Source organism: Diadema antillarum, unplaced genomic scaffold, assembly GCF_040938485.1.
Source record: "Diadema antillarum isolate AM-2024a unplaced genomic scaffold, OU_Dant_1.0 scf00000066, whole genome shotgun sequence".
Classification (NCBI taxonomy): Eukaryota; Metazoa; Echinodermata; class Echinoidea; order Diadematoida; family Diadematidae; genus Diadema; species Diadema antillarum.
Window position 1 is genome coordinate 2,218,077 of NW_027270955.1, and position 72,089 is coordinate 2,290,165.

Below are 72,089 nucleotides of genomic sequence, written 5' to 3' on the forward strand. Positions count from 1 at the left end.
AAAAAAATCAGCTTGTTACCAAAAATTTCCAGGTTAAATCTAATGCTCTTGGACTAATAGCTATACAGACAGCTTATATTTTGCGCACAGACATGCATACAGACGCGTCGCACATTTTCACAAAGTCATTGCACATGTGACTGCCAATTGAAACAAAATTTAATGACTGTCAAATCCCAGCTACAGAAAATTCTAAAAGCAATCATCCAGATTCCACATCAAATTTTCATCTAAAACGTATGATACATGAAATTTATGTCAATTACGCACATTTACTGTGGCAGACGGAATGATGAATAAAACTCTGGTTTACAAAGTCCGTCCTAATGGGAAAAACATCCCAGCAATGCAATAGACTATGCTAAATGTATCATTCAACAACAGGATAGTGTTGTACCGCAACATTGGTTGTATAATTTCTTCATGAATAATCCTCCATATACAATATATTACACCGTTGTATTATCATTGTCATACCAATCAAACAAAAACATCTACCATGAACAGACTATATCCTTGTAACATATTGCCGAAAAGTGTATATTGTGTACAGAAATAATGCATATATATAAAGACCATGCACATACATGCACGTACTGTGTGTGTACATGTTATATTCATCTCATCCTAACCTAACGTTTCACAAAATTTTTAAGCATGTGATTATAAAACATATCATGTACTGGATGTGGCAGATCTTGTTTAATTCTGTGAATATTTATCAAAATTTGTTTTTCATACAGGCCGGTAAATGTGAGTATTTCTGATTGAATAATTCGTTGCGCACCTTTCCTTACTCGATCAATCTTCTGATGTTCATTTGTTAAACTAATGATTTCTCCCCAAACAAAGCAAATTGAAGGAGATTTATAGCACTGTATCCAACTTTGGAAGAACAGCACAAGAATAGGCAGTGTTGTCTGCTCGAAATTCCCTGAGTTTACTCGAGAAGTATATCTGTGAATTGCCACTGTTTGTGAATTGTGATTCCAGTTTAATTTGTTACCAATCATTGTTCCTTAAAATTCGTAATCAGACACTTTTTCTATGGATTAAACATGAGTTTGATATTAAAGGCTCATGTGTGCAATTTGAAGAAGAACGACGGAAATCAAAGATTATTTTTTTTTTGTTTTTTTTTTTTGGCATTCAGGATCAAACTGACTTGATCACTCCGGTCATAAAACCTCTGAACTTCCTGAAAATACTCCCCCAGATTCTCAATTCAGAAATCCACTGATTAGTGTACAATGTGTAACACAACATTCGGAGAAATATGATATACGTGTACTGTCAGTGGCTTATAGATGGAACAGAGAAGAGAGCACACAACCCTGTGGCACACTATGGTAATCTTTCCCACATCAGAGAATATTTCATTACACTAAACCACAGTGGTATGTTGACAAGAAAAATCAAATGTTATTCTATAACCAATGGGAGCGACATCAAAATGAGACGAAAACTATTGACTATAATTTGTGTGCAGTACTATGGTGTTGAAATCACTTGAGAAATCAATAAACACTGACCTTACAAAAGCCTTGCGGGTTCTAGATGCTTGTACACACGACGTGAGAAGGAAAACACAGCATCTTTAACACCCTTACTTGTTTGAAAGGCAAACTGAGTTGGATCGAACGACCAGTCTGGTCTGTCTGGTCTTTAAGAAGTTTGATAAGAATTCTCTCCAAACTTTTCATTACCCGCCGATTATGATTCAACCTTATGGATATATGGTTACCTTTTGGGATTGGAATTTGTATTGATGATTCCCATATTTTGGTGGAATATCGCCAGGGTTTACATGATTGGAAAATGTACGTTGAAAAGACGCCTGAAAGTTGTTGGCTGCAAACTTTGATAATCGTGTTTGTAATCTCATTCGGACCAGTTGCTTTATTCACCTTGACTATTGCAAACAAAATTCGAACATCATGAACATGAACTTTCAATTCATAGTTATAGATTCCATGATGTTGGTATCCAACTTTCCCAAAACACCGGCATTTCAACAAAAAATAATTGGTATCGAGTCTATTATAAAATTCACAGAGCTCATTGAATATGAAGTAGATATGTGACCCTGCACCTCAAAACAAACAAAAAGTCGCCAGACATGAATTTTTAGTTAAGACCATATTCTGAAAGAGCAGACTTTAAGCTTTAAAATGATGTATAACTCAAATCAAATGGACTCTCCTAACCTATCTAAATATTGGAAAGAAGGCACAAACTCAGGAAAAGTGTGAACTGAGAAAAGAGGCTCTGAAGTACAGTGTCTATTCAAGCGCTTAATCTTTACCACACCGTGCTGGCTGTGCGATGAATGGGACAAAAAACAGGAAGTAAACCACCAGAGTAACAACAATGAAGAGATTATCAGATTAAAGTGAAATTAAGCATGCCTCATTAACACACTCTGTCCATAATTAATGCCAACTTTCAAGGCAGTAGCATAATCCTTTCAAAAGTTATTAGAGTTGAAAGTGAAGAATGTGGACAAGGTTTTTCAGAAATGAAAAAGGGATTCTAAAGACACACCTAATCACACTATTCTACCAAAAATGTTCGAGATAAACTGCTAAAAAAACACACTTTCCTGCCCGTCTTATGATACCAAATTTTAGCATAATGTAAAAGAAGACCCGCTCTTTCAGAAAATATGAAAAAGTCAACTCCGGCTAGGTTGACCTATTTCACTTATTTTCAGTCCTCACGCAAAATAAGTGTGTGCGACTTTATGTTCGTTTTGAGGTGCACCGTCACATATGATAGAGATTTCCTAATTTCATAGATAGATATCCTTTCATGTATACATACACATGATATATTGATGTTGTTGGTCACCATAAGACTTGAAAGCATCACACACGAAGATGATTGAGTGAACACGTACGTATATTGTATCTTCGGTATATTCTTAACAATTGCCACCACGAGGAGCACTTTATAATTGAAAAAAAAAATACATTCATTAAATAATGATACACTGCTGAAAATACTTCACAATTAAAAGAATATTTGATCTACTGAAACACTATAACAGTGCAGAATATCAAATTTTATTACAGGAAGAGTTTGAAAGCAAAAACCGATAAATACGATACATAATGTACAGAATTGAATAGTGACAACTGAATTGCAACGAGGACGAAGTTGTGTTGCAAACCACTTTATTTGAGCTTTCGGGCTTCGCCTTAGTCAGATGAACGTTAACAATATACAACGACAGTGATGATAAATATATATCTTATATTATCATCAACCATGGTTGATCTGATGAAGGGCGAAAGCCCGAAAGCTCAAAGGGGTTTGCAACACATGATAATGGTCTTCGGTGTAATTCTCTTGTCACTACATAAAGTCACCTTACATCACACCGCCATCAGGCCCGTAACTAGGATTTTTATGGGGGGGGGGGGTTCAAAATTAGAAATAGTGGACCTTTCTGAGGGAGTTAAAGGCAGCCGATCGCCATCCCTAATGGTACGTAAACTCCGAACGACCGAAGTTTGTGTAATGCTACCACTGAGACAAGTTTTAGTGTATGTGTGTGCGTGTGTGTGTACGCATCATACACAAACATTGTCACCGCGAGCTGCGGTGATTGGAGGAGAGAGGCCAGAAGACGCTGCGGCGTGTGTATGTGTGTGTGTGCGTGTGTGTGTACGCATCATACACAAATATTGGCACCGCGAGCTGCGGTGATTGGAGGAGAGAGGCCAGAAGACGTGTGCCTCTTTTGGCCTCTCTTCATGCGCATGCGCACTGAGAGTGTGCGTCCATTCGGAAGCTCTCGGGACAGCCATTTTGGGTTAGGAGATAAGCACAGGGAGCTCTCTTGTAGCCTACCGTATTTTCGCTGACCCATTGAGCCAGCGCTATTCTCATTCGGGGGTCACTACATTTGATACAGAATGGGGGAGGCAGCGTGTTGCGTTCGTCTCCGTGCCGCACAAACCACTCGCCACGACCGAGTGTCTTTAAGCAACCAAGCGGGATAGGGTCTCACTCTGGGAGGGGTATATTTTCAAACGTAAAAACAATCCATTCTTCACCTTTAATAGTTTGACACATGAATCAGTGATCATCTTCGTGCCTATATACTGAATTGTTCTTGTACAAGCGCGCCGGAACACTTTTTTTTTTTTTTTGGGGGGGGGGGGGGGCAAAATGTCGACGGGGGCACATTATGTGACAGTGTGAAATCCTCGGCGAGGGAGCGAAGTGACCGAGCGGGGGTACAACGGGAGGGACTTTTTGTAAAAACAGAGTACAAAGTCGCAGCTCATTTAAAAGTAAATTTCTAGGAAATTACGCATAATGGAAAAATTTAGTGCGAAGGACTATGATTATAAAATACGGGGTACATTTATGTGACGGTGTAAGATCCTCGGCGAGGGAGCGAAGCGACCGAGCAGGGGGAGGGTGTGAGGTGGGGATACCCCCCTCCCACGATAGGGACTTTTTGTTAAAACAGAGTACAAAAGTCGTGTTTATAGATCATTTAAAAGTAAATTTCTAGGAAATTAAACTTAGGTTTAAAAAAAATTGCATTTTCGGATATGAAATTGACACCTTTTTAAGACAAGAAAAGTGCCTTTATTGTTCATATTGGTCTTCCAATAATTGATTGATAATTTGTTACAGAGGAGCAGGGGGGGGGGGCAGAAACTCGTTTTGCCCCCAAAAAATTTTATTGGGGGGCACCCCTGCCCACCCCCCCCCCCCCCCCCCCCATGAATATGGAGAAGCACAAGAGACGTTAGTCGAGTTTGGGTCATGCTGGCTTTTGGCTTTTGTTTTTGTTTTATTTTGGTTGTTGTTCTGGTTTTATCTTTAGAAATCATTCTTCTGTCGTATTTGGAGCTTTGGGAAGAAGTTTTCACTTTTTTGTTTTTGTTTTTTGTTCAAGTGGACCCTGCTCGCTAGCGGGGGGGGGGGGGGGGGTTCGTTCGAGACCCCTCAACCCCCCCTAGTTACGGGCCTGGCCATGATTATGGGTTTAAGCCCCTTGCTGCCGCTATATTCATATTTTTGTGCTTATTGCCAGTACTAGCATACCGCTGATACCACTGTGAAAATTCATAAGCACTTTTATCCCTGACGAAGGGTGAGCCCCCCCCCAAAAAAAAAAAAAATTTTTTTTTTATACAATACCAAAGCATTTTTCATTTAATGCATTCCTCTATCGTGATATTGCTATATACATGTATAATATATACTTTATAAAGCTATTTCTAGTCATAAGAGGAAATGCGGAATAAATAATAGTTTGGGGATTTTTGATAAAAGGCATGCAAATATTCAGAAAAAATGCAAATATCACCCTTTTTGAAAAATTATGCATTGATATGGGCTCAATTCAGCATTGAACTGACAAGAGCACAAATACATCTTATTCCACTAAATTCTATATCTTGATAATAAAAAAAGTAAAAAAAAAAAAAAAGCAGATATACAGTACTCTCCGCATAATCGGGTAGGCTCGGGCAGAGCGTTTCTTACCCGATTAAGCGGAGTACCCGATTAACAGAAGAACCCGGCTCATTCACAATGGACACACACAATGTGTATGTACATGACTGTACATGCATTGTACACTGCACTAAACACCTGTCTGTCTATGCAATTGTGAGTGTCAGCTACATGTGTAATGTTCGTTTACGTGTGACAAGTTGGTACGTGTACATGTGCTTTCATGTTTAATCACTCCCTAAATGATCGGTCTGCTTTGCAAAATTAAGCAGAGAATGCGATTAGCCGTGGAAAATTTGACATTCGTGATTTCTTTAAGTGTTATATAGGCGATGAAATGTGGGCAGAAATGAGATAAGAATAAAATTATTTACCCATTTATGCGGAGAGGCAACCCGATTATCAGGTAATTTTAATGTGCATTGGAACTGATTCTGACATTACTACCCAATTAAACGGAGTACCCGTTTAAGCGATACCCGATTACGCGGAGAGTACTGTACCTGAATTCCCTCAATGACCCGTTTTCTGTGCACATCCGATGTATAAACCCTATTTTTTTTTTTTTTTGGCATGGCTGCCAATCACCCATAAAATTGTATTGATGGTACAGTCTTCAATCTACACATATACTACGTCATCGGTGCCCTACTGGGGAGTATTCCTGAGGCCCCAGATCAATGATAAGGCGTTGAAAAACATTGCAAAACCCTTAAAGGGAATCAAAAATTTCCCCTTTGAAACGAATTCCCCTTAAGATATCTCGTTTTCATACGTAGTGTATTCCCCCTTTGGACGCTTCATATAAGTGATTATAACATTCAACTGTAACATAATAAATAGTTTAAGTAATCCGATCATAAGTGGTAAGGACATGATTTGCAGCTGAAATATTGCTGTTAATAAACCACCTGAATATTGATTCATTGTTTTTGTGCGATCATTGTCACTGTGATTTTGGTCGCAACAAACTTCTTTGTAAAAAGTTGACATTGTTCTGTACCATGTTAAACGATCGAATGTTCCGTTACGTCGCAATGTTTCGAAATAGATATACATATAGTCAAGATACACACGATGCATGTCGTACTGATATCAGAATGACCGCTGACGAGTTTAAGGACAGGTATTTGGTGCAAAAAACAGAACCAAATTGAAGTGTGCTTTCTCTTAATGCGCTATTGCAAATAGTCAAGCCGTAGTAGTTGGTTGAGAGAAAGATACCGACTTTCAGCATATCCTGTATAATGCACTTTTCACAGTAAGTGAGAGTGTGTTTTGAAGTTCTCACTACGTTCATCCCATTAAAAATTCTTAAACACCTTGACTGTCACATTATACTTAGGACTAAGCTTGCTTTTTTGTTCATGATTTCTTTTAGTCATAAGGCTATTCTCCACTTATCCCATCGTGTCGTTAAATCAAATGGCTGTCTGCACGAAACTTGGCGATATCGTTATTTTCGCAATAATGATCACCAACAACTTCTATCCACTATCTCGTCCTTCAATCAATACTATTTCTTGGTTAAACTATAATACTACTGCATAGTAGACATTCATCGCTTCTTGATTCATGCACCTGTTTCTGTAAAAAAAGTCACAAAAATAGTTTAGACGTGTTTTCTTGCTTTGCTCTCATCATCACCGCCGACTGTCAACTTGAATAAAAACAGTGACAAATTTTAAAGCTACATACGCAAAAGAATGATAGTCACTTTCTTATATCAAGGAAAATGCATCTGCGGTTGTAGCGTACATTACACTGGGAAATCATCACCCAATCAATTCATGTACGAAATACACGTACTTACGAGAAAGCAAATATTTAGCAGATTAATCCTGATTTATAGTCTAATTTTCAAAAATGTTCATACCTTGTTTCAGAGTAACCACGGAGTTAACGTACACGACAAGAATGTCTCACCATTCAGGACGGTTACATGCGTGTCCATAAGTGTCCACTTCAGTAATTACCAATTGTGTACTTGCACGCTCGAGACCTTGGCTTTACAGCAGCTGACAGGTGGATAAATTACCCCAGCGACTCGTCGCTATCGTCCCCGGCATTTCCCCGTGTGTAGTCGTAAGAGTCCCAGCTCGTGGTACTGCACGAGGTTGGAGAATTCGGTGCTCATTCCGTGTTTCTTATTCAGCAGTATGTCGTCGAAATAATGGTAAGGTACCCGCTCGAACCCCGTGTCCAGCCGCAGAGGGAAGGGCCAGAAACCGTAGACGTGAGTTTCTTCGCACAACTGCAGGGCTACGTGGACTATGTAGAACCCTGTCAGAAAGAATAGTTCGTAATATACTTTTGGCAGGGGAAGATACCTCTAATTAACCAATCTCTATTGAATGTTGTCCTGATCTTTTATGAAAAGCAAAGGTAATTGTAATTTGTTTTAAAAATAGAAGAAGAAATGATCTTACCAGAAGTAACCAAAACTCATCGTTCTCTTATTCTTTTACCATGCATATCAAAATAATCGAAAGAAAAATTGCACAACAGATTGGATTATTTTTCGGATTAAATATTTGCCAAAGTTCAATGTGGCTGAAGTAAAAAAAAAAAATCTCTACAGATTTTTTTTTTTTAATAACTTAACTACTAGAGAAGATCACAAATTTATTTTCCTTTCACAGAAAAGTCTTCGATTATTGATAGTAGTATAAAAAAATCGTTTGATGTCGTTGGTAACAGAACTTTACTCCACAAATTATATGTCAAAATTGTGGAATACGGGGCATCCTTAGGTCATTAATTAAAAGTTACCTCTCAAGTAGGCAGCATTATGTTTCTATTAATGATTAAAAAAAATCCAACATCCTATATTGATTGCGGAGATCCAGAAAGGTTTCCTGCTAGGTCCACAGTTATTTTTTGATGAACACTATAATAATACTAAAAACTCTCCTCTCATTTTCGCTCATCTTATTCACCATGTTTTCGTTGTTGTTTTAAAGAACGAAAGAAGAGAGAGAGAAAAAAAAATGGGGCCCTATACAAATAATTTGCCCAATCTTTTTACTTTCCCCTAGCATGCCTACGAACGCCAAAGAATACTGATCAATGTAATGAATTCATTAGGATTCAAATATGTATTGCAATGTAAGTGAAATCTTTAAACACGAGTCAAATTTAAGTTCTGTATTTTCAAATCACTCAGAGAAGCGTAAATGTACCACAAAATATCATCATAAAAAATCTGATCTTTTATAGTGATATGTCAAATTTCTCGTTATTGTCACACACAGGCATCATGGTACCAGCATGTAAACAACGCCTCTCCTTACATATCGAAAGGAACTGGAATATTGTACAAATTTATCTCCACACCTCTGTCATTTACAGGGCCTAAACTCTATAATTAATTAGGGTAGAATTAATATCTCCTTGGATTTATTTCAAGGGACAATTTATAAATGAATTATTACAAAGGTTGAAATTATCCATCCTTCTGCTCGATATCATCTCCTCTGCATGTCCACCTCTTCTTTCTCCTCTCATCTCAGTTTATTAAATCTATTCCTTCTGTTTCGTATCTTCTCATCCCATCTTTCTGTCATCATGTAGAGTTTCAGTTTCAGTTCTTTGTTGAAATTTTCTTTATACCATTCTGGTATATACTTTGTTGTTGTTATGTGTTTAAGTGACGGGTTTGTTATGTTATTCAGTTTTCGGTAGTCTAAGTAATAAAGGCCTTCCTTTTGACTTAGGCTCCCCCACTTTGGTTTATATGGCTACCATATATTTATCATTTGTTGCAAATGTGATATTATGTTATCGGAGTATGCGTTTAGATTATTTGTAACAAAATTCAATTTTATAATAATTGTAACTCAATGACTTTTTGGTTCAGGTGAAGACAAAGTGGAAATAAATTCAGATTAAATCAAAACAAGTCAAATCCAATCGAACATAAGAAAACATTAGAAAATACAAGAACGCTTGATTTTGATCAGACTGTGTTATGTTATATCATGATGCCAAATTGTAACTACACTTAGTTTCATCATGATGATAATGAATATGTATTTCCTTTAAGGAATTTTGTCATAAAGAATTTGCAGAAACCAAAAAAGTACTGAAATGGAATTTCAAACAAAATGAATTTAAGGACAATCACAAAAATGGAAATGGTACCGGTTGACGGCAGATTCGTAAAGTTTCTCCGCTTCCAGAAATCCCAGAAATTGACGAACTCTTTGGGGTTCCCTACTACGAGGTGGGGATCGTCCTCGTGGTTGTTCGCCTCGTCCTGCACCGTGGACAAACAAACGTTGTGGAGCGCAGCGGCCCCGATGCAAGGCATCCAGATGTAGCCGTGGTACTGCGAGATGTTCTTTCGAAATGCAAGGTAGTCTTCTTGTCTGGCAAGGGCATTGAATCTTTTTGGGGAAAAGAAATATAAACAAAACAAAATAAAACAAAACAGATTGATTGATTGATTGATTTTATTTTCCGTATAAAAACAACAACGGCTGGATGGCCCATATTCAGCGATGCCAACATGGCATCGCTGGTCTTCCATGGGGTCCAGAACATGGAAGTTATACAAATACAATGTGACATTGTGAAATACATAACTCTTGTAAAAATGTACATATTTGAAATACAGTATACATAGGTTGAGAGAAAGAAAACAACAACAACAACAACATCGAATGGCGAATAGCAAAAGAGAAGGATACAAATGAAAGGGAGTGGAAAAATGATAAATCATAACTTTCAATAATCTGTACTAATTCAAATAATTCTGTAATAACTCTTTTTCATCAGCAAAAAGAAAAAAAAATTAAATCAACGGGGCAGTGACCTTAAACATACTTATTCTAGATTTAAATATATGAACACTGGGGGAAATTTTGATATCCATGGGAAGGTCATTATATTCCTTAGCATATTTATACTTAAATGATTTCTTCAAATATTCAGTTCTAGGTTTGGGAAGTCTTAATTTTTGCCCAAAACGGGAGGGGTAGGAATGAATTACAATTTCAAATTCATCTTTTAAATAAGAAGGAGTTAAATTGTTCATTATCTTATACATAAGAGTAAGGGAGTGATGATGCCTTCTTTGGTCAAGGAGTTGCCAATTCAAAGCGTTATGCATTTCAAGAACAGAAACATGAGAATCAGGTTGTAATCTTAATATAATTCGGCCGGCCCTATTCTGTAATTTTTGTAGCTTATCTAGGTGTTTCTTAAACGATGACCCATATATAATGTCTCCATAATCAAAGTGAGGAAGAATCAATGACTTATAAATTAATTTCAGAATCGATTCACTTACAGAGTGTCTTAGTCTACCGAGAAAACCTACCATCTTTCCAATACTCATCAACATCTTTTCAATATGATATTTCCAATTTAAATTTTCATCACACCACAGACCTAAGTATTTAAAAACACGTACTTGATTCAGAGGAGTGTTGTGTAGCGAGACTCGTAAAACATTTTGTTTGGACATCATGTGGTTGCTTCCAAATAACATGCATACAGTTTTCTGACAATTTACACTTAACTTATTTTGACACATCCAGTTATACACATTTTCTAAATCCAGATTAAGAGCAAGTTCAATGTTGTATACTGAAGAATGAGAAAAATATAAAACGGTGTCATCGGCATATAATTGCACTTTACATACTTTAATATATTGTACCAAATCATTGATATAGATTATAAAAATCAGTGGTCCTAAAAGGGACCCTTGAGGGACCCCGCACGTTATATTAGATTCGGAGGAAAGTTTGGAGTTGACCAATGTTTGGCAGACTCTGTCCGTCATATAACTTCTCAGCCAAGCTCCGGGGGTACCATCAATGCCTATTTCCTTAAGCTTCTTCATTAGTATATCACAGTTCACTGTGTCGAAAGCTTTTCTGAGGTCGACAAAAACAGCTCCTGTATATTCATTTCTATCAATTGCATGAAGCCAGTCATCCGTGACTTTCATAAGGGTAGTAATAGTGGAGTGTTGTGGTCTAAAACCAGATTGCGCAGACGTCAGAATATTGTTTTTGTGTAGGTAAGCTAGTATCTGTCTTTGAACAACTCGTTCGAGAATTTTTGAAACACATGACAATATTGAAATAGGTCGATAATTTGAGGGATAATCTTTATGCCCGTTTTTATGAATTGGAATGATTTTTGCCCTTTTCCATGGCTTGGGAAACTTACCACTTAACAGAGATAGATTAATCAAATCAGCAATGCTATGTGATATATCAAAAGCGCATAATTTCAGCATATAAACAGATATCTTAACAAAACCAATGGATTTAACCTCTTTCAAACTACGAATGATTTTACAAACTTCACTTTCCGTCACCAAAGTAAATTCAAATATATCATTAACAGAGTTAGCTTTACTGTGAATAAAAGGTGCATCAGGAATTTGCTCTGCTAAAGTACTTCCCACTGTGGCGAAAAATTCATTAAAATGATCAGCAGTTTCAATAAAATTATCAGAATTCACATGGACTGAGCTATCACATTTCTTATTTGGTATGATAGATTTCAACAAACTCCAAGTAGATCTGGAATTTTTACTATTTTGGGAGAATTTATCAACATAATATTTTTTCTTTACTTTCCGAACTTCCGCTGTAACTTTATTTCGTAACTTTCGATACTCATTCATCATATTTTCATCTTTACATTTATATACTTTCTTTTTAGCTTTATCTCGTTTCTTCATAAGTCTATAGATATCAGAAGTCATCCAAGGTGAAAAATTATCTTTTACTCTTTTACACCGTTCAGGCATATGTTTTTCAATAACATTTAGAAACAAATTCTGCCATAATTCAACAGCTTCGTCGATAGACTCAGATTCTCTAATCTTTTCCCACGGTTGATTGTGAATATCAATTCTGAAGTCATCAATATTTAAATTTTTCCGACTTCTGAAATTTATAATTCTTGAAGAAAATGAAATATCAGACTTCCAAGTCATAATACTAATCGAATGATCACTCATTCCATTGTGAATTACAACAAAACTCTTCACTTTAAAGGGATTGTTAGTTACAATGTGATCAACCAAAGTAGCAGAAAGATTAGTTATCCGGGTCGGTTCAGTGCAATTTATCTGTGTCAACGCGTACGTAGTATTAAGATCAATATACCTTTTGGTGACACCAGATAAAGGCTGGGACAGTAAATCACAGTTTATATCTCCTACCAGGACTGTATCACAACCTAAACTGTCTACATAACCAAGGAAATTTTCATATAAATCAAAGACACCGATATTACAAGAGGGGGGTCGGTACCAAGTAGTGAACACCATTGCCTTTGAACGCTTCAAATAAACCTTTACTGCAAGCACTTCTAACTCATTCAAACTTTCATGTATGAGGTTCTCAAAATGAATCGACTTATGAACATATATCGCTACTCCTCCACCTTGACGAGTTCTATCTTTTCGCACCAGTGAGTAATTTTCTATATTGAGTTCATGATCGAAAATAGATAAATCAATTTTAGTTTCATTTAGAGCGAGTAAATGTATGTCGTTTGACGTCACAAACGCTCTAACTTCATCTATATGTCTCAAGAGACTATTGACATTTAAATGTGCAATCCTTAGACCGTTACCTCGTACATCTTGATGCAGTTCCCCTGAAGTAGGCAAATTTCTTTGTGTCATATTGACCTCATGTAAATCAACATCTGCAGCAGTTTCACAATCAATATAAAAAGGCATCTGCTTAAATAAACAAATATTACACTGCCAGTCGTTAAAAGTTTCTGTCAAATCATCATAAACTCCTTCAGAAATACCAGAACAAGCAATATGAAGCCACTGCTGGCAGTTAGTACATCTCAATCCTTTTTGATTTTTTTTCACAGGTTTCTTACAACAAACACATGGAAATGTATAAATACTAGACTTCATTTAGCAGGGAAAAAGAAACAAAAATGAAACATTGACTGTGCAGAACACAAAAGCATGAGAAAAAAAAAGTACACAAACAAGTATAATCGCATGTATATCGCGAGTATAGGAACACAATCTTCCGCAGACAGAATATAAAAGTATTCAGAGTATTCAAAGACTCCTCAAAATAACCATGTCATATTCCAACTGGATGTCAATGTATAGACTTCAATATGCATGAGTGTTCTAAAATTATGGATTTAAAACACAAATCATTCAAAATCTTACATAAATTTTAAAAACACGTGTACTAAGCATGCTAAGTGATCTCTGGTGATCACTTTGCATTCATCAGATACGTTGTACGATCTCACAAAAATAGTTTAATTTTTAAATTGTTTAAACTTTAAATATGATTGAAATGGTTACCAACAGTAACCAGCCGACCGCATAATGGAGAACAAAAATCTGATCTGTAAAACAACTGTTCAGTTAGTAGGAAAATACGCGTCCGGGGAAGGGTGAGGTAAAGCAGCAACTGCTGCTATACATCGACGAGTGATGGCGCTCTTCATCTATGAAATTCGTGAGGGTAGGGGTGTGGGGGCGGAAATGCAGTGGAAACCCTTGGCCAGAACATAAAGTGCTACAGTCAAGGGTTAATCCTAGAACAGATAATGCGATGGCTGAAATCACACAATATTTGAGTTATCATAAGCGGAGACATAGCGGCCGAAAATCAGAGGGCAAGCCAAAAGAGCACGATTCGGAGCAGGGTGGGGTAATGTGTCTACAGGTGATGGCGCTATTCTTCGATTACACTCATACATATGGGGACAATACACTACTCGGCGTCTGGCAATCATGAATACCGTGGCCTACGGCGTAATGTGCTGTAATCAGGGTGTATCCTATTCAGATATTGCGAGAGGGTGTCAGCTGGAACCATTTGCACCGCAACCAGTAGAGCAAGGCTAGCACACACAATTAGAACACAATTAAAAGCAGAGCGAAAGGGGAGTGGGGTATTGTTGCCGACAGGTGATAGCGCTATTTTTCGGTGGAATTTGTGAAAGGGGTGGGGCGACGTTGCAGTGAACAGCTTCCGGTAGTCATGGTAACCACGAGCTAGAACGTGGGGGTCCTGCAGGCAGGGGTGTTTCCAATTCAGACGATATGAGTGCTTCACACAACTGTATAGAGTTAAACACAAAAGACTTTACCGAAAGAAGATTCCCTCAAGTTGGCTCAATTGACAGCAGAATACCAGGCGATTTATCTTGAAGTGAAAGAGGCGCGTATAGACATGGTTCAACAAAAGGCAAGCCACGGCTATCGAACTTGTCCATAGAAGATGTAATTATTCAGTGGAAGTTAGTTGACTCCATCCTTTGTGCCGGAGGGATTATGCGGAGGCAGTTTGTGCAGATCTCTTTCTTTCGTGAACGCAATTCGTTTCTTTGTGTCTTTCAAAATGGCGAGAATTCGGCCATCTTGGGTCCACAGGGCTTCGATATGATTGCTGTACTTGGTTTTGATTTTCCAAAAGAGTTCTGTCCTAGTCTTTGTGAGACTTTCGTGAACGTAGATACCTCCCCCTTGAAGATTTCGCAGCTTTTTGCGATTTCTGTAGATTTCGTTTCGGATACGGTAGTTTGTGAATTTTGCAATCACTCCTCTGGTTTTGTTTTCCTTACTTGGCCCCAATCTGTGACTCCTGTCAATGTCTGTTGAATCGACGACAATATCGAGCTTGTCAGCACACAACTTTATCACAGTTTCGTCTGTGTTTTCATTCACATTCTCCTTAATCCCGTGAAATATTAGGCAGTTTCTTCGAGAATACTGGTCCGACTCGTCCTGCTGGTCGAGTAGAGACTCAATGTGTTTCTCGAGAGAAGCTATACGAGTATCTCTCGTCTGCATCTCAAAATCAATATATACAGAAACAACGGACGACTAAAATTTGTGCTTATTAGGTACAGGGAACCGGGTTCGATTCCCGAGTCTTACTGAGCAATGTTGCGTGTAATCATACTGTCCCCTCTGGTATTATGATAGAGGCAAAACACTCTGTCCCTTTCATAGGCCATAAAATGGAGGTCCCGTGTGTGCGAGAGTTACATCTCATTGACGTAAAAGATCGCGCTTCATTCATTGATGGTAAACATGGTAAAGAGCAAGGTGCATCACCCGGTGGAGTGGGCTTGCCTCAGAATTGCCTTGATAATTTTGGGTTGTTTCTGTTAAAGTAATCTCTCTCTCTTTATCGAACAAACATTCCATCGCTGTTTACCAAATCACAAACGGGCGTAAAACACATTATAGATGCGGAGAGAAACGTGATCACCAACCATCACCTTGTGCTCCGCAATCACTTTTTTTTTTAAATATTACGAGAGCAATAGCAGTGTGTATTAAGTTAATACGTAAAACAATGCTAGAGTTGAACAGATTTACGATGGTATACTTCTTATATAGGCTCTGTCAGTCTTATACACACACACACACACACACACACACACACACACACACAAAGAAGACAAGTGGGCGGTATTAAAGAGCATAATACAAATCAAATCGATAGAATGAGTCTATGCGACATTCAGAAAGATGGTTTTTCCTCTCTTTATCTTCGATTTGGCGTTTCCACCTTTCCATTATTTGCACTTGATTAGTTTTTGGTTTTCATGCCAGCATCATTTTCAAAGCAGTGCTTACTTTCTGAAAAGTATACTTGGGTTGAAAGTAGTCAAATTGCTCTTCTCTCCCGCGTCGTCTGTGAATTTCTTTATGGGCGCAGCGTTACATCTAGTAAAGATAGATGGGAAAGGTAAGAAATGATCGCTGTTGTCATAGCAAAAAATTCAGAAGTTCCTTTCCAAAAGGTGCTAACTCCACTTTTAATAATAAGGAAAACCTGGATTTTTATTTCATAATGCCTGTATATGTTTTCGTGCAATGACTTTATGTTCTGAACGCGGGGTGATGTGGAGCTCTACACTGATTTAAGTATTGAATTTCATACTGTGGGGAGTTTTATGGATTTAGCATGGTATGTTTTGTAACAAAACTTCAGCAAAGTGATGTACAACAAGCATACAAGCAAAGCTTGTAATAGGTGACTAGATTCTGTGACCTTGTGTAGTTTGTGTGGGATGACTTATTACCACACATTCTCTTCCTGTTTCCTGATTTGGTTTCCGATTGGATCCAACAAGATTTAGACTCTTTTGGAAAAAAAAAATAGAAATGGATTTAGCATATTTTAGAACATAACCGATATTTCCTTGCCTGATTTCTCTCTTGTATTTTCAGTATCAGGTCTTACGAGAGCTTCAATACTTTGAGAATTTAATGTGTGGAACAGCTTAGGTGAATGGAACTACTTAGATGAATACATTTTAGCAAAATAAGTCAAATTTGACGAAAAAATGGATTTAGTACCTTTTCAAAAAGGAAGTATAAGATTATGTACACATGTATATATACATCAGATATACTTATTTCAAAAGATATGATCGCAGAATGGCATAGAAGGCAAAAAATCAACACATGTGACAAGAGCGAAGCACGGATGAGCAAAATTCGATTCACTTTAAAAAAGGTCTTGGTTGATGACGTTTGAAACCGATGTTATAAGTCCTGCTGTATGGGCATTTTAGGTTGACCTTACTTGAGTCCTTTTGGAACAAAGCACGACACATGAAGTGCGATTTCATATAATTCTTTTTGAATCCGAAAGTTAGAGCTGCATAAAAAATAATCACAACAAATAACATGATTTTGATCGAGCTCATCATTTTCACATAATTTCTATGAAAGAAGAGATAATTTGGTCCAACTCGCAAATTGATGTGATTGGATGTGATTTGTTCCTCCTATTATCAGACAATATTGTCGGCCATTGCTTAATTCTCATCCATAAGCCTCAGAGCTTTCACGTTCTCTGAGATAGCAATTTTGTTCCCAAACAGAAGAGCAATATATGGGATGATAAAGTTTGACACGTTTTCAGGAAACGATGCTATTTTGGTGTCTGATGTCTAGAGGAAAAGAGGCGAATTAGAGTATCAAAGCTCATTTGTTTGTTTGTTTGATTTTGCTAAAGAAAAAGATTTAAACCGATTCTTCATATCATTGATAGTCACCTGTAAAATTATAACAGTCACAATAGCTATAGATTCGTATGATTTATTCACTAGTAAAATCACCTCTGACGTATTGTTATGAGGATGCACTTGAAGTAATTGAACACTACTATGAATCTGTATGACTATTTGACTGGTTGACATCTTGTCTTTTCTATGCACAAAAAGGTTAAATACAAAGGGAGAGTTGCTCTACCTAATGAAAAAACGAAATTGAGTAATTGGAAAATTAAAAGATCTTAATGTGCATCGGTACCGGAAAACCATATCGCTGGAATCGATTTCGCTTCCACATCCGCTGTTTAGAAGGCTTCCGCTGTTCCCCACCACTGCGCACTTCTTGTAGTGTTTCTCTTGGAACGGACTCACCTGTAATCGAGACAAAAAAATTCAAAGTGCGACAGACAAAAGTTGATTATGATTCCTTTCAATCGACGTTTGAAAAGCGTTTTGTCCTGTTACATTATCATTTCATTTTCTGTTTGTTTGTGTATAGACGAGGTTCATGACGCGTTGCCTGAGGGCAAAAAACAAACCTCATCTAGCCCATACCAGCCTGTTTTTCATTTGACGTGCTCATGGGAAGTATTGTTTATTTTCATGTAACAAAAGAGTGAGGCAAAATATAAAGCATGCATTACACAAATTATTCTAATTCTTCTATCAATTTGTAAAAGATACATTATGCACTGAGGATCACTAGTTATGTAATAAAATTTATGAGCAATTAGGTAGATCAACCAAGAACAGCAATCCATATTCTGCAATGTTGAAAAAAAGAAAAGAACGTATAATGGTGTAAAAAAGTGATCGATTGAAAAGAAGGGCTTGTAAAACATGGATCACTCAAAACACAATAATATTATGTTATCAAATATCATCCAACATCTATCCAAGAACAGCTAAAGAATATGGTGAACCCCCCCCCCCCCCCACAATAATGAAATCATACATTCACGCAGAAGTACACAAGCACTTAAAACGCGTGCATTTTATACAAAAGACGCGACAATGTACATGAAAGAGAGCACGATGATATTACAAAACAGAAAGTTTTATGAAAAAAATTATGAACCGGCAGACTGCAGCGCAGTGGGAATCAGACTTATTTTAATACCTCGATGGTTACAGCGTTTATCTTTCACTCGTTTCCTCTGTATATTCCTCATGTTTATGCATTTTTTCCAGTTTGCCTATGCATTATTACAAACTCCTTGTGTATCAATTTAAACATTGAGCAGATGATGATGAAAATGCCGATATTACACTAGTAATTACAATAAGATTTGGATGTTCTGAGGACATAAATTTTTACAGTTTATAAATAAGTTTAACGAAGCATTGTGATAAAAATACATTGAGTTGTTGCGTTTTTCTTCTATAACATGTCCCATGTTGCGGAGATGTTTGCTGAGAGATACAGCCCTTCCTCGTGACAAAACGACTTGGAAACTATTCTCAAAGATTAGGTGTAAGTGCATGAGGGGCTGGGGAGGAGGACCGAATCATCAATGGCCTTGTGTTATTTTGTTTTAAAAATGAATGTACTGAAAGCGAACATAAATTGAACAATTTTTACGTTTCTCTTGTATTTGCCAATGCTTTTACTTCAAAAATATCATTAACTTTAATTTTACAAGGATATTATACGAACGGAAAAGGATGTGATTGATGCACATATGAAAATTGTGTTTATTCTGAAGAAAATGTATGACTATTTTAAAGACGAAACAATATCTATCATAATTAACATCAATTTACAATTAAAAAGGATTTGAAAAGGGATGTCATTCCTACAGTTATTATAATTTTTTTCAGAGGAATATGAATAATTATCATAATAATTATTATAATTAATTATTATTATAATAATCTCAAGAAAACACAATATTTATCATCATTAAAACTATAATTTCCTTTGGAAGGATTTGACTAAGGATGTCATCGCATCGGATGATTATGGATAGCATTCCATACATCAAATTTATATAGTTTGACGGATTTGTGAACCATGAGGATTCTCTCTTTCTAAAGAAAATGCTATTGAAGATATGAGTTTGATATGAGTTTGATATGTTTTTGTTGCAGTAAAAAATGTTAGGTGCTTGCGGTAACCATTTTTTTTTTTTGTATCCTCAAACTTTTAGAATTGTACGCATAACAATTAAAAGAAAAAGAAAAATTACGTCAGTGGACCTGACGTATTCTATTTAATGTCATTACCGGTAAGTAAAATTTGAATTACATTGGATTGAATGGATATACATTCCAATTTTAACGGCGTCACCAGAGTGAAGGGGATAAACTTATCAAATAAGACGATTTGATTGTGGGCATGACTTGAAATGAATGGAATCCATACATTGCTCTCAAATTCATACACCACATTTCGGTAATTAGTTTGCTTCTATTACGTTTCTTCAGTCGGTCTGTAATGATTGACTCGTTTTCAATCCTTGTGTGTGCGAGTGCCTGTCCGTTTTGTGTGTGTGTGTGTGTGTGTGTGTGTGTGCTGCTTTTGTGTTCGTATTAGATTTATCGTCAACATGTACCTGATATTGAATGAAACTCAAATAAAGAATATCATGAAACACACACAAATGTGTGTGTGTGTGTGTGTGTGTGTATCTGTCTGACGGAGTGCTTGCATGTGTGCGACTGAATGACTTCTTTATGCATCGATCAATATTTTTGTCTCGCCAAGCAAACCCAAGTCAGACGTTAAACAAATTAACTTTCGAGATTGTAATGGGTATTAAACCAATGTCCTTTATAGCAGGAAGTACAAAACGCATGATATTTGAGTACACCACTCAAACTGTTTCATCAACGTGCTCAATACGAAACGCTAAAAAACTCCCCAAACACCAAGCCATATGGTCTGTATGCAACGAGGATGAGGCTAATATTGGCATGCGTCTTGACTCAATCAAGAAGCGTAAATGGGAGTACTGTTTTATTTTGCTTTGACTACTTAAACTGCACTGGTCTATAGACGCAGCAGACTGTTCCAGCGGGTTAATTTTCATATTTCACTTTACATACAGAGCGGTGAGTTAATGATCGTTATCAGCATTACGAATATGGAGAGGAAGTTTATTCCAGAGAGACGGGAAATAACAGAAAAAGCCCTATCACCATAGCTGGTGCAGGTGCGGGGACCATGTGATAGTTGGAGAGTGGAGGAAGTGGAGGAAGTGGAGGAAGTTAGCTTAGTCGGTAGCGCTTCTGCCTCTCGATCCAAAAGATCCGGGTTCGATTCTCGAGTTCTACTGAGCAATGTTGTCTGTAATCACACTGTCCCCTCTAGTAGAGGTAAAACATTCTGTCCCTCGGATAGGAAATAAATAATGAGATCCCATGTCTGCATGTGTGAGAGAGTCAAAACTCATGCACGTTAAAGATCCCGCTTAATTTATTCATCTCATAGAGTAGGGTGTTTGACCCGTTGAAGTGGTCCCGCCTAACATCCAACTGGACCCCATGGAAGACCAGCTATTGCAGCTGAACATGGGCTATCCAACCACTTTCTTAGATGGAAACGAAACAAAACAAAACAAAACTTCGAGGTAATGAATATACATCTCTAACTATATACAGAAGGCAAAAAAAGAGAGAAGAAGTACAGTGGATTATAAGTATTGAATGTATCTGCATATGCACACGCCTTGCACTAAAGACTAATTCTAACAACATGCAAAATATGAAGGAACCCTTATGGCAGAGTTTGTGATTGTGGGTTCCATTGACAAATACCAACGTGATATATATGAATATGTGAAAATATGTGAATAATTGAGAGGAGACACACCCTGAGTACCTATAGAATCCAAAATAGCAGGGTACAAAGGGCAAAAGAAGTAAAGAAAAAGAGAGAGGCAGATGTGGGTGAAGAAGAAAAGCTAGTACAAGTATACAGGCATATCTACCGCCATGTTCGTAAAAACTTGAAGTCAGAGAATTGACGTTGAGACAATGGAAGCAAATCGCTGAGACCAGAGGCAAACCAAGCGTGCACTAGAAGTAAATATGTCATGCATTATGAAAAAGGACAATAACTAACAGAACAATGCACATTAGTCAGGGAATTTACAATCATTAGTATCATTGAAGAGAGTTTTTGTTGAAAAAATAACAAGAGAAGAATATTTACTAGCTATTATCTTAGGACAGACCGAACCAAAATTAATGACAATGTTAGCAATATTATTTTCTAGGCTAAGAAATGTGCGAGTATGTGGAAGTTGAAATGCAACATTTCGTCTCGCAGGGTAAAAATGGTTTGCATATCATGTGTGTTTTTCTTAGAAAATATGGGTAAATCACTGGCCGATAGTTGATTAAAACAATAATGTGAATAACTTAATAATCATAATATACTCATATAATCAATAATCATAATAACTATAATCATATGGTATTCATTATAAAAGAAAAGTATAATTAGAGTTAGAATAAAAGCCAAAGGAGTTGATCCGGTTCTTCGCATCTTTTAGTTTTTCGATTTCTGATTTTGTTGTCTTAATGCGCTTGGTAACATCATACAGAGATTTATGAAATATTGCTTCGATGCATCGATAATATCAAGGTGAAAGTGATTTTTGAAATGCTTGTTCGTCTTCGCTTGATATCCCTTCTCTCCTTGATACTGCAATGTTTATTTTGTGTTGTAATTAAATAAACCCCAAGTCTTTCCTCCTAGCAATGATACGACTTCTGTTGTTCTGTCCCTGCTCTTTTAATGTCTTAAATGTTGTAGTATATGATTCAAAACATGCATAATCAGATAGAAGATTCACAAGTATCCTACTGTCGACACTTACTAAACTTTTATTTTCTTTCATTTATTGAATACCCCAAACAAAGGAAACCAATCGCAAATGAATATTTGATTCCATATAAGTAGGCCCTACATAAACTCAATACCGATATCAAACTCATCAATGTAAAATTGCTGTCAAGGAAATTTCTAGGAATTGAAATGTAATAAATCTACTGTCTTTGGTGACATATACATATTTGTTTGGAGGCAGCTACACCATAATAGCCAGCACTTTGTGTATACATATATATATATATATTTGTGTGTGTGTGTGTGTGTGTGTGTGTGTGTGTGTGTGTTTGATCCTCTTGACTCATTTGAGCTATAGAAGCCAATGTCGATCCCTGATTAACCTGTCTTTGCATTGTGTTATGCCAAACTTCCTGCGTACTGATTTAACCATTGGGCAGATAATCATCACAAACAAGAGCAAAAACAGTATAATAACAAGAATAGTGGATACTGATCATGACAATGAAAATAATGCTGATGTAACACTTATTATTTTGAACAGATACTATCAAAGCAATCTATAATGTTAAAAATGATAATGACATTGTCAGGTGAGGAAATGATTTTGTATGTACTTGATAACCCAGCGATCAGCAGCAAGCAAAACAAAGTGAGCTGAAGAAATATCTGATCTGCTAGTCACTAAGGAATCTCTTTCTTTCGTGCATCACGTTTGCCATAACACCTTTTCACCTCGGAGTAATGAACTTCACCAACGAAGAACTTGTCCTATTGCAGAGAAAATGAATGTCACCAGAGTAAAAAGGGGAAGGAGAATAAACAGGAATGTCATCTTCACGGTTCGCATCATTCGTACACCATTCTTCTCCTTCTTAGATGAATACTCCGCCTTTGTCCTTGAGTTTGTTGATTTTTCTCACAACCTAGAAGCTAGAAGAAGAGTAGATAGAGCTAGAAGATCTGGGAAATATACCGCAATATTTTGCAGTTAGAGAAAGGTTTGCAGAAAAATTGTGAGCGGCTGAGAAAATAAACTTAAAGGCTTGATGAAGCGACGAAAAAAAGAATGAAACTAGAAATGCCGCTAAGGCGACTGGTATGCCTCCGCCATAATGCATGATTCTCCTAATAGGTCTATAGTACATGTGGACAATGTGTGATTACATTTTCACAAAATTGGCAAAATATTAAAATTACACAAATGTGATGAATGTTCTCCTTCCTTGACTTAGGTTTAATTGGACGAATAGGAGAGCATGTATTTAGGGATTTAAGGACTTTAACGTGACTTTGACCCATTCATAAGTTTATGTATTGAGTAATTTTCAAGGCATGGAGAAAAAGTGCAATTTCTGTATTGAAAAGTACATTGTTACCATTTTCATCTGGCCTTTGACCCTAAAATTCATAGGATAATCACTGTCAGGCAGAACATGCATAGATATGTAGTAAGTTTCAAGATAACTTGAGCCACTTCCGAGATATGGAGGGAAAAGTTAGTTCAGCACTTTACCTTGATCTTTGACCTTTTGACCTTTGAGGCAAAAGAAAAAGAAAAAGAAAGTTTCTAGAGAATCTCTATTAGGTTATACATGCATACACCAAGTGAAAAAAAAAAATAATCCTGCTGGCATTGCATAAATATGAGGGAAATAGTAAAATTTTGAAGTGTTGCCCTTGATCTTTGACCCCTGACCTTTGACCCTGAACCCTAAATTCTCTAGATAATCACTGCCAGTCAGCACACGTATATATACTACGTTCCATGAAGATACCTTGAACAATTCCAAGGTACGGAGAAAAAAACACGAAGTTTTAATATCTTTACTTGACCTTTTGACCTTTGACCTTTGACCTCATGACCCCAAACTTTCACCAGAGAATCTTAATTGGGTAATTCATGTATACACTAAGTTTCAAGAAAATATCTTTAGGCATTGCATAGATATGGTGGAAATAGTGAAATGTATGTATTTGACCTTGACCTTTTGACCTTTGACCTTGAGCATGTGCACCAAAAGTTGATAGGCACAACTTCACCCCCTATTAAATACACATACATGCCAAGCTTCATTAGGATAACTCAAAAGGTCTTTCAGTTACGCTGTCCACAAAATTCCTTACGGATGGACGGACGGACCGACAACCCGAAAACATAATGCCTCCGGCACCATGCATTCGTGGCGGAGGCATAAAAATGAACGTGGCTACCTAAATACGTGTTGAAGGAAAACTCTTTTTGACTTTCATAGACTACTAAAATCAAAGAAACAACAATGGAAGTTTGGTTTCTAGAAAAAAATAAGTACGTTTATGCTTAATACTTTGCAGCAAAGCAACAACAAAATAATGTATGGAAATTCATCAAACGCGCTATGCTCCTGTCACTTCGAGGCTTTTTCCCTGTCTTGTACTTGTAAATAGTAAACTTATAACGTATATTTTTTTTTTGTCACTTTACATTGTCATTGATGGATGTTGTAAACACAACCCTTTATGATTTGTGTGGAAACCTAATAAATGATATGAAAGAAATGAATAACAACATTGTATAATCTCTCAATTCGTCACTTACTTTGAGCTTTTTAAAGTTCCCCTTTGGTTCAATAGCTATGGCTGTATACAGAATAGTTGATGGGAAGGATGCAAGTTCTTCTTTTTGATTTTACAAAGTGAAGTTAATGAAGATCCACGTGGTGTAGACATTGAGACCGTTGACTCCGGGTAAAGATATGACTCAAGTTCCACATCTTTTATATGTTTATATCATCTCATTTACTTAAACATTCTGTGTGTTTCATTGCACTACCCCCTTTTTTTTATACAGACAACGTTATCGAAAGTGGATTTATTTTTAAGATTTCCTTTTAACAAAAACAAATGAGATACAAGATAAAAAACAACAACCTCAAATAGCTTGAGAAAAAAAAACACCAAAGCGTAACCAACGATCACTCTGTGTAGTGACATGATTCTTGATTGACTAAAGCGCTGTGGGAAATAAACAGCTTACAAAAACGTTATCTCTTGTACAAGAAACCCACAAGGGTTACAGAGTGAATAAAAGTGTACGTTTTCGTGTCTTCGTCTATTCTACGTCGCAACAAAGCTTACACAAATGTCACAATAGTGAGCATGCTGTATTGTGATTTAATCTAGAGACAACGAGGATAATGTGCCTTCCCTATCCTAGAGGGCAGAGGTGGTAAGATCCCATAGGGAAGGGGGGGGGGGAGGAGGAAAGTCCCCCTTTCCCTCGATTTCGAGGGGGTCCCTCTAAATTTTCAAAGCTTAATATTGTTACTTACTATATTTTGTTGTCTTTCTGAAAGATTTTTTTGTTTATAGGAACCAGTTCAAAGTGTGACTGTTGTTCGCTTTGTTTGTTTGTTTCTTCTTTGAGCGGGAATGTTTTCCCTATATTTCGCAAAAAATATGCACCAGATTGCTTAATTCTGGTTCCAAAAATTCAAGAGCTCTTTCGGGTGAGAGGGGAAGGGGGATACCCCCCCCCCCTTTCACAACCTTCCCCATTCAGTACATTTCCATGGGATTGGTAGGCCAAAGGCAGTGAAGTCGCACACCACGATTTAGCCACTTACATTACCCCGAATGTTCATATTTCTTTCTATTTTTCATTAATTGTGGTTCAAATATTCCACCAAAAGTGTGCATAAGATCGCTTAATTTCAATTCTAAATGTGCAAAAGCTCCCACACCCGGTTCCCCTTTCGGTCTACCTCATTAATAGACTTATCTAGCACATAATGAAAAGGCGCACGTGCGGATCAAGAGTTGATATGAGGTACCGCGATTTAGACATTCACCTTCGCCCAGTAACATGAATTGTATTACTTTTTGATTTATTGCACCAGATTGTCGGATTTTACTCCTAAAAGGTCTTAAGTTCGATGTTGTAAGAGGAGTATTAGTCCATGGGCCAGGCCAGATATTGGTACCATCTGAGGTGGCAATACCTTTTTGGTGTCATTTTGTTTGTCGGGCATAGATATGCTTATCAAGCTATGATAGCATTTCCAAATGAGTAGCTTAGTCATAGTAAATGAATTTTAAACCAATTCGGTTTCGTTGTTATATCCCTGTACTTCTGAATCGAGACCAACCGCTATACAAAGAAGAGCACTGTCTTCTGTATGTTCACAGGTGTTCTGTTGTAAACGCTGTGCGCTTAGTCTTTATTCAAGGCAGCGAAGGGAATATCCAAGGGTTATGATGTCCACAGCTCTTAGTCTAATATTCAAGACGGCGAAGGGAATATCCAAAGCTTATGATACAGTGTATATCCCTTTATCTAAAAACAACAACAACAACAAAGCAATTTCTCGTGAATTTTAACGTATTTTTCAATTATTTATCATTTTCCGGTGAAAACGCTACGTTGAAAACGCTAATACCAAGCCAATGTCGCTTTATTTCCATCCAACAATGAAAGACTATGCAAAAACAATGTACCGGTACACTACAATACATTATAATTTATAATGTTGTAAATGAACAGAGTGATATTTGTTTCATTTAAAACTGATGTATTTGTTGAGAGGGTGGTATAAAAACAGTATAGATAATCCCTTTTATTAGGAACTTTAGATATGATAACGGTACATTGTTCTAGATAAAGACTAAGCGCACCGCATGACAGCTGTGGACATCATAACCCTTGGATATTCCCTTTGCTGCCTTGAATAAAGACTAAGCGCACCACGTTTACAACAGAACACCTGTGGACATACAGAAGGTAGTGCTCGTATTTGTATAGCGGTTAGTTTCGATTCAGAAGTATAGGGATATAAAAACGAAACCAAATTGGTTAAAAATTCATTATTATGACTAAGCTACTCATTTGGAAATGCTATCATAGCTTGATAAGCGCATCTATGTCCGACAAACAAAATGACACCAAAAAGGTTTTGCCACCTCGGGTGGTACCAACAACCCATTTTTCGGCTCTTGGCCCATGGACTATATACCCCGTGTCACCATCTCCCCGGAATATCAATTACTATTAGCCCGGAGGGGTCGGGTGGTATTTACACTAGGAAAGCGGAAACATTCCATGAAAATTGTTTGTCGTTTGTCACAACATTAGAGACTCTACATCCCATCATACAAGTGTCATGTGCTTTTCCTGTGAGCTAAGAAGGTATGCCTATAATCATCCCAATAGAAACATACTCGTGGACCGTTCTTACCTCTGGAATGTATCTGCGTAGCTCTTTGGTTACGTTGTAGTAGTACAGCCGCCGATTGTCTTTGCCAACGCCCACCCTGGTGCTAGCGTAGAACGGGTACTGAGAACCGAGGGGCGAGTTTTCGCGGGTCAGTATCAAGGTGTTTCTGGAGTCCAAGCCGTCTTCTGCCAACTCTCTCCTATCAGGTGATCGATATACAATGATACACAGAGAGCAAAGGCATACATTGATTTGAACGGATCTGCACTCGCAGTGTCATGACTGAATTGCCGTGGCATACATAAACTTTAGAAATACAAGTCCTTTAACGTCCAAAAAATCATGAAAAATATTCAGTTCCTTATCATATTTAGGTACAGCAAGACAATGAGAGTTACATATAATATCACAAATGTGGTGATATCATGATACATTGGAAAATGGAAAAAAAAAAAGTATTTCAGAACTCAGTATGTAAGATACTTGCGAGTATAAAGGGGCAAACTTTATCAATATTGATTGTGAGTGATTGTAGCGGCACGAAAGTACATTCACCAACACTGTGTCTCCCAACAGGATAGATACAGCACCACCTCACAAAGTTTATTAAAATCCATAAAACTCCAAACAATACCTATTTTACCTAATTTACTTTAAATATGAAACACCCTCACCCCCACACTAGAGCACATTCTTACAAACAGGAGAATACAAATAAACAGAGTCATAAATCAATAAATAGAAGAAAATTACTGGTTCTATTAATTGACAACATACACTGCAGTTGCTTAATCGAATTCATTATCAAAATACATGTTATTTTTCTTCGTATATATAAATTCAATATTGATAACATAACAATGATTAAGGAAAAACATTGTCCTAAAAAATCACCTTTCATCATGTGGACTTTGCGTCCAACACATCGAAAGGGTGTATACCAAGAACCTTGTCTGGCTGACGGCTCAGAAGAGTAACAATTTTAATCGCATGTACACAACTTGACATGTATTCCTGAAGAGTCCTCCTAGTGGGCAAATTGGTAGAACGATGTGTTAAAGTCGATAGCACCCAAGCAATCGTATTTCCTACAAGCTACATACGATTCACTCTCGCTTTAGTCCACCCCAACTGACATTCTTATAAAAATGTTTAAGCCACATCCGTTTTTGTGGTTAAATGCCTATCCCACAAAAGACTGCATCATGGGCGGATAGCCCTCAAGTAGCTTTCACAACACGTGGGACAATGAGAGGGTTGTTGGTTACGCGTAATTTCACAAACTGTTCTATACTGAGGTAACTCAGCATGCCAGTGCAGGCATTGTGAAATCTGGCACAGATGGGATGGGGCTTCATTGTCATCTGCTTCCAGTGCCCCAACATGGAAAGTTAAAATAATCATCTACGATCATGTGGACATTGGAAATGGATGATTCCTTGATCATGGAGACATCGGAAGAGTTCCAGGCTGATCTCGTCAGCAACATCCGGTCTGGAAACGGAACAAACCTAAAGATATCTTTTTTCCTGCAACTTGAGACAACGGAAGTCAACTCGCAGTCCTCTTGAAGTACAAATTGTACACCAACTTCAGAGCAGTCAACTGATGGTCGCAGAGCAACGCGTGGACTCCTCCGCTAAGATGGGTCCGGTCTTCGGGAAAGACCGTGTATGAGTTAGGGAACATCTTGATGTCCTGAATCGAATTACCGAGCCAGGTTTCTGTTGCAACAGCATCTGTTTTTTTTTTAAAGTATCTCTGCTCTTTTCCCAAGAGATGACTTGACATCGATATTGAGGAAGTGCATGGGGCGTTTCGTATTGACTGGCACTTGTTGGTGTTAACCTAGGGGTATGTCTTTCCATTAAAACCTCGATAGTTGGCGTTGTGCACAGGGACCATCTGACGTACTGTGGTGAAAGTGTATTTAGTTCCACTCTACACCACTGTTTGATTATTGAGATTCCTTACTCCCTTATGAACACACACTACACCCTGCAAGTTCTGGTGAGAATCCTATCATCCGTTCTTGGGTTACTGGGAGATTAGGATTATTCTATGTCTTTTATGACCCTATCACCTTTGACCTTTGACTTCATGATCGTCAAGCTATTATTTATTCAAATTCTTACTTCATTATGAAAATCCTTTTCAAATTGTGTGAAAATCCGATCACCCGTCCCTATAAGTTATTGGGAGATTATTAAAGCTTATTTCATGTCTTTTATGTCCCTGTCATGACCAATGATCTTCGACCTCATGACCTCACTATTTGATTGTTTCTTTCTTACCTCACAAACACACCCTTCAACTTTGGTGAAATTCGTTTATCCGTTATCAATTTGTTTGTGGAAAACAAACAGACAGAAAGACAGACAGACAAACAGACAGACAAAAAAAAAAACAACATACGGAACCGAAACCATAACCACCTCCGGCGTATAGGTTTCAAAACGAGACGCAGCTTTCGCGATGAGTCGTGTGTGCGGCCGCGTTTCTTGTCCTTTGGAAGAAAGACCGGCGATGTGGAACAGAGATCTTGTTGAATGGTGTCTTAAAACTTGGTATCAATATATCTGGCAGAGTGCCATGATTATGAATGAACATGAATCAGAATAAAGCAGGTGCGCAATGTATAGGCCGACAAACATGTACCCCAGTCACCATTCCCAATTGAATTTGAATTGAACATAACGGCACTATAATATGTAGGCCTACTGTATCATTTCGGCCTGAAATAAGCTTATTCTTTCACATGATACGCAAAATGTTAATGAGGTTCAGGTTTATTCCCAGCAAATATGAATATTATATGTTTGTATAAGTAACATGCGGTCAATTTGAAATGCTAGGGCACATCTCTAGAAGTACAAAAACTTGTGTGCCTTTACTATAAATTAATATTACATTCAGTAATATGTAGTAAAAGATCCCGCTTCATTCATTCATCGCAAAGAACAGGGTGTCTCACCCGGTGAAGTGGTCCCACCCCACAACCAACTGGACCCCATGGAAGACCAGCTTAGTAGCTGAATATGGGCTAGCCAGCCATCTTCACAGATGGAAAATGAACAACAACCACAACAACAACAACAACAAGTATCATAGTAAATAGAAATAAAAAACCGAGGTAAGGACAAAGACAGAAACAGACGCATATAGACAATAACAGAAACAAAGACAAGGAAATACGGACACTGACATTGACAGGGACATCAAGTTCGACTTATTATATAGCAACAATCACAGGGACATGGGACCCAACAAATCTGTAAGACAGAGGGATTGTCGAGGGTATATAAAGAATGGAAATAAAAGGAAATGTGCCATTTCACGGAAATCAGAATAGTGTCAGCATATAAATACAATATAGGTGATTATGTGAAAAAGGATTTCACATCACGTTAACAAAGGCAAAAACAAAAACTGATAAAAAGAATCCACTGAGAATCATTCATGATTGATTCCACATTTTTTGTTCTTGTTTGCAAAAGGGAAGGTAAAATATCAGCATGTTACCTTAATCATCTCAACTGAAAAGAATAAAAGATATAAACACATATAAAAAGGAACAAAACAAATAAAACTACTTGAGAATATCCATGTTTTCGGAATATTATGGTTCATTATGTTACATAATAAATCACGAGGCCTATGTTACATATATACTATATTTGTATCATATGACAAAAAAAAAAGCCAACAAAAAGTCGCACCCCTTGATTTTACATGAGGACTAAAAAAAGGTGACACGGGTCAACCAAGTCAAATGTCTGAAAGAGCTATTCTTCTTCAACATGAGATTGTACATAATGTCGCTCTGAAAACGAGTGAAAATGCCCCTAATCGACTGAGGAAAAAAAGAAAGGTCATTTGTACTAATGTGCCCGTAATCTACCTTCGAACTGGCTTATTATGCCAACTCTGGCAAAGTTGGTTACTGTATGCACATACCTTTTATACGTGCACGAAGAAAAAATGTGTTGAGTTGAACGAAAGAAAGCAAAGAAACATAAAAACACACACAAGCGAACAAAAACATGTATGTAGACTCTTCTGTGGGTGTTTTCTAGTTTGGCAGTTTGCAACAAAGGTGACACTGTGCGTGCGGTACGCACACGTCACCACGTCTAACCAAGGAGGTTTTCGAGATGGACTTCTCACTGGCTGTAATTACTCAAACAGTCTTCAGTTTTCTATCGATGTAAAAAAGAATTCCACATGTGCGTTTGTACCTTTGATGATCGACGTTCGATGCCACCGTATTGCTGAACAGTCTAAAAATTAATCATGTTCATTTTGAACTTTAACATAATTATTGTTGGTGATATTTTGCTTGTTTATCTATTAAAAGAAATGAAATCTCAGTTGATAAAGCATATAAAACAAATTTCAGTCCGGTCTAGAAATATGTGCAAAAGTGTAAATCAGAGATGTATTATGTGAATATGTTTAAAACTGTACCCTCATGGAATGCCGGTCTTAATAGATAGGTTTCAATACCATACTGGAAAGAACACACTGTCCCACCGATGAAGTTTGAGAAATGGAGTTCCAACAGGCTCTAAACATTCAAACTGCTGTCAGTTTTCTTTTGACGTACAAAAGAATTCCACAGGTGCATTTGTGACTTTGATGATCGGGGTTCGATGCCGCCGTCTTTCCGAGGACAGAGATGATTCATTTGGAACGCTAACATAATGTAGACTATATACATATTTTTTTTTTTTTGTATCAAAGGAAATTAAATTTCAGCTCATGATAAGGCATATGAAAAACGTGTCCAGGATTCTGTCAAAAAGTGTAAATCTGAGCCGTACGTTGTGAAAATTTGTGAACTGTACCCTTACTGGAAAGTCAATTTTATCATCTTTCCGATCACTTCCGACAAGTGAAACTGATATGGTATAATCTTCAAGGGTAGTTCTTTATTTATTTATATGTAAGATTAGTGTAAAAATATGTAAAGTCGGGTAATTTTGATTCTTATTTCATCATTTTTTGCGGAATTTTTATTTGCGCATCTTGTCACCTGCCTGTGTCTATATACCTTTATGTACCGCTCATGTTTCATAAAAAGGGACAGCAAAAAGTAATTACGATCATAAAGACATAATCTTCCACTTGAGAGTGACGAGTCATGATGCAATACCACATGAATCAATTGTCTTCCTATCTGTGAGGTAGCTTCAGTTTAGCACATACTTCAAATATTTCTTAGTGGCGGCATCAAACATGGTATCAAAGGGAATAAATGTTGCTACTCCATCTCTTGAACCTCCTTGGTCCCACAGAGTGCTCACAGTGTGATCACATAGTCGACTGAGTGAAAGCGCTCGAATTTAACAGTGTGAAGATGATGTCACACTGTGGTGCGGTTTTCACAGTGTTCACATAGTAATGCTTGGTGTCACATAGTGAATTGATGACTCAGATTGTGTTCACACTGTTAAAATGCTCGAATTTAACAGTGTGAAGGGATTTCACACTGTGTTCACACTGTGTTTCTCACACTGTGGGACACTGTGTTCTTTCCAGTAGGTAGATAAGAAAAAAAAGGAAATAAAACATAAACTCTCAAATTAGAAAGTGGCTGGTAATTATGCAATGAGACACGAGTCAATGCGCGACAGACCCAGAGACTCCAACCCAAAACACCTTCTGATCTGGAGATTCTCCCGCCTGAAACCCCTAGCGAACGGGAGACCCCAACTTGATGTGTGCGAAGCGCGAAGTTCCTATAGGTTCTAGATGCTCTCTTGTGCTATCTAAGGCTTATTTTTTCAACATACGATAGAAATAAGTAAGAAATCCCTTCCAACGGGAGATAAAGAGCCAGGGGGGGGGGGGGGAGAGAAATTAAATCTCAAACGGGAGAACGGGAGATTTTGCAAAAATGGGTTTTCGGCGGGAGATCTCCCGTCGAAAATGGGAGAGTTGGAGTCTCTGCAGACCTAGTTTGGAACATACGACTGACGGCATCGAACATGGATTCAAAGGAAATAGGACAGCCGTGACTCCATTCTCTTGAACCTCCTTGGTTTACGAAAGACTAACATAGCCGGTAGGGCACTTTGAAAGTTCCGTTGTTACCAGTTTTATGTATATACTTTCTGCAAAAAAAAAAAAAAAAGAAAGAAGAAGAAGAAGAAGAAGACGAAAGTAAACATTTATTCCAGTTCATTTTTTAAAATAGAAATGTTTGATAAAAATCATTGTGTCATACACAATACTAAATGCCGTGTCACACCATTCCGGGCAAGCTACGCGGACTTGTGGCGAGGAGGTAGTTTCCAGCACGTAGAAGAACAAGAATGTTTGCAATTTTCATTCATGCCTTGTCATACCGTACGGGGGAACTTCTGCGGCTTGATTAGAGGGGAAACAAATTTACTCCCCGGAGCTCTCCGCAGTTGGTCCGCACCTGACATTATCTAGCGCGTAGTTGCCCGGAGTTGCTCACGCAAGTCCGATTTAACCGCAGCCAAGTTTTGAGCATGACCAAAACTTTTTCCGGGTGAGTCGCGGGAATGCCCGTAGAGGTCCACGCAGAACGCCAGTAGGAGACCCTTAGCGGCAGTACTTCCCAGGCAATTCCCACGCAGGTACTTCGCAGTCCCGTATGCAGCCAAGATAATGAAATTCTGTGAGATTTCAGCCATTCCATTAGAGGAATTCCTTCACTGAGTTGTCAGCCCCCACGCGACTGGTACAAAGGTCACACAGTATACTCGCAAGTATAACGCGTCCAGCAAGTAAGACACATGCGCTGACTCGCACAAATCCTTTTCCGCCCTCAGGAATGTCCGGTATGCTAGAAAATCTCTACACGTAACAAGCCCGAGTAGCTTGCCCGGAAAGGTGTGACAGGGCTTAAACACGGTTGCGGGTAAAAAAAAAAAAATATATATATATGCGTGCGCACCTCCGGGCGACTACTTTTGAGATACATGCTAGGTACTGTCATGTGCGGATCATCTACGGGGATCTCCGGGTAGTCAAAATTGTTCTAAACAAGTCGCACGCAAGGCTGGTGTGACACGGCCTTAAAGGTTATTTGATTAGGTATCAGTCTGGAAGGTTATACAAAAGGAATCTTTGCGCATAAGTGAACACGTTTGTTTCTGTCCTCAGACCTCCAAGGCAGAAAATCAAAAAGTTAACAAATTGACATACTGAAATGATTACAAAAGACCAATTTAACGCATTGACAGACATGAGTGAAATAGCAGAAATAAGTTTCCGTTTCCTTATTTCTCTTTATATTCTCAAACAAAAACAAAGTGTGGGAAACTAAAGGGGAACAAATGATTTTTTTTTGTCAACTCAAACTCTAAATGGAATAGGGAGTAATTAGCTGCAAGTGTGATAAAATGCAAAGAATTTTTTCACTTCCTTTTTAATTAAGGAAGTTAAGAATGCATGAGACAAAGTCAGGAAGCAAATATTATTTCAAATTTTCTTAATTTGGAAAAATATTTAATCTTTGTTACCATTGCGTCTTATGTCTTTTGGCTATGGAATCGACAGAAGATTTATCATTTTCCTCCATTATAGACCAGGAGCTGGCTGCTGGTCAATTTACCCCATCAAGCCCAAAAGGTTTGACCCCTCAAAGTTACTGGGGCCACCCCCCTCATTACAAAACTGGGCGTCAGCCTGATACCTGAGGGCGGGGTCGTCCCCCAGGGACCCCCCAAAATGGCCCCCGGCGGGTGTAATTTACCCCATGGAGCCCATGGACCAAACCTGGTCTAAAAGAATGGCCTAGGGGTGTACATAATAAAAATATAAAAACTGACAAAATATCTGGTCGGGAAAGGGGTTGCCAGACCGTCCCCCCCTGGGCCCCCCCCTGGCGGGTGTAATTTACCCCACGCAGCCCATGCACCAAACTTGGTCCAATGAAAGTACTATGGGTGTACATAATGAAAATATAAAAACTGACACGATATCTGGTTGGGAAAGGGGTTGCCAGATCCCCTCACCCCCCCCCCCCCCCCACCGCCCATTACGCCCCTTCGTGGGTTTAATTTAGCCAACAGCACCCATGGATCAAATTTGGCTGGGGGAAAGTAGGCCCCACTATGGGTGTGCAAAAAATAAAGATAAAAGCTGACAAAATATCTCACTTACAAAGAGTAATCAAACATATCCCCTACCTTTGCTACCCCCCCCCCATTTTTTAGTGTGAAGGGCCTATACGGTTTGGAGAGGTATGAATGAGCGTGTTATAAAAAGTAATAAATGGAACTTCTTGAATTAAGATGAAGTTATGACAACAGAAGCATTATGTGTGTACATATATCCACATGCCCCATCCCACTCCCTCCCCCAAAAGAAAGGAGTTATCAATATCTACACTAGAAACATACTCAGACAGTGCAGACCTTTGCCAAGCAGCTCATTTCCACCCATCCACACATGCTAAAAAACTGCCAAATTTCCCATATAAAAGCCTTTTGCTTTTAAATGCCATCAACTTCCAGCTGTGTGGTAGTGCATTATACCTTGAGCACATGCCTTTACCTTTAGTGCGCATGTATGCAAACCTCAAATTCATGCAGCTTGAACTCCCAATTCCATTGATCTCATCTGCCATAAGATAAAAATCATCAAAATTTCATAAAGATTCCCGGATCACTACCAAAATTTATATTTATCATCTGTTTTTAAAATGTAATTGTGTTATTATCATCTTTTCATACAAGTTTCATCCAAATGTGTTCTCAACCTTTCAAGTTGTTTTGCATACAAACAATAATGCAGACAATACTATATATAAGTAACATAAAACCTCAAGTGGCAGAAATAATTACAACTGTATCCAACATCCTACAGTTCAACTGTGTTACCATGCATGTGGAGCAAGCTCATGTACAACAGTACAAGAAACTGTATACCTGTGATACAAAGTTGTACATGCAGTGGGTGCATAGGCCATAGTGTGGTTAATTGCATGCAAATATTTGTATGTTGTATACATTTTACTTGTTGCATGCAATTATACATTTCGAAGATCGGCAACACGTGTATCATCAGTCTGCAAACAATAAAAAGGCGGTGTTTTCCTGACCTTGGTAAGTGAACTGGGCTTTCCTATTGTAGGTACTATACTGGTAGGCCCCTATGACAGTAGTACATGTATTTCATCACTGGATGACAATTGGTGTCAGTAACAGAGCAAACAAAGAAAGGTCAAGAGTCTAGATCTTCTATTGGACTAGATCTAAGTCTCAAATATGCTATGATATGGCTAGATATCTAACGTTAGACCTATATTTCCTATACATGCTATAGCTTGTAGAGTACCTAGTACTATTTGGCGAAACCAAATGAACTGGAACAGGGGATGGATTATCAGTGAGATGTAGTGTATCATGAGTCATAACTGAGAAACCAATAAATAGAACATCAATGTTCTCAGCCTATATAGGTTTAAGTGTCAAAGGTGTGCATTGCTTTAAATTTGCATAGAACACTTAAACCCTGAATTTGTTCAAGTCACTGCACTTCCTATCATTCATAGCTAGAGTCAAAAAGACAGAATTATACTACATTTCAATTTCTCTATCTAATAGACAACTTTGACTTTAGGATTAGAAATAGCCCTATTAATTGCTATATTGAAGATGCAGATGTTCCAGTGAATGAATTCTTGCATTCCCTGTGTTGTAGCCTCTCCCAGGAGAGGCTGCAGTGCCAGTGTGGTGCATGTAGTAGTCTTTGTGCAGACTCATTGACAACCAACAAAGGTTTGTACCTGTAAACTATGAGAGCTGCACAAGGTATAGAAAACAAACAACTGAAGTGAAAACAAGCTTATGTGTACTTTTGCCTCATACATCAGTGTAAACAAACTCAGAGTTGAGCATAAATACCGTAGCAATGCACAATTATAGCTTTGGCTCTAACAGAGGTGTAAGTGAATGACCTTTGGTACAGATTCCTATATTTTTGCAGGTATTTAAAATATTATCTTACTACCAATGGTTTTTGATTTGCAATTTAAGCAATTTGAGGCTTCATTTGGGCACAGCTCTTCAATCTTAAGGCTCTCTGTCCATGTTTCTGGCATGGTAGACATGCTGCATGTACTGTAGCTTGTTAAGACATTGGTATCACAATATTTGCAACTTTAATCAGGCTGTTTGTTATTTCTTTTGCTATATTTAAAGAGAGTTTCAGATTATTGGCCTAATCTTCATACCCAATTCTGCAAGTATTCATTCACTGGAACATCTGCATCTTCAACACTTATGATACATATAGCTATTAATAAGGCTATTTCTAATCCTAAAGTCAAAGTTGTCTATTAGATAGAGAAATTGAAATGTAGTATAATTCTGCCTTTTTGACTCTAGCTGTGAATGATAGGAAGTGCAGTGACTTGAACAAATTCAGGGTTTAAGTGTTCTATGCAAATTTAAAGCAATGCACACCTTTGACACTTTGACACTATTTATTGGTTTCTCAGTTATGACTCATGATACACTACATCTCACTGATAATCCATCCCCTGTTCCAGTTCATTTGGTTTCGCCAAATAGTACTAGGTACTCTACAAGCTATAGCATGTATAGGAAATGTAGGTCTAACGTTAGATATCTAGCCATATCATAGCATATTTGAGACTTAGATCTAGTCCAAGATCTAGACTCTTGACCTTTCTTTGTTTGCACTGTTACTGACACCAATTGTCATCCAGTGATGAAATACATGTACTACTGTCATAGGGGCCTACCAGTATAGTACCATGGAGCTACAAAATTGTTTGTAGCTCCATGATAGTACCTACAATAGGAAAGCCCCAGTTCACTTACCAAGGTCAGGAAAACACCGCCTTTTTATTGTTTGCAGACTGATGATACACGTGTTGCCGATCTTCGAAATGTATAATTGCATGCAACAAGTAAAATGTATACAACATACAAATATATGCATGCAATTAACCACACTATGGCCTATGCACCCACTGCATGTACAATTTTGTATCACAGGTATACAGTTCTTGTACTGTTGTACATCTGAGCTTGCTCCACATGCATGGTAACACAGTTGAACTGTAGGATGTTGGATACAGTTGTAATTATTTCTGCCACTTGAGGTTTTATGTTACTTATATATAGTATTGTCTGCATTATTGTTTGTATGCAAAACAACTTGAAAGGTTGAGAACACATTTGGATGAAACTTGTATGAAAAGATGATAATAACACAATTACATTTTAAAAACAGATGATAAATATAAATTTTGGTAGTGATCCGGGAATCTTTATGAAATTTTGATGATTTTTATCTTATGGCAGATGAGATCAATGGAATTGGGAGTTCAAGCTGCATGAATTTGAGGTTTGCATACATGCGCACTAAAGGTAAAGGCATGTGCTCAAGGTATAATGCACTACCACACAGCTGGAAGTTGATGGCATTTAAAAGCAAAAGGCTTTTATATGGGAAATTTGGCAGTTTTTAGCATGTGTGGATGGGTGGAAATGAGCTGCTTGGCAAAGGTCTGCACTGTCTGAGTATGTTTCTAGTGTAGATATTGATCCATTTATTACTTTTTATGACACGCTCATTCATACCTCTCCAAACCGTATAGGCCCTTCACACTAAAAAATGGGGGGGGGGGGGTAGCAAAGGTAGGGGATATGTTTGATTACTCTTTGTAAGTGAGATATTTTGTCAGCTTTTATCTTTATTTTTTGCACACCCATAGTGGGGCCTACTTTCCCCCAGCCAAATTTGATCCATGGGTGCTGTTGGCTAAATTAAACCCACGAAGGGGCGTAATGGGCGGTGGGGGGGGGGGGGATCTGGCAACCCCTTTCCCAACCAGATATCGTGTCAGTTTTTATATTTTCATTATGTACACCCATAGTACTTTCATTAGACCAAGTTTGGTGCATGGGCTGCGTGGGGTAAATTACACCCGCCAGGGGGGGCCCAGGGGGGGACGGTCTGGCAACCCCTTTCCCGACCAGATATTTTGTCAGTTTTTATATTTTTATTATGTACACCCCTAGGCCATTCTTTTAGACCAGGTTTGGTCCATGGGCTCCATGGGGTAAATTACACCCGCCGGGGGCCATTTTGGGGGGGTCCCTGGGGGACGACCCCGCCCTCAGGTATCAGGCTGACGCCCAGTTTTGTAATGAGGGGGGTGGCCCCAGTAACTTTGAGGGGTCAAACCTTTTGGGCTTGATGGGGTAAATTGACCAGCAGCCAGCTCCTGGTCTATTACCTTTTTCCCCCCTTTTTTTTTTTGTCTTTGGAGGGTTACAGAGACAGTGTTGAGTTCATAGGTTGATTTGCAAGTTGATTTGCATTTCTCGTTGTTTTGAATTTGTCTTTTGTTCTCATTGTTACAATGGAAGAGCACATATACGCTTGAATAACAACTTGTTCATTTTTGCAATTTTTACTTTTGTGCCTTGGAAAAGAAAAACGAAAGTGTTCACTCATCCGTAAAGCTTCCCATTTTATAGACCTACTAGGTTGATAGCCAATTAGATTACCTTTAACATGGTACATAAAACATTACTATCAACCAAACAATCTATGAGAAAGATGAAATTGAAAGTGTTCACTTTTTTCTTTTTCTTTTTTTTTGCTGAGTGTAGATTGCAATCAACCAACCTGATGAGTCTAGACTTTCCTGTTGACGCGCCAGTCATGCTGCTAGCAGTTTGCTGTACAGAAAGAGCCTCTCCGAGTCCGGGTCATCGAACTTCCAAAGCTCCTCCGTCAAGTACGTTCTGTATCATAACATGTGGGATTATATGGACACACACAGAGTCATGGACATACATACATACACACACACACACAAATAAATAGAAAAAAATGCTATCACCTTTTTACGTCTCTTTTCCATATCTATAGTCTGACTCTAACTTTAAAATAGAGTGACATTACGCGACATCAATAATCTTATTCTAATATTTGACCTTCATTTATCATGATACGTATCGTTATGACTTGTAGAATCAAATCCGATATAAGGACGTTCATTCAAACATGGCAAAAAGAGGTAGATTTCAGGTAACGATATCACAGCATAATGGAGATTTTCGTAGAGTATCTTGTGTAACGCAAACAAGCGCCATAAATAAGCCTTGCCATCGAAGAGGTTTTCCTCAGCAAAGAATTTGGAAGCAGTGCGTTTTGGTAGCAAAGAGGAATTGTCGAAGCTACGGCGGATTTATAAGCACTGGCATTGACACGAATGATCCATCACCTGAAGTTACAAAATGGCATATTCTTTACACCCTGTTGATGTAGAACGCGTTCCTGATCAAGGTGCCCATGCAAGCAGGACTACCCTCAGACGTGTTGTATGTTATAAAATATATGAGGCTCGACAAAACTCGCTATTGCATTCCGGAACTTTGAAATTTGTTTCTCTAAAAGTTTCATCCACACTGTGAATCAAACCGGCAAAATGGCATTCACCACACAATCCACCATACTGTGTTAGTCACCATAAAGTCATCGGGTGTATCAATATATATATATATATATATATATACCGTATAGGTCATTTATTTGTATTGTATGAAGGCACGGCTACCGAATAGATAAAACTGTTATTAAGATATGAAATTACCTTGTCATAACAAAATTCATGACATTGGGTATAACATAACATTTTTAGACAGTAGTTCAAAGAAATCCCATCATAAAAACTTCGAATCTGTACTCCAGGAATACCACAGGAATGCCACAGAAATTCTACATGAAGTATCACATGCTGTACACCAAGGCATAGGACAGTTTAAGTACTGCTTAAATCAATTGTCATAATTTACTGCATAACTCACCTATTAATCAGATTCTGGAATATGCGTTTTGTTGTTGTTGTTTTTTAATTCCAGTTGGTACTCTTGTGTGGTATTGCTGTGTGGTATTGTCCTGTGATAGTCACGTGGCATAGCATGTCAAAAAAAAAACCAAACAAACAAACACACACACAAGAATATCCTGTGGTATTTTTCTGTAGTGGTCCCTACTTTTCATTGTATTTTGTGGGGTTTTGCCTGGTGGTATCGCTATGTGGTACTGCTGGGCGATATACTGGTTTTGATGTAAAAATACGGTACTCCTGTGTGGTATTGTCTCTGTGATATATGTCCCAAAATACCACATGAGTATCCTGTGTCCCATGTAAATTGTAAATGAATGTTTTTCCCCAGCCATACAATTATCATAATTATTTCTTCTTTTTTATGACGTACAGGCCCTCCCCATTCACTTTTGGGTCGGTCTACCGTGACAAATCAGCAACACTATACATTTCAACATGCTGCAACATGTGAAAAGTTCTGGGTTATTTTGTGGTAAGCTGTGGTGACGAGTCACTGTATGACTTTTTTGGTGAGAAACCACGTGATCTAGAATTTTACACTATTACAATTCGGCGGACACAATATTCCTACATACTGCAATATGTGACACAAATGTGTGTGTGTTTTTTTTTTTGTGTGGCAAGCTGTGGTAGCAGTGAAAACTATGCAACTTTCGATGAGGAACAACATAGACTAGAATTCCACACTGTGGCAACTCTGTGGAAACAGAAATTTCACACATTAAAGTTTGTGACATACTGTGATCATTATGGTAAGCTGTGGTAACTGTAATTTCTATGAGATTAGCATGTGGTGAACGTGCACTTTACGTGAACGCAATCTTCCCCACAGACTGAAATGTGTAGCACACTGTGACTATCATGTGGTAGCTGTGATATCTGTATACTACTATGTGAAAAGTAGGAGATGAACCACTCATGACGACTCTATGAACACACCATGCCCACATACTACAGCATGGGACACACTGTGACCATTTTGTGGCAACCTGTGGTAACTGTGTATGACTATGTGAGTTGTATGTGGTGAACCACATAGTTTGTAATTTGACATTGTGGAAAACACTGTGAACATAGTATTTTCACACATTTTACACATAGTTAACTATGTGAACACAGTGTGGTAAAACTGTGTTTGTTCCATAAGGGGGGTTCACATTTTGAAAATGCAAGTTAAAATTTTCTACTGTATAAACTTGTCAGGATGAAGCTGACACCATGACACCCACACTCCAACATTGCTACAAGTTCGCTATGTTTTTATGGTAATAGTTTGCAAGAATGCGTAGAAGGTAAACGTGTGATACTCATGTGAGCACTAGACCCAGGGTCTCTGATAATAAATATAGGTGCAGTGAAGTGCGAATGTGATCTCCCCATTTTCTCCGTTTGCTAAACAAAGTTTCAGGCACACTTGCACTTAAAATGCATTACCTTCACTTGTTAAATCCTAATATCCAGATATTTCTGTATGGCAACAAATAAAACCAGTTCAAATACGAACTTTTTTTTCACTGTTTTCCAAAACTCTACCCTCTTGATTTTTAAACGTGGGGCAACGGACGCACCATTACATTGGCGTTTCACTACACAAACAACATAAGAAAGGAGTGGAACAGGTAAGCAGATTGTTTAAACTCCCTATGAAACCTTTCCTGTAGTGTTTCTTTGCGAAAATTTGAGGGTTATACTGCGGTCAGAACTCACTCGTTGCTTGTGACGTTGGCTATTTGTACCGTCATGGCTCGATAGCTCCCCTTGAGTATGTCGCTGTACCATATTTCATCGTAGGCAGCGCGCTGATTTTCGACGGGATTTCCTTTTTCGTCGACGATCAAGGTTTTCACACCGATCTGCTCTTGTTTGATCACCTTCCCGTTCCGGATGGTTTTCCGAATCAGCCGTACCTGTTTTTTCTTCAGCATCGTCGACGAGTGTGCCTTTCGGGCAGGATCCACCTTCCGAGGCTTGGCTTTCGCAGCCACTTTCGGCGGCTCAACTGCTGCAACTTTTCGTTGTGGGACTAAAAGGTTATTGTCATCGCCGCGCTCCAAACTTACTTTCGCTCGAGGTTCTTCGTCGGCTATGACATTAGGATCTTCCCTCCCGTCTGCAACGGATTCCCGCCTCGCAACCGTATCCTTCCCTTCGACGTCTTCCTGCCCGCGTACCTTGGATTCCCGTTCTCCGTCATGGGAACGTAGCACTGGCTCGAGAGGTGATCCTGCTGCGTCACCAGCTCCGCCTAGCACGTGCGTGTGAGAGTATGGGTCGTCTTGCTTCAATCCTCTAGACAATTCTTGGGCTTCTTCGTGCTGCTTGCCCTGAGACGTTCCTCCGACTTCTCTATCACGTCTCAAGAACCTGCGAGGTAGACAATGCAAAATGTCCCGTTACAAGTTACAACGACATTGGTAATGAGGCTAACCAAAACAAGAGACATAATTATTGACACCACAACTGATTATCATAGGTATAACTTCCTTTTTCAGTAATTTCTGGCGGCATTAATAGTCATCACTGAAGTTGGCTCTTTATACACATTTAAAATGATTTACACACTTTCCATGGGATTTGGAAGGGATGACAGTATTTGCAACAATTACAGATACACCCCCTACTGATTCAAAAGTTGGAAAAGGCAATGCAGCCCTTAAAAACAACAAGGCCTGTGGCTTAGGCAGAATGTCTGCAAAAACGCTAAACACTCCTGGAGAACCAATGAGAAAAACAACTCCTGAAGTTCATGAATATAGTGTGGCCAGAAAGAAATACTGTTGATGAGGACTGGAGAAAAGGTTTTATCACCCCAGTGTGCAAGGCGGAAGACAACCGTGATCTTGTCAACTACACAGCCATCACCCTTCTCTCTTTTCCTGGGAATGTTTTCTGCAGAACATTAATTTGGAAATAAGGTAGGCCTAATGGAAACCATGGACTACTATCTGACCAAGCCGTGTGGATTCCGTGGCCTAAGAGGCACCAAAGATGCTGAGTTTTTTCGTTCGCCAGATCGTCCAGGAGGCTAACAAAAGGCGCATTTTTGTACTTGGCTGCATTTGGCTCCATGTGACTATGAGCCCTCTGGAAAGCCTTTCGGTAAGGCCCCGTCACACTACAGCGAATGCCCAACGAATGCCCAACGTATGTCTAATAAATTTGAAAATTTGAAGATATGTTAACATCCATTGGTAATACTAGAATAGTTCGTAACATGCTTGGCGTTCTTTGTATTCATTAGCTATTCGTCGGGATTCGCAGAGATACGCTGGAACCGATTTTATTTTTTAAACATGTCCAAAATCTCCAGCGTATCTCTGCGAATCCCTATGAATAGCTAATGAATTCAAAGAACGTCACACATGCAAACTGTCTTCACATTTTCGAATTCATTGGGCTTTCGCTTGGCATTCGTTGGGCATTCGCTGTAGTGTGACGGGGCCTTTACATTGGAACGGATCAAGCATTAGTTGACCTGATTGGGGCTATGTATAAACAAACATAGTGTGCTGTGGTGATAAATGGAAAAAATCTCCAACCGGTTCCGAGTAGTAACTGGAGTTAAAGAAGGATGCCTGCTCTCAATGGTATCTACATGGGTTTCACATTTTCGAATTCATTGGGCTTTCGCTTGGCATTCGTTGGGCATTCGCTGTAGTGTGACGGGGCCTTTACACTGGAACGGATCAAGTATTAGTTGACCTGATTGGGGCTATGTATAAACAAACATAGTGTGCTGTGGTGATAAATGGAAAAAATCTCCAACCGGTTCCGAGTAGTAACTGGAGTTATAGAAGGATGCCTACTCTCAATGGTATCTACATGGGTTAGTTGCTCATCATCAAAACGCGCTGCACAGATGACACCACCCTCATTGATATTAATTTTCTTTGACAAGCTACAGATCTCTACCAATGAACCGGAGAAGACATGGAGCAAATGGAGAATGACAATTAACCCAATAATATACAAAACGATGACTGAGCACAGTCGAAACATCACAATTAATAATTCTCAAAGTACAAGACTTCTTCTACCGAGGAGGCAATGCACCATCTGTTAAGGCTGCCATTAAAAGGTACACAAAACTTGCAGCTTGGGCATTTGACAGGCTTAAGAATACTGTATGGACCAATCGTGGCATCTTAAGGTCACTCAAAGTGAGAATATCCAGAGCCCTCATCTTTCCCTTATTTGCTATCTATGAGGCAGAGTGATGCACCTTACGACAAGCCGACGCACGTCAACGCGATGTATTTTGAACTCTAGACACAGTGTAGTGTTACAAAAATGAAGCGTGAGCTGGGCTGGGAGCTGCTGAAACATCGACGCAGAGTAGGCCGCATTACCACATTCTGCGAAGCGCTTGCGGGTCGCCTATCCATAGGCGCCGGAAGTGGGGGGGGGGGGGGGGGGGGCAGGGGGGGGGGGCGGCCGCCCCCCCCCCCCCCCATCCAAAAAGTGGGGGGGGGGGCAAAACGCATTTTTGCCCCCCCCCCCCCCAAAAAAAAGCCCCCCCCCAAAAAAAAAAAAAAAAAAAAACAAGAAGAAGAGAAAATGATGATAATAATAATAAAAACTAGAGATTGTAATTTGTCATCACTGACAAATTAAGGTGATCCGATTTTTTTTTATCAATGATTCGAGTCCTGATCGCAATAGGCATGACCATACAAGTTTCATCTGTGTTTAGAGACATTGGCCGTGTGATGTTTGCATTCTCATTTAGAAAAGGGAGTCATATCTGCCATCTTTGGTACCAAATTCTGTATACACTGAATAACGAAGATACAGCAATGAATACATATGACCTTTGACCCACCTTTGCACTCCCAAGATTACATCTGATGAAATAGTGGTTATTTTGTGAAATGATTCTCGCGACATCGTCTATACGTGTGAAAAATATGGGAAAGATAGGACAGGTATTCACTAAGATACAAGATGAAACATTTATGACCTTTGACCCTAATTTACATACCCAAGATGTTGTCCGATCTAGTAGTTGTTATTTTATGAAATAATGTACGAGACATGAACTAAACATGTGCAAAATATGGGGGTGATAGGGCGTGTTTTTCTTGAGTTATTGCAAAGAAAGTTGCAGAAAGAAAGAAATATCTCAATACATAGAAGATAAGCTTTAATTTCAACCAATTTTTTATCGTAATTCCGACATCGTATGAAAAAACGAATTAAATAAAACGATAGCGCAAAGTCTCAGCTACAATATATTAAAATCTGGGAGAAATTCACCGAAGGGTAAGTGAGCTAGTGCTCGATAGAGACAATCATGTCAATTTTCACATTAAAGAAAATTCCCTCCCATAGAGATAACACGTCATAACGAAGATACAGAAAGAAGTACATATGACCTTTGACCTCAATTTGCACAGACAAGATGGCATCTGAGTAAATAGTGATTATTTTGTGAAATGATCCTTGTAACATGGTCTTTGCGTGTGCAAAATATGGGAAAGATAAGACATGTATTCACTAAGATACAGGGTGAAACACCTATGACCTTTGACCCTAATTTACATACCCAAGATGGTGTCCGATCAAGTAGCTGTTATTTTATGAAATAATTCACGTGACATGAACTAAACATGAGCAAAATATAGAAGTGATAGAGGCCGTTTTTCTTGAGTTATTGCAAAGAAAGTTGCAGAAAGAAAGAAATATCTCAATACATCGAAGATAAGCCTGAATTTCAACCCAATTTTTTGACGTGATTTTGACATCGTATGAAAAAACAAAGGGCACACTTACGGTAGCGTAAAGTCTCAGCTACAACATATTAAAATCTGGGAGAAATTTACCGAAGCTTAAGTGAGCTAGTGCTCGATAAAGATAGTCATGTCAATTTTCATTTCCAGAAAAACTGCACTCCCATAGAGATAACACGTAAACTGGTCAAATTTGACAAGATTACTTTTAATCCATTTTTACGAGGTGATACTGTTATCCAATCAGAACACTGTAATTTTATGTTTGAAAGAACATTAAATAAGCTACATCATACTGAAATCTGGGTGAAAATTGACAAAGGACTAGTGAGATACGCTCGAATGAACTTGAAATTTGATGACGTCATTTTGAAAATTTACTTTTTTTACTTTATTAAGAAATTTGATATCTTTTAATCATTTTGTCAGCGTTGCCAACCCATGAAATGACATGTACAACTCATCAGTTTTCAAAATATGTATAGAAAATGGGGGGTCACCGTCCATCCTAACGAGTAAAATCGGATTCAAAATTGGCAGTTTTTTGGCATAGTTGTACTGTATATCGCCATTGACGCGCGCGCGGAATTTCAACTTTGACGGGCCCGTATGACGTCATATTGAGTCGGATTGACTTGAAACTTGGTAGAAATATTCCTTGACATTTCAGGCAGCCGATACGTGTGAAAAAACGGGAAATTTCTATTGCATATAAGCTGTGCGTGCGTATATGCGCGCGCGCGTACGCGTCCGTCCGATTTTTTCAATTTTTCAAAAAATGCTCCAAATGGTCTGAAACGTGTGCAAAAAAAATTTGAGCTCGATTTGAGCATACAAATATTTCAACGCGCGCGTACGCGCACGTACTAAGAGAAAATGTAAATTTTGAGAATATGAGTAGAATGTGCATAACTTGAAATATATGTGACGTGAATTTCATTGAAAAACTTCATTCCATTAATGAGATATGACTGAAAATGTGTTTTCATATAATGACGTCATAGTGACGTCACGGTCGACTGATCACTTTGATTTTAGTTCGATTGCCGTCTTTGGGACACGATACATACATGGTATAAGTTTGAAATTGATAGGCAGAGTACTTTCTGAGCTAACCTCTGCACAACTTTTGGGGAGAAATAAAGAAAGAAAGAAGAAGAAAGAATCCGTACAGATACAATAGGTGATCCGAGAGGATACTCGGATCACCTAATAAGTGAATAAACAAAGAAAATAAAATAAATATGTATATATATGAATAAAAGGGAAAAAATATGGCTACAAACGGCAGCTTTTGGACTGTAAAGTGTCAAAATTTTCAAGCTCGCTCGCTTCGCTCGCTCGCATCCAGCAGTTGAGCCCGGTGCGCCTACCCCTTAATTTCTAAAGCGAAAAATATAGCTACGACTGCAGTTGTTGGACTCTAGAATGTCAAAATTTTCAAGCTCGCTCGCTTCGCTCGCTCGCATTGAATCGTTATGCCATTCTCCTAATGTTGCTGAAAGTAATTGCCAGTATAGTTGCGCCCGATGCCCCCACCCCTTAATTTCCAAAGCGAAAGATAAATGTAGCTACAAACGGGAGTTTTGGGACTGTAATGTCAAAATTTTCATGCTCGCGCGCTGCGCTCGCTCGCTTGAATCGTTATGCCACTCTCCTAATGTTGCTGCCAGTAATTGCCAGCAGTTGCGCCCGATGCCCCCCCCCTTAATTTCCAAAGCGAAAGGTATAGATACAAACGGGAGTTTTTGGACTGTAACATGTCAAAATTTTCAAGCTCGCTCGCTTCGTTCGCTTGCATTGAATCGTTATGCTACTATCCTAACGTTGCTGCCAGTAATTGCCAGCAGTTGCGCCCGATGCCCCCCCCCCCTTAATTTCCAAAGCGAAAGATATAGCTACAAACGGGAGTTTTGGGACTGTAAAATGTCAACATTCTCAAGCTCGCTCGCTTTGCTCGCTCGCATTGAATCCGATATGCCATTCTCCTAATGTTGCTGCCAATAATTGCCAGCAGTTGCGCCCGATGCGCCCCCATTTATTTCCAAAGCGAAATATATAGCTACAATTAAAACTCCAGTTTTGGAACTGTAGAATATCAAAATTTTCAAGCTCGCTCGCTTCGCTCGCTCGCATTTTATTGTTATGCCATTCACCTTATGTTGCTGACAGTATATAATTTGTCGATCGTTTCACATCGTCATTCCATAATCCATGTAAGGAAAACTTACAATGTTCCTCAATGACTGCTTTGTTGAATGTATCACATTCTGTAATGTATTTTATTATTATTGCTTACGCAAACACGCACAAACATACAGACCGTCAAAATTACTTTATGGTTCCCCCCATCATCCATGATGTTTCGACCCACCGTACGCCACTTTACATATATATATATATATATATATATATATATATATATATATATATAATAGATGTGTGTGCGTGTGTGTGTGTGTGTGTGTGTGTGTATGTGTATATTGTGTAACACATGCATGGTCTAATCTTGAGCCCCCTCCAATGTTTGCCCCCCCCCCCCCAATCCAAAACTGCTTCCGGCGCGCCTGTCCATCCCAGTTCGAAAAGCCCTGCGTCCGGTCCGAAGGGTTCTCCGGAAATCATCCACTACAAGCTTCATCCCAATCGCCACGAACAAAAACTGTTATAAATACTCGTTTATTCCAAGAACAATCATAGACTGGAACTCACTCCCATCAACAGTTTCTAACATCACAAGCAAGGACTCTTTTAAAGCAGCAACCCTACAATACATCCAGGAGCAAAGCAACTAAACCCCACACTTCTCTCTCCGCGCAACTTTAACACCAGCGCATCCCCTGTCCGGTTGGCCCCTACTAAGGGGTGTTGGACAGTACATACGAAGAGGAGATGCCTCCGAACCATTGTAGGAGTACACCTGATTGACCGTGTGAATGAAGACGAGAAAAGGCAGAGGCTCAACATTCCGAACACGATATACGATTAAGTCTCCAAACAACGCGTGAATGGTTTGGTCACGTTGTCCGGATGCCGAACCATTGTCTCCCACTCCACGCATATAGGAACTTGGTCATATCACGAGACCGACACCCACGAGTCATACAGCCCAAGAGTTCAACATTTGGAAAAAAAAAAGGTCAGCGAGTCATTCAGCCTAGGAATCATACAGCCCATGCGTTCGACGCTATACGAAAGTTCGATACTAGTTAAAAACAGCCCATTAGTTCGACATTACAACACGGGGCTTAATCTGTTGGTCTCGGAGCTTTGTTTGCTTAGTGTAAAACTCATGGGCCGTGTGACTCATGGGCCGTGTGACTCATGGGCCGTATAACTCGTGGGCTGTTTGACTCATGGGTTGTATGACTCTTGGGCTGTATGTTTCGTAGGTGTCGGTCTCGTGACGTGCACCCATAAAAAGGACCTCACAAAACCAAGGCCAATATCCCCACCCTATTACACGTTTTAAGGAATAAATCCAAGTAGACCTTAGATTACCATTAGAGGAGGTTGAATGCCAGGCCCAAGGGAATATATGAATGGAGGAGGGTAACTGCATGGTAGGGGGAGCGAAGGGACACCCCGTCCTCTGCACTGAAGTAAAGTCAAGTCAATTGCTTTCATGTTGAGGTGTGAATTTTCTTCAATATGTCTCTCTCTACAAATGAAATTTGTAAGATCGCAGCTGCTGATCTATGATTTAACAAAGCGACACGACCACCAGAATATCCCTGCTTGTCGGCAGTGCTACGATGCACTTGGAACGAATACCCAAGCTCCGAAATTCCGACATTAGGCGTTTTCACATCAGCCCGATGTTTCAAAATAGCGCGCTGTTTTGTTGACTATTTTCTGCGAAAAATATCTCCAGCTTGGATTTTTATCGGGCTGATGTGAAAACGGCTATTGTTATGTTAAGTAGTCCAAGGCGAAGAAGGCAAATTAATAGGCGTTTTCAAATCAGCCCGATAAAAATCCAAGCTCGAGAAATTTTTCGCGATTGCGAATTAGCGCGCTATTTCATTTCTTATTCACATCAGCCCGAAGAGAATTAGCCCGAATTTTTTCGAGCTAATTCTACAGCTGAGTATGTGCAAACAGCATCAGTAATGTGTGCGCCCTCTCAAAAATTCCTCATGATTTGTGTGCAGTTTGCCTCGATCGATCGGGTCACACACTCTAGGCATGGTGGGATGCATCGCGCTAATTTCTCGAGTCGTTTTCACATTAGGCGTAATTTGCTATCCATAGGCGTTTTCACATCAGCCCGATAAAGATCCAAGCTCGAGATATTTTTTTATTCCCCCTTTCAGAAAATAGCGCGCTATTTCGAAACATCGGGCTGATGTGAAAACGCCTATTATCAAATAGCACGCTACTATCCCGCTATTTCAGAAATTTCCCAAGTTGGACTCGAGAAATTTTCTCGAACAGAGCGATACAATTAGCGCGCTAATTTGTGTTCACATTATCAAATAGCGCGCTATTTCGTGATCGGGTTAATTTCCCAAGTCAGAAAATAGCGCGCTATTTCGAAACATCGAGCTGATGTGAAAACACCTATTGAAAGCAAGAGGACATGAAGCTTTCAATACTCCATTCTTTCGTGCCCAGTATAGATTTCTGGAATTTTGTGGTCTTTAAGCAGGTTTGAATACTCTCGAAAACCCAAATCATAATACACTGAACAAGGATGATGGCCATAGAAGGCTCACATATTCCAGTAATGTAGAATGCCATTCCCTTACAATACCACATGCTAACACCTGTGTAGAATTTAAGCATGCTTTCTTTTGTTCTGCTTCCCCATGCACCCAAGATTATATGCTTATGTGAGGCTGCTATATTAGTCCATGGGCCAGGCCAGATATTGGTACCACCTGAGGTGGCAAAACCTTTTTGGTGTCATTTTGTTTGTCGGGCATAGATATGCTTATCAAGCTGTGATAGCATTTCCATATGAGTAGCATAGTCATAATAAATGAATTTTTAACCAATTTGGTCTCGTTGTTATATCCCTATACTTCTGAATCGAAACTAACCGCTATACAAAGAAGAGCACTGTCTTCTGTATGTTCACAGGTGTTCTGTTGTTAACGCGGTGCGCTTAGTCTTTATTCAAGGCAGCGAAGGGAATATCCAAAGGTTATGATGTCTACAGCGCTTAGTCTTTATTCAAGACGGCGAAGAGAATATCCAAAGCTTATGATACAGTGTATATCCTTTCATCTAAAAACAACAACAACAACAAAACAATTCCTCGTGAATTTTACCGTATTTTTCAATTATTCATTATTTTCCGGTGAAAACGCTAACACCACGCCAATGTCGCTTTATTTCCATCCAACAATAAAAGATAATCCAAAAACAATGTACCGGTACACTACAATACATTATAATGAATAATATCGTAAATGAAGAGAGTGATTTTTGTTTAAAACTGATGTATTAGTTGAGAGGGTAGTATAGAAACAGTATAGATAATCCCTTTTATGAGGAACTTTAGATATGATAACGGTACATTGGTCTAGATAAAGACTAAGTGCACCGCGTGACAGCTGTGGACATACGGAAGACAGCGCTCTTCTTTGTATAGCGGTTAGTTTCGATTCAGAAATATAGGGATATAAAAACGGGACCAAATTGGTTAAAAAATCATTTATTATGACTAAGCTACTCATTTGGAAATGCTATCATAGCTTGATAAGCATATCTATGCCCGACAAACAAACTGAGGCCAAAAAGGTTTTGCCACCTCAGGTAGTACCAACAACCCATTTTCGGGTCTTGGCCCATGGACTATATGACATCATCTTTGTTCATTAGGCGTTTTCACATCAGCCCGATGTTTCAAAATAGCGCGCTATTTTGCTGACTATTTTCTGCGAAAAATATCTCGAGCTTGGATTTTTATCGGGCTGATGTGAAAACGCCTATCGTGATTTTTGATAAATTTTGAAAAAGCCTATCAGGCGTTTTCACATCAGCCCGATGTTTCGAAATAGTGCGCTATTTTCTGACTTGGGAAATTGGAAAATATCTCGAGCTTGGATTTTTATCGGGCTGGTGTGAAAACACCTAAATTCCTCATCCAAATCACATATAAATTCTGAAAGTCTGTACCCAGTATAATCAATTTATACATATTCAAAAGGTGATAGTATAAAAAGTCAGAAGGAAGTCTTCTTTAAATAAAACGCCTAATGCAAAACTTTGATTATTACCGACACTCGTATATATGTATTTTTTATGTATGGGATTTTTGTTTTAGCCATTGTTTGAGTGGGCTGAGGTGGCACTGATATCGAAGAGACAAAAAGCCTTGTACTTTGAAAGAAAATCAATTTGTATAACCATCAACTCTACCGCAAGTCCCATACACTGTAAAGTGGCGTATCTATAACAGGGAAAACGGCGCCCGGGGCAAGTGCGAAAATTGCGCCCCCAATTTCTGAAACAGTGTTCAACCCCAACCCCATCCCGGTAGGGACTTAACAAAAACGTCCACATGATAAGCTTTTTCAAGCACTTAAAAGGGGTCTTTTGAGGGTGATTTAAATGTAATGAATTTTTGATAAATTTTGGCGAGCGAGCGCAGCGAGCGAGCCGAAAATGTCTGTTTTTCAGCTTACAAAACATGGAACTCAGGGCTCTTGTAATTTTTTTGCTTATTAAATCTTACAGTTCTAATCAAGATATAGTGACGGCCTTATAGATAACGATTTATACCAACAAACTGATGACTTGAAAAAATACTCCATATATGTAGCACGAGTGAGCCGAAATGTGTATATTTCCGCGCCATCATCACGTTTTGTTCTTATCTTTCTTTCTTTTTTATAAATTTTGGCGAGCGAGCGCAGCGAGCGAGCCGAAAATTTCTGTCTCTCAGTTTACAAAACATGGAATTCTTGTCAATTTTTTGCTTATTAAATCTTACAATTCTAATCAAGATATAGTGACGGCCTTATAGATAACGATTTATACCAACAAACTGATGACTTGAAAAAATACTCTAAATTAGTACGAGAGAGTGAGCCAAAATTTGTATATTTCCACGACATCATGACGTTTTGTTCTTATCTTGTTTGATTTGGGGGTTTTTGCGCGCCCCCCCCCCCCATGTTCGAAACCTTTGGCGCCTTCTTTTGATCCAATTGGCGATCGCTTCTGAACGAAAGAAACTGCAGCCGCTGCTCCGTGAAACATTTTGCCAGCTAAATATATATGACATGAGATGTGTGAACACAATAGACATTGTCATTTTGTCCGCGTCATCATCACGTTTTGTTCTTACCTTCTTTTTTATATAAATTTTGGAGAGCGAGCGCAGCGAGCGAGCCGAAAATTTTTGTATTTCAGCTGACAGAACATGGAATTCTTGTGTGAACACAATAAACATTGTCATTTTGTCCACGTCATCATCATGTTTTGTTCTTATCTTGTTTGATTTGTGTGTTTTTTTGCGCTCCCCCCCCCCCGTTTGTTAGAAACCGTTGGCACCTTCTTTTGATCCAATTGGCGATCGCTTCAGAACGAAAGAAATTGCAGCCGCTGCTCCGTGAAACATTTGCCTGCTAGATATAAAATGATATGTGTGAACACAATATACATTGTCATTTTGTCCGCGTCATCATCACGTTTTGTTCTTACCTTCTTTTTTTATATAAATATTGGCAACCGAGCCGAAAATTTTTGTATTTCAACTTACAGAACATGGAATTCTTGTGTGAACACAATAAACATTGTCATTTTGTCAGCGTCATCATCATGTTTTGTTTTTATCTTGTTTGATTATGTTTTCTGCCCCCCCCCCCCTCTTCCGGGCGAGGTTTTTTTTTTCTTCTTCTTCTTCTTGTTCTTGTTCTTGTTCTTTTACTTTTTTCTTTTTCTTCATTTTTTAATTTTATTCTTCTTCTCCTTCGTTTCCCTCCCCCCTTTTTTCGCCCCCAAGGAGTGGCGCCCGGGGCATGTGCCCCAGAGTGCCCCCCCCCCCCTAGATACGCCACTGCATACACATGCATTTTTACGCACCAATGACCGACCATGACGAACTCATCAAGGCCTCTTTTCAGGGTTGGTTCCGGTATTGTCATAAACAGCATGAATCAGAGCAATGGTTGGAAATATATTTTACTTGAAGTCACAACCTTTTGCTAGGACTGATTTCCTTTTTTCCCATTTGCTAGGATTGATTTTCTTTTTTCCCCCTTTTCCCATTTTTTCACTTGATTGTTGCGGGGGTGCGACATTATTCGCCAAGGCCATGCGGCGATATTCAAGCCTTCACAATAAACAAATTAATTGGAATGCATCAGCTTCATGTGTAACGCATGGGCAAGAGGTGCCAACAACGAGACAGGCCCGTGTTTTAAATGAACCTTGATCATGTGCTTGTTTCCAAGGAGTGAGAATTGTCATGTACAGCAAACAGAAAGCAGAGCAAACAATAAAGTTGCTCTGCCTCATTGATTTTCCAAATTCGTCAGATGAAGCGACAAGGATCAAGATTACCAGGAAGGTGGGAGGGAAATGCTTCTCGTTTCCCTGCGTTACTAACATTTCGGTACTTAGTGCATGGATTCATGTAACAAAAGGTATATGTAGAAATCATTGTGTTCATGAGATGTACAAGAAACTTGTATGAGCCCGGAGCAAACGTGCACTCTGGATCCAAATATGACAAAGTATACAGGATAATTATGTTCATGCTTCATTCTGACAACATAGCTCGTGTTTACTTTTCACGTAACATATAGAATTAACACTATTGATTACATGGGATTGCACGTTCAGCCACGTTGTGTATACATACTTTTTGATATCAAAAGTTAAAAAAGGCCAAATCTCCGGCGGCTTCAAAGTTATCACAGGTCACCTTTGCTATTGTAGTAGGAGCGAGAATACAATGTCAGGCTAGTTTACTTCAATTATAAATATGGATATTTTATTCTAAGGAAATAGCAACAAGCTATTTCATCCACACGTAAAATAGACGTACTACCACAATTCATTTTTAGAATTGGACGTCTCTTTTGCTAATTATTGTTGTGTTGATCAAGCCTTGGGCTAGCCCCTGTCAAGCAGTCTGGTTTTGTAAAAGAGACCCTTGGCTTGAAGGTTTGCGTAAATTTGAATACATAGTTAAACTGAACTATCGAATCCGCGTTATCAAGTATCAGGTATCAAAGCTTGACACACGTTTCTCATTGTAGCAATGATGAAGATGAATCAGGTAATAGTGATAAAAATAACGATAACGATAAATAGTAATGATAGCCATAATGATGATTATGTTGCTGACAATGAATAACTCGGTGTTCTCATCTCTATATGCGCTTCCCGCCGAATCTTAAGCAGTACACCTACCCTGATCTTAAGACTGACCCAATCAAGTTGGTACTCTCGCTTCGCATTCCCGCCCTTATTTCGAGTCCATCCCGTCGCCCTTTTGTTCTCTCCAATATATCTCTTGAGGCATCCTCCAGCGCCCCGACGTCTCCGCGAGAGGACGATGTTCGCGACGTCGCTAAGGTGATGAGGAGAGATGCCACGCCTAGCAACGCGAAGCACTTCAGTACCACTACCCTCCGTAGCTTTGGTAGGTGGATCATGTTGACTGGAATGGAAGAGAAATGAAAATGATAATGATAATAAAAAAGCATGATGATACCTACGTTGTCAAGCAAGTCAATGACCAGGGGTTCACTTTGCTCATCAAGGAGTAAATTTGTCATGGGTTTTGCGACTTTTTTTTTTATGGACAGTATAAAAGTCAAATTATGAGCTTTGAACACACCATTCCAGACATCGGAGTACGGGAAAGTTAAAAAAAACATTACATAATAAAAAAAATTAAAGAATGATAATAATTCAATAATGATAATGACAATGATAACAATAATAATCGTGATAATAATAATGATAATAGGGCCTCCTTATTATGATGATGATAATAATAATAATGATAATAATAATAATAATAATAATAATAATAATAATAATGATAACAATTATTATTACTATTATTATTATTATTATTATTATTATTAATGTTATCTCTATCTTCACAAGATATCTCTTGGAGATTAATATCACGTCAAGTTCCATCCTGGAACCTTAGACTTCCAGTACTTTTCTCAGGATTCGTGCCGTCCCCAGCAATGCTGCTTTTTGGAGCGTTTGCACTCGATTTGGCACACCAACATCGTCCAAGTGCCGTCGCAGCTGCTTTGGCGTTGTTCCGAGTGCTCCAACGACAATAGGGATCACCTTCGTTCTCATATTCCACAGGCGGCGAAGCTCTCTGGCAAGGTCTTGGTACTTCTCTATCTTTTCCTTCTCCTTCTCGGCTACTCTGCTGTCTCCCGGTACCGCGACATCGACGATTGTGCACATCTGTCGAGCCCTTTCTACGACGATGATATCCGGACGCCTGTGCTGGATGACATTGTCAGTTTGAACATCGAAATCCCACAGGATTTTAACTTGATCATTTTCAGAAACTTTCTGTGGTTCGTGCATATACCATTTGCTCTCACATGGTATTTCATGTTTTCTGCAAAGCTCCCAGTGAAGGACTTGTGCCAGTTTGTCATGTCGTCTTTTGTACTCCTTTTGCGCCAATTTACTACAGCCACATACGATATGTTGCACTGTCTCGTCTCTTTCTCGGCATATCCTGCATGTGGCATCCACATCTCTCTTCTGTATCTTGGCTTTCAGAGCATTGGTTGACAGTGCTTGCTCTTGGGCAGCGATGATCAGTCCTTCTGTCTCCTTCTTCAGTTCTCCTTTCTTCAGCCATAACCATGTGTCATTACTGCTGATGTTCTCCGTCTCTCTGCAAAACTGCCCGTGCAGCTGCTTTTCTCTCCACTTGGCAGATCTTTCTGTTCGTTTCTGGCTTTTGAAAGTAAGTGGATCAATGGCGTTTACATTATTTCCACTTTCAACCAGAACGGCTCGAAGGAGTTTTTCCTCACTGTTGTTTATGTAATTGTTGAGGCTGATTTGCTCCATTTCAACGCAATCTGACGCACTCACGAGCCCTCGGCCTCCTTCTTTCCTTGGCAGGTACAACCTGTCGACATCAGCACTCATTTGGTGGGTTTTGTAGATCGAGAGCATCTTTCTTGTCTTCCGATCCATACCAGCCAGTTCCGCCTTCGTCCATTCGACCACTCCTCCTGTGTATCTCAAAACTGCTACCGCCCAGGTGTTTAGAGCTGTGATCACGTGTCCGCCATTTAAGTGTGATTTTAGTACACTTTTTACACGTGAGAAGTACTCCTTCGTCACAGACACTTTGATAGCATTGTTCGAGACTTCATCAGATTCCAACACTCCGAGGTATTTGTAATTCTCTCCTTCCTCCAAACTCTGTAGTATTCTTCCATCAGGGAGTGGTATTCCTGCACTCTTCACTCGTCTCCCTCTCTTCATAACCAGGGTAGCGCACTTGTTGATGCCGAAGTCCATGCCGATGTCTTTGCTGACCAGACGAACCGTTTGAACTAGCTTGTCGCACTGCTTCTCGTCTTTACAAAAGAGCTTAAGAGCTTATTATTATTATTATTATTATTATCATTATTATTATTATTATTATTATCATTATTATTGTTGTTATTACCATCATCATCATCATTATCATTTAATCAGGCCTAAGGCCTCGTTGGTAGCCTCTACTATGTTGCTGCTGCTCTTCCAGAGGGCACTGCCACTATTATCATGCCAGCATTGCCAGGTATAGGCCTACCCATTTATACACCTTGGTCGAGAGGGACATTTGGAGTTAAAGCATCTTATCCAAGGACGTATGCACTGAGCTGGAATCGAACTCGGGTTTCTCCGATTGGGAGTCGGCAGTGTTATCCACTATGCCACAGGGCTCCTCGATCTATCTATAATTAAATCATGAAGATGATAACTACAGTGCTGAATGTTGAAAGCAAATATAATATCTATTTACATGAAAATGGAATGATTTGTATAAGATATTTTGAATGCCTTACATCTATCCCCAGAATCTATTGGATGTATAAACAAAGGTATTTTCGCTATTGTTTTTACACTTCATAATGTTTATGTTTATATGAAACTACATGATCTACATGACTGTAATATTAGTCTCTTGGACCTTGTTTGCCTGGGGTGTCGGACTCAGAACTACTCATTTAATAGTCATGAGACTTCTTTGCCTAGTGTCAATCTCAAGGACTGTATGATTTGTGGATTGTATAACTCGTGGGCTGTATGTCTCGTGGGCTGCATGACTCGTGGGTGTAGGAATCGTGACGTGCACCTTACAATATGTGTTATCTTAGCATATTAAAGTTTCGAATTTGAATGATTTGCCCGAAGATTTAGACTGTTTTATACCACAAAATTCACCGCGTAAAGATATGGTTAGTCATTTGTTGACATTTGTATCTTTTCATGCAGCTGCTGTGGACTCTGCAGGAGACTTTTTTCCCCTTTTCCAATGAGAGTTTCATCACACTTCCGGCTATTAGTGCTATGGGAGCAAGTGATTAAGTTGATACATCCCTTTAAACCATCATTGATTGCGTTTGTGTTTTCAGGCGGTATGTTGCTGTGGTATATTCTTCCGTTCACTGTATTCGCCGTTGGATGTGCGGTTATCCCATTGCCTTTTTATGACCTGTTTTTCAGTTTATAACGATTTTGCCATCCACGTTTAACATGTTATCAAAAGTAAACCGTAAGCAACCGGAAATCAACCACACAAGCAATCGCAATCAAACAAATCACTGAGGGATTCTTGAATAAAGTCATACGTTGTATCTAGAGAATTACACACAGAGTCTGCGTATAAATCATATGAAGGACAAAGGAAGGGACACATTCACAAGTTATATTCATACCGTTTTGACAAGGATTATAGTGATTGTATGTAGGTGCCCTTGTTGTCGTCAAAAATATGTTTACTGTACGAGTTTATATACCACGACAGTCTCTCCTATAGTTTTTAATTTGCACAATAAGCACTGCGGTGTAAAGGATTACATTACTTTAACTGTGCTGACGTTGCGAACTCTTTGAACCTTATTTTACGTCACTGTATGAAAACGACCTTATGTTTTTGTCGCAACATTGAAATAACCTTTTCCATACATATGTGACAGTCTTGGTAGTCCACGTAACGTACGTTATCGATATTAAGGTCTAGAAGTGGTATAAAGCAGTGTTCAATAAGGGATACAGTTAAACTCGCCTAAGTCGACGTCGCATATGTCGAATAATCGCGCAAGTCGATGATTTTAAAAAGTCCCGATTTTTCCCCATTGACTTACGTGTATTAATTCACTCACAAGTCGAATTTTATAAGTCGAATACTCGCCTAAGTCGATGAAATTCCAAGAACACTTTCACGGAAAAACCACTGAATTCACTGTGACTAAGTCGAATAAAATTTTATTGTGTAATATTGTATATCATCTGTTCTAATAAATATCAGGCCATTCACTTGAAAAACAGCGAATTTAAGTGAACATTTATTGTTTGATCTTCATAATAATGTTCGTAGGCCTACATCGCCGTCAGTCCACCGTTACCTATACGTTTGCTCCCCAAATTTTCATTTTGGTATATATTCTAATAGATTGCTTGTTTGATTTTGGAATTTTGGGCATGTTGGAACAAAGTTTTCTATCATCGAGGTGTTCTCAGAGATCATTGTTTGTTTATTCCAATTGGGACAAGTCAAGTTTGAATACAATAATAAAAAGTGTTTCAGTGCAATTATAAAAAAATACTAAGCTCTGACTCTTCCTTCCTTCCTTCCTTCCTTCAAATCAAGACTGAAAAAAAAATCACTCTTCTCATCCTGAAAAAAAAATAAACGAAAAACAAACAAAAAGCTGTTTTTTTTTTTAAATCTGAAAATACAGACAGCCCGGGTTTTATGTTGGCAAATTTTCACTGAATCTCAAGTGTTTACCCATACCTTGACGACTTTAAAAGAGTATACCACTCCTCTTTCTGATGCCTCTCTACTTTGTTTTACCTGCCTGTTCCGTCCCTGTTTTTGTTCTTTTCCTTGTTATACTCTTTTCTCTCTGTAAGTTAATTCGTCTGCCGTCATGACGTCACGATGTCATACATGGAGTCCCTGAACAGATCATGGGATGCCCTTATCTTCTTAAGTAATTACAAGCTATGTTTTTCTTGTGGATTCCCCTTTTCCATACAGTTAAAAACAATAGTTACATACTTCTTCACCTATCGAAATAATAAGATGAAAATACCGTGACTGTATTATGTATCGTTGACGTTTGTGTGATTTGAAATCCATTACTCGTGTAAGCGTTATATTTATCACCCTGTATTACTTTATATGGAAATACAATTATATAAATTTAATGGAATTGAAATGAATTGAAATGATTTGAATCAACTATTGTAATGGAGTGTAACACACATTGAAAACAGGAAATAAATATGATATCCCTGATACTGACCCTTTTACCTTGGAAATATATGGAGCTGATGCATTTCCGTTTAAATTCGGTCTACAGATCATTTTAATATTGGCAATCAAGTTTAATCGAATCTATTCTCACGCGACATGGGGAACAGATCGTCAACAATCGTCGGCTATTTTCGTCTTTCTACAATTTCAAGATATTATATCTGTCAATGGTTTAAAAAAAAATACCCTACGAAAACTCGAGAAGGCATTCATATTTATAATTTTGCATACAATAATGCCTAGTAGATTGATAGACACCGGAGGCGTAAAACGCATATTCTGAATCGAAAAAAAATAATAATAAAAAGGTTAGCGACCTACAGTTAACTAGAAAGGACTGCCTTGCAAAATTGGAGAAATGAAAATTATTTGGTGATATCCACAGGTATAAACATCCCATTTTTAACACGTCTTCAAATTACTGCAAGAATAAACTCCTTTGTGGTCAATAATCAAATTGCATGCTATAAATCACAATCACCCCTGGTGGCATTAGCAGCGACGAAAATGAAACGAAGAAATTTGATGTTCTAAATTTCTTGCACGCTCCAATTAACGACTTGGGAATAAACAGAAATGAGGAAAAATTTGCAAATGGAGCTACCATTGTGTTTTTGTCAGTGATTCATAACCGCGATGCTCACTTCATTTCCTCCTGTTTATGGGCATGATAATAAAAAACAACAACGTATAAATAGGCCTACGTAAAATACTTTAGGAGGTTATTATGTCTCACGGTGTTACCATATTGACCACTGTTGTACATTGTGTGGATCTCTAACGAAAAAGAACAGATACCACAACCTCGCTCGATCATGATGTATAAAGACCACCGCACTCTACACGATCAGACTGGTCTTTAAGTGTTAAGCCAAGCTGGGTCTTAAGACCAGTCGTACGACCGGACACCGCACACTACACGACCGAACCTAAAGGCCGTGTCACACCAGCCTTGCGTGCGACTTGCAAAGAACAATTTTGACTACCCGGAGGTCCCCGTAGATATCCGCACATGACAGTACCTAGCATGTATCTCAAAAGTAGTCGCCCGGAGATGCGCACGCATATTTTTTTTTTTTACCCGCAACCGTGTTTAGGCCCTGTCACACCTTTCCGGGCAAGCTACTCGGGCTTGTTACGTGTAGGGATTTTCTAGCATACCGGACATTCCTGAGGACGGAAAAGGATTTGTGCGAGTCAACGCATGTGTCTTACTTGCTGGACGCGTTATACTTGCGAGTATACTGTGTGACCTTTGTACCAGTCGCGTGGGGGCTGACAACTTAGTGAAGGAATTCCTCTAATGGAATGGCTGAAATCTCACAGAACTTCATTATCTTGGCTGCATACGGGACTGCGAAGTAGCTACGTGGGAATTGCCTGGGAAGTACTGCCGCTGAGGGTCTCCTACTGGTGTTCTGCGTGAACCTCTATGGGCATTTCCGCGACTCACCCGGAAAAAGTTTTGGTCATGCTCAAAACTTGGCTGCGGTTAAATCGGACTTGCGTGAGCACCTCCGAGCAACTACGCGCTAGATACTGTCAGGTGCAGACCAACTGCGGAGAGCTCCTTGGAGTAAATTTGTTTCCCCGCAAGTCAAGCCGCAGAAGTTCCCCCGTACGGTATGACAAGGCATGAATGAAAATTGCAAACATTCTTGTTCGCCCGCTGAAAATCTTCTACGTGCTGGAAACTACCTCCTCGCCACAAGCCCACGTTATGGTGTGACACGGCCTTTACGAGTATAGTAGAGCGGTTAAGCCCTCAAAATCATGAGAATTGTGCAAAATTTGACTAAAGTAAGAAACTTTCGCCAGTGTTAGTACATACCATAAGATTCATTTTAAGATCGGGAGGTAAGTCTGATTTGACCTCTGATGACCTCTAGAGGTCAATGAACTTTAAATATCAGAATATTGATGTTTGGCGGCATTTGTGAATGATGGGCTTAGATCTTGGTTACGCTTCACTAAATATGCATTTGTACTACAAATCTTCTGATTCCAAAGGGCATTGACAGTTTTCTACATTTGACCTCTGATGACCTTTACAGGTCAATGACCTCAAAATACCATAATATTGATCTGTGATGTTATTAGTTAATGATAAACATGGTTAAGATGTGCAAAACAAGCATATCTCTTTTGCAATAAAACTGTCTTCATATTCCAAAGAGCAAAGACAGGTTTCTAACTCTGACCTCTGGTGACCTTTTAGAGGTCAATGACCTCAAAATATCATAATATTGATCTGTGGTGTCATTAGTTAATGATAAACATGGTTAAGATGTACAAAACAAGCATAGGCCCTACCTGTTAAACAAGAAATTGTCTTCATATTCCAAAGAGCACAGATAGGGCTCTACCTTTGACCTCTGGTGACCTTTAGAGGATGTACAAAACAAACACAATTTTAGCCCAGATGGCTGCTAGCACATGTTTGTAATATAGAATGGAATAGAATAGAATAGAATAGGATAGAGAGTAAAAGAAAACAGACCACTGCTGTCGTTTTCCTAGACACCCTGTGAGGTCAATATATGCTCAGTCTTTTCCCCTTCTTGGAGTTTATGAAACCGTTTATCTTCCTTCCAGCTATTTCCTCTCTTTCTTTCTTTTTATTTTTTGGTCAAAACCACCTCTTCCAAGAAAAATCTATGGTCATAGGAATTTATGAGTTTGATGTTGGCTACTTTCCCCGCTAGTGGTCAGCACTCTCCATCCGCAAAGTCCCGCGCCAAATTACGGGGAATGACGTAATGACGTGTTTTTGCCCTCTGATCCCCAAACATAAATGACCCTCTGAGCTGGAAGGTGGCCCTCCTGCCAGAATTTATCCCTCTGTTTTAGCATTTATCGTTTAGTGGAGCGGGTCAAACAGGAACTGCAAAGACAAATTCAGGGATAATGACCCAGAACAACGATGACGTTGGTTGCCATAAGAAGGACATATTCATTTGGTTTATCATTTTGATATCCAAGAAAACAATAAAGTCTTTACCAGAGGTTACAGAGAACAAGTGAATGAAGAAACTAAAAGACAGTGGGCGAGTTAATCAGAAATTGAGATGAATCATAGAAAATTGAGTTTTCACAGAAACGAATTGGACGAGCAAATTGAATATTTGACCAGTAAGGAATTGATTTTTTGTGAACGCCACACCCCAATATAAGATTGAGCCAATGCAATGCTTTAAGGAAAAGAAGTTTGTTGGTAAATTAGTTATAAAAAAAAGACTCAGCCGAGAAATCAGTTAGAGTGGCAAGCACAGTGGGAGCGGCTTAACACTATGTAGTGAAGCAAAGGCTGCAGATTATTTTGGAATTTTCAGGAACTTTGAGAATAGTTGGAGACCACAGAGATAAAGTCAGGAGTTCCCCTTTCTTGGTACATCATGCCCCCTCCAAGTCAACCAACTAATCTTTATCGACGCTGAATGCACCATCGACCTACGCTGTGAATGTGATGAGGATCTGACTGTCATGACTGAACCGGCGAGCAGCAGGACATTAGGAAAAACTATGAGTCACGATAGGACAAAACTTTGGTTTACGCCAATTTGGAGTGCAATTACAAACTCCAAATAGTCATCGGTGTCATCGGGGATGTTGAAGCGCCCCGTCAGACTGATACAAAGTGGAGAGTGATGGTGACGAAGAGGACAGCGTGACGGCAGACCGCTCAACGGACGGCCCAGTCACACTGTCGAGATCGACAATGACATGCAGACGAGGACTTTATTCGTCGACCGAGAGTAATCATTTAAGAGGAATGACTTTAATTTACGTTTGAAGTCATTTCAAGCGATGTAGTAGTCTGATATGTTAAGGGGCAAATTATTCTACTGTTTGCAGTCTTCTGAACATACTTGTATCTTAAAGCAGAATACTAAAGGAAACGCATATTTTGTTGGATTATTCCCCCATTTCAAGCTTAGAGCCTGTTAAACACAGCGGCCTTTAAATTTAGAAAATTGCGTTTTGGAGAACGGCTGCTTAGAAAAATTGTTTCCTGAATCATGCTCAATTGGAAGATCCGTGGTAATTTTGGGGGCGTGTCCATGACGTCATGGGTTGAAGGGCAAACCCGGAAGTATCACACAACAGCCTGTGCTTACCAATGTATGCTCTCGATGAGAGCGAGATGTCGAGGCTCGTACCACGAAATCCCAAGACATTTTTTATTAGAATGTCATAAGAAATGAAATAAAATTGTTTTCTGTGAAAGTCTCCTGTGAAATCACACATTTCTTCGTTTAAATAGAGTCTGTGACGTGTTATTTAGGCCACGAATACAGAAGTTGTCAGGCCTAGTGCCTGTACGATAGTGGTGCTTCGTAGTCAATCAGTCACATGCATGCGCCCATCACCGGCCGCGTAGGCCTATGTCGCAGTGCAGTAGTCTCCGTGTATCAAAGAGCGGAGAAGTCTGGGCTTCGTACCTCTTTGGTACGTACAATGTACTATATCAGCAGTTCCTCGATAGCACTACAGCTGTGTACGCCATATATTTAGCGAATCTTTTTTTTTTCGCGAATCGGGACTTGCCAATAATTTCACGAGTGCTTAAATTCGTGGTTGTGGAGTACTGGGAGTACGCTACGGAAGGGGGAAATATATACGGAAAGAGAGTTAATATTTTCTCGTGTTCTTAAATGCGCAAAAAGCACCAGGTTCGCGAAAATAAAAATAAAAAACCTCGCGAAGCATTCGGCGTACGTGGATCGCTAATACTAGATACCACGCAATGCGCGGGCATCGGCTAAGTCGAATGACTAGGCCGGCCGGCCTATCTGGTGATAAAATAAACGATACAGAGCACTGCGATTTTCATCGATAGTGATAAAACTTTGATGAACTCGGTGAAGTAATGAATGGATCGTGCAGTGAATTTGTGAGGGTACCTAGCTGGATAGAATGCTGATGAGCTGTGAACGGGAGTACGGAGTGAGTGTGATGTGATAAGATATGATAATACGTAGCCCGACCAGACGCTGCGCTACCTATAGGGCTAGCGACTGGGCTGTGTTCAGTTAGGCCTACTGCTGCTCTGAAGTACGAGTTCAGGTCAGCACTATAAAAGCGTGCGGCTCGTCATCAACACCTAGGCCTATCTCTCCAACTTCACCAGGGTCATCATCACTGGTTTCTCATCGCTATCATCACTCGTGTGTACTGTATCACTCAGTTCATCACCGCTTCCACATTCAAATTCCACCAAGAAATCATCCTGATCATCACTGGCCTTAACATACGATGTCGCGCATTATCGAAAAACAAACTTTCAAAACTTATGCAAATACTATCTACAACAACTTGTATAATACAATGCATGCACTATGCGCGCGGGGGCCTGCGGCGCTCGAGACCTTGCGCGATTCCCTTCAACCCATGACGTCATCGGCAGAGCCTCGAAATTTACGCTTTGACTTAGATTTCAGGGGGGTGACAGGTGTAAATCTTCAATATCCTCTAACTCCACTTCAAAAGGCCATTCTAAACGATGTAAACGACAAATTGTTCTATGTGCTCCACTCTTTGACTTCATATATAATTTTATTTCTTTAGTATTCCCCTTTAAAGGGACTGTACAGTACTGGTGGAGACTTAATTTCAGGTTTCTAACATTTTTAGGTGAGATAATAAGAAATATCATACGAAATATGAAATAGCATGCAATTCTATGAGGAATTCAACATTTATTTGATAAAAATTGGTTTTGAAATGGCTGAGATATCCAAAAAAGAGTGATTCTAATAAAGTGTGGGACCCACACTTTGTAACGATCGCTTTGTTTTACTTTGTTTTTGGATGTTTTAGTTATTCCATACCCAATTTTCATCAAATAAACTTTGAAATGCTCTTAAAATGGTCTGCTCTGTGCTATATCATAAGTGTTTTCTGGTATCTTGCAAAAATTTAAAAGCCCAAATTCTCATCTCAACCAATACTGTACTATCCCTTTAAGCGAAAACTTTTCGAGTACGTGAACAGTGATAAGTAGGCCCCTATAAATCACTCTGTCGAGTAGATTACATATGAACCAAATGGCTTCTTTTGAACATGTATTGTGTTGAAAAGTTCTTGGTTATTCTTTTCCAGGCAAAATGTGTACATCAAAATTCCGATGTTAAAAGCAAGTGATGGGAAATGTAAACAGTATGTGCGAATGGTTCTATGTTTCCTGCTAAACTTGTTTGTTAGTGGGGAAAAGAAAAGAAATGAGAAGAGAAGTCTCGCTCCACCACGTCTACATACAACAACGCCTACGGATATCTTTGTTTCACATTGTTAGTGGGGAAAAGAAAAGAAAAGAGAAGTCTCGCTTCATGCGAGATGTTCAGATCCCGCTCGGCACCACAACGCCTGCGGATGACTAGGCTGGAGGTGGGTTTGAATGTCTTATAGGGCCGATAGAGCAATAACAGTAAGTGCAGATTAATTGGTACGCTATCTTTTGAAGAGAAACAATACTTTGTTTCACACATGATGAAAAAGCACAAAGACAACTGATAATCATCCGCTCATGCAAAATCAAACAGAAGTTTTTCAAAACATTTCAAGAGGCATCTTGGTGAGTTACAGTCTGCCATTAAACATGCCAATATATTGTGAAAAACAAATTGAAGGCCACCTGCAATCGGCCACCTACAATACAGCCTCGCATTTTCCGACATCACAACAAGTTTGATCAACACGTTCCATATGTACTCGTAATGGAGAGGGAAAATAATAAACAACAACATTGCAAGATTGATGCATTTCTTCCAAGACAACAGACAGGAACTGATTCCACGTAAAATACACAAACATGTATTTTAATTTTTCCATGCATTTTTCCCGTATCATTACACACACGCATTACCATACTTGATATGGTGTTCAGCTCACTGTGTGCAGACTGAGCACGACCCGATAATTCAGAACTTCTGCCCGAGAAAGGATTGTAGCCTATCCCGCGAGTCAAAAAGAATCTTTCTTATCATCTCGTGCATCCTGTACTCTATAGGGTTTTTTCCCTTGTAAATTTTTGCTTAGTCCTGTACCTACGGTGGGGCTAAGCCCCCCCCCCTTAATAGCCCCACCGTAGGTACAGGACTAAGCAAAAATTTACATGGGAAAAAACCCTAAAACAAAACAAAACAACACCGTACCAACGGTGGGGCTAAGCCCCCCCCCCCCCCCCCCTTAGCCCCACCGTTGGTACAGGACTATCCTTAGCCCACTTTCTGTTTACACTCGTTGTTGCCAAAGTAGGCTAGCCCAACCGATAGTCCGGTACTATCTGGTCCTGCAAAACAGCGGGGTTAGCACCGCAATTGCGGTGCCAAGCAAGTGAGTGTAAACAGAACGAAAAAATAATCCTGGGCTAAGCGACGGAGACGAAGTCCGACCCTCAATGACCAATCAGAAACGAGGTAATCAAGTGCTGCCGGTGCGTGCGTGTACGTGTACAGTACACAGCGTAATCATGAATATTCATGTGGTTTGGAAAGTACCGGACTAAGAAATATGAGTGTAAAAAGGTCAGTTTTCTCCTTAGCCCCGGACAAGAGACAGTACGTGACTAATTGGCCGGTGTAAAAAGCTGAAAAAATTGGTACGGGACTAACGATAGTCCTGGGTCAGAGAAAGTCCGGGGTTAAGAAGCACAAGTGTAAAAAGGGCTTATGTGCAATGCACTCATCATAGAGACAAGCTTGCCTTCACCCAAACTGTTTAGATAATTGCCATTAGAAGACTCTGATAATCGCATACAGTGGCTGTGCACCTATAAGAACGCTGATCTGACCTCAGGATGCCTATCCTGTTTGAGTCGTGGAGGAGATCTGTGTGCCGATCCGTGCAATGTACGTTGGCTCAATCGCGTACTTCACTGAAGACGCAGATGCTGCCCTGTCTTGAAACAGGTTGAGGGTATAGATCTCGACCAATTTCAGCTGGTTACACTGAATCATCACTTGCTGGCAGAGAGTCTTAACCGGATCATGCAGGTGATAGTACCCGCTGCCAGCGTACCCTGATTCACACATTGGATGCAAACCGGATGGCGGCCATATTGAAAACAACCAATATTTGGCATGGGGGCACAACTCTTGGCCAGCTAGGCCTAAGTATTAAGGAGTATCGAGCATAAAGAAGACAATTAGAGTAAATAGTAGTTCCACTCCTATTTGGAATTGAGGTTCCTAAACAGGTCATTGAAAAATGCCCAAAATTGCCTGACGTAATGCCCCAAACTTAATTGGATGACAACAGCAAGTTGCAAGACACAGGGTTGCTTCGTGTGGAATGCATGTTATGACTCACAGTATATGTCGCTTTCTAGATGGTCCATGACGTCACTGTATATGCTCCAGGACCACGAGTCATTCACCGGAACCATACAGCCCACGAGCTTGACACTGACCAACACAGGCCCGCCAGCTCGAAACTAGGTAGCATTGACCATGAACTTGACACTTAGGCAAACCAGGCCAATAAGAGTCCGACACATGGGGGGGGGGGGGGGGGAGGGGAAGGTCCACAAGACCTACACTGAATAGATTAAGCTTTCAGATGTAATACATATATTAATCTCGTGGGCCTTGTTTTCCTCGAGTGTCGAGCTCGAGGACCGCACAGCTTGTGGGCCCATTATATTTGATGTCGAGCTCATTGACCTTGTTCATCTAGTGTTTAGGTCACGGGATGTATGACTCGTGGGCTAACTCATGGGCTGTACGACTCGGGTTGTTTGACTCGTGAGGTACATCTGACGAGGTGGGCCTGTTGTTTTCTGGTTAGCATCTGTCACCCTTTCATCCAGTTCAAGGGACTTCGCGATATGCCTGTTCACAAACTATTAAGCATCAACCCAAAATATGGTACTCCTCTCCCCACATTCCATGTTTAAGCGTACAAATTTTGTGCAGTGCAAATGGGATAATGTTGCCCATAATATCATGGAAGGTAGTCTGCATAACTAACCCAAACATAAATATCATATTTCAGGTCACTGCCATCACTGAAGACACGTAAGCTTCATTTCTGAAGTAATTGACCGCTCACATTCCTGAGACCTGTTACTTTGAACCAATGCTTTGTGGAATGTGCATACATATTTTGATTATAACGTCAAGGCGTGATTTGTACATGATTAAACATTTAGGATTAAACCAATGAAGCCAAACATCAATATTTGCAATCCTACACAAATTTTTAGTGATATTCTAAAAGTCTGACCTCACATTGTCCTTAGAGTTCAAAGTTGGATATACACAGGGTAATTACCAATGTTCTGTGGAATGAGAAGACACTTCTTATAGTATGAATGCTAATAGCATAATGCATGATTGCATACCTGGTATACAGTCAACCACTGAATATATATCAAATATCAATATTTTGATATTTTGAGGTCATTGACCTGTCACAGTCCTCAGAGGTCAAAGGCAGAGACGTGTAAATAATTTCCCTTGATCTGAGGAATAGTAAAACGATTCAGTTGTAACACAAATGAATTTTTAGGACATCGTTATGTTTATCATGCATCAACCAATTGCACTAAATATCAAAATTCTGATAATTTGAGGTCAGTCATTGACCTATGGAGGTCATCAGAGGTCAAAGGTAGAAACCTGTCAGGGTTCTATGGAACATGAAGGCAATTCCATTGTAACAAAAATGAGTTTTTAGTACATCATTACCATAATTAATCAATGACGCAAAATATCAATTTTTAATCAAATTTTGAGGTCATTGACCTTTGGAGGTCATCAGAGGTCAATTCAGACTTACCTCCCGATCTTAGAATGAATCTTATAACATGTACTAACACTGGTGAAAGTTTCATGCTTTAGTCAATTTTTGCACAATTTTTCGGCTTACATGCTCTACTAGTAGGCTTACGATTGTAAAGCGCGCGCAGTGCGCACTGCCTGCGCTTGCATTTTACTGCATTGTGAATGGCTGAAAGCCTATACTACGACCGGCCGTAGAAATTCAACATGTCAAATCTCTACGACTGGCGCTAAGACCGAATCGTACGACTGGAAACTGGCAAGACTGTGACGTCACACTTCTAGTCTTTAAGGTCTTAAGACCGGTGAATCGGGGCAAAATTGTGTAGTGTGCGGCGGGCTTAAATGTCGATTATCACACCTGAGAGCCTGATATTGTGCACGCGATGATTGAAATATCGACATTGCCCTTCGGCTTATCATTAAGCTATTTTTGTCAAGGTCCATTCGTGTTATCTTAATTTTTATACTCTTATACCTTCTTCTGCCTTGTCTCTCACGTGAACAAGCTCACCTGATGACACGACAAGTACACATAGATCACTCCCAATGTGTGTCTCTTATTCAATTTTATTTTAATTCCAGCATCATACAAACAATGCATTTGACAGTGCATATTCTTTTTGTTCATGGTGTTTTTATTGTTTGATATTGTTTGATAGATACTTTATTTTCTGCAAATCAGTATACACGCTGTGGCATAG

General features: G+C 39.2%; 1 protein-coding gene across 1 annotated transcript; it reads right to left on the bottom strand.

The window, feature by feature from the left end:
* Window positions 1-7,379: 7,379 nt before the first annotated feature.
* On the bottom strand, window positions 7,380-40,187 carry LOC139716508 (alpha-N-acetylneuraminate alpha-2,8-sialyltransferase ST8SIA3-like). Its single transcript, XM_071628049.1, has 6 exons — window positions 40,150-40,187; window positions 27,526-27,703; window positions 17,777-17,889; window positions 16,091-16,180; window positions 9,625-9,869; window positions 7,380-7,764 (listed from the first exon to the last, which is right to left on the bottom strand). The coding sequence occupies exons 1-6, from the start codon at window positions 40,185-40,187 to the stop codon at window positions 7,535-7,537; spliced, it is 894 nt and encodes a 297-aa protein (XP_071484150.1). The 3' UTR covers window positions 7,380-7,534.
* Window positions 40,188-72,089: the final 31,902 nt, after the last annotated feature.

Bases quoted from the DNA above. Each gene is read 5' to 3' on its own strand.
- LOC139716508 (XM_071628049.1), bottom strand. From the start codon at position 40,187: ATGACTGGCGCGTCAACAGGAAAGTCTAGACTCATCAG. The intron at 27,704-40,149 runs GTTGGTTGATTG...ATCACCTGATAG, and splicing joins GGAAAGTCTAGACTCATCAG to GAGAGAGTTGGCAGAAGACG. The intron at 9,870-16,090 runs GTAAGCACTGCT...TTCCCCAAAAAG, and splicing joins CCAAGTATACTTTTCAGAAA to ATTCAATGCCCTTGCCAGAC.